General features: G+C 59.8%; 1 protein-coding gene across 1 annotated transcript; it reads left to right on the top strand.

Annotated features, from left to right (window-relative positions):
• Window positions 1-9,205: 9,205 nt before the first annotated feature.
• Window positions 9,206-35,075, top strand: TNFSF8 (TNF superfamily member 8). The gene is made up of 4 exons (XM_048513160.1): window positions 9,206-9,664; window positions 20,726-20,771; window positions 27,851-27,910; window positions 34,378-35,075. The coding sequence occupies exons 1-4, from the start codon at window positions 9,467-9,469 to the stop codon at window positions 34,815-34,817; spliced, it is 744 nt and encodes a 247-aa protein (XP_048369117.1). The 5' UTR covers window positions 9,206-9,466; the 3' UTR covers window positions 34,818-35,075.
• Window positions 35,076-69,594: the final 34,519 nt, after the last annotated feature.

Here is a 69,594-nt window from a genome sequence, read left to right as displayed (position 1 = left end):
GAACTGTCTATGAAATAGATTCCTAAAGGGGTATTGCATTCCAGTATCAGCAGGCCAGCTGTTGGTTTTAATGGGCCTTTAGGCATAGGCTAGCAATAACCCTCTCCACTGTAGCTCCATTCTCCCCTCCCCAAAAAATTGTCATGGCCCACCTCCCTCCCCAATTACTTGCAAGCCCAAACATACTGACCACCTCATACCATGTGCCCTTTCCCACTGAATTTGGGGAGGGTGACGGATGGGGCAGGGGGTGCAGAGTCATCAAGGCACAGCTGCTCTGCCAGTTGAGTTCTTCCAGAGGAGCAGATGCAAGAGAAGTCAGCTTCAAATGGGGATTCTTGAACTGAACTTGCAGAAATGAGAAATGCAAAATCATCCCGACTACTCAAACTTACCCGAATTAATTACAGAGTCTGCATGATTTTATGACCAAAACATATAGCCAATCGACCATCCATCTCTCTTTCCGACTGTGCTCCTGGCAAAAGATGCAGTGTGGAATTCACCCTGAAGGCCCTTTCATTACACATCACTCCAGGGGTCTTGTCAAACTCCCAGTTCAGACAGTAACTTCACTTGATAGGTTCAAGGATTTTTATCGCATACATTAAAGAGACGGCAAAAGAGAGTTCTGGCGAAAAGGTGCCAAAGCGGTTGATAATATGTTTCAGCAAGTTCCCACCCCCATATGTGAATCAAAAGAGTTAGAGAATGTCCAGCCTGGGAACTTCTGAGCTCCAAGGCCAGAGACACAGATAAACAGCCCCTGCAAAGCAAAAGCTCACCCCAGCAATTCCCCTCTCCCTGCAATGACATCCTCTATGGCTCTACAGCCAAAGATGTCTCAATGCAGAACCAAATATGGCTCTTTAAAGGGGGGGGGGCGCTTTAGTTATTGGCAGGGTAGGTGGGATATTAGAATAACTAGAAAATGAAAAAAATGGGAGGAAAAGGTTTTTTTTAAAAAAAAATGGGAACAGAGGGTTTTTTGGAGATGCATTACAGAAAGGGAAATGGCATAGGGGAACAGCTATCCAGGTGTGAACCATCCCCAGATTGATTCAAGTGTACTGAAGCAATTGTGCAGACATACACCTGGGCATACACATTACTTATTGTGAAACCTTTTGCAACAGAAAGTTACGGATTATTAATCAACATATTGTTGGAATTTCCAGCCTTGTTTGCATGCAGCAGAGCACAAGCAGCATGGAATTCTGGGAAGCTGCACGAACATTCTAAAGGTGACAGTTAAAATCGGTAGTGTTCTGTTGTTCCCTGACTGACTGAGGAGAGGTTGCTCTCTGTACTGCTTAACCAAATGCTATGTAAAAATGCTCTGACTATATAAAAAAAGACAGTGTAAAAGCTTACTAGCACAACCAAAACTGTAACAAAGTATGAGCCGTGCCTGGAACCATATACATGTGATACTTTGTTGATGTGTATATACTGTACATGTTTTCTCTCTCAGTTAAGTAAAGTTCTCCTTATGTTTTATGAACTTTTGAGGTTAAAAAAAACGGCTGGTCTTTTGAGAGATAACTATACTAATTTAACGTGCCGCACAATCCACATTTCTGCTCGTTACTCTGTTTGACAGGATAATATTCTAAATATACCTGTTGCCCTTCACATATCAGTGATAATATTAGGCTATATATGTTCAGATGTGCAAATTGGTTTCCCTGTGGTGGCTCTTGGTTGAGCTCTTGCTCTAAATTAGGATGTCCTTTGGCTCTTGAATTGTAATGGACAAGGCTGAGGGTTGTTGGGCTAAAGGAGATGCTTTCTTCTAATGATACAAGCCTCCTCGAGCTTCTTTCGAGCATCTTGAATAAAGGGAAGGAGGGGGGGATTGCACCCGGATTCAGACATGAGCATGTGACATCGCTTCTGGGTGGTGCTTTAGAAATCAGTGGTCTTTACCATAGAAATTGGGGGGGGGGGATTTCCAGAGCATGATATATCACTTGATTTTAAATGCAACTCACACATTCACCCAGTTTCTCCTGCCAGTTTCTCCTCCCCTCCCAGCAATGGCAGGGAAGTGAGTGAATTTGAAGGATAACACTTGCTCTGGGTGGGCATATACAGCACTAGGGGAAAGCTCTCTCCACTGAAAGATACTGTTTCTGCTAGCTGAATATGCAGGGCCCAACCCCATGGTTGTTTAAGGGTGCTTCCGCATTGTCGTGCTCAACCTGAGATCGACTAGAGTCCGACCCGAGTCCTCCGCACAGACGTAGCATCGGACTCGTGTCTGACTCGACTCACCTCCCTCTCGCCATTGAATTTCTCGACTCTACTGGGGAGTTGAGTCGACTGGCGGACTCGGGTTGCACTCGAGCCGAAGCCGACGGAGTGCGGAATCTCCGTCACTCGACTCTGCCATGTAGCCAATCACAACTAAGTATTTCGCCCATGCGCAGAAGGGGAGACTCGTGGCGGCGCGAAAAGCTTTGGGCATGCGCAGAACGGGGGACACAGCAACCAATCGGAACGCAGCACAGGGAGGTGGTCCCGCCCTCTGAGCTCGGCTCCGGAGACACGAGTCGGCTGCTGTGCGGAGGAACGGGAGGACTCGAGTCAAGGTAAGACTCCGCCGACACGAGTCAAACCTGAGTCGACTCGTGTGTCCGGAAGGGCTCTAAGTAATTCAACAGTACAATTAATATGCAGCAACATCTGCTTTTGACATGATTCTCTGGCGTAAACTATCAGGCATCTGGAATACACAGTCAAACTAGCAGAGGAGGATGGTATTTTTTTTTATTGTTAATAGTGTCATAGCTGTGACAGTCAATGGTTTAACACCTCATAATAGATGCCTTGTGACCCTTTGGGGAATGACTGAGAACATCCTCTATTTGATGGAAATTTAGTGTTTTAAATAGATGGGTGAAATGAAGATCTAGGTTCAAGATATCACTCCTAAAAGGGATAGCAACAACCATAGAGTAACTACAGTAGAAGCAAAGTGTAACCCAGCTACAGTGCAATAAAGGGATCTCTAAATCAAAAAAAAATCCTCCAAAATTTTAGTCCGCTGTATATACAGAGAATCACCTCTACTCTCTGCAGCTCCCACAATGACAGATTATTACCTTAGCCTGTGTAATATAATGTTATGGATCACCTCTGCCAAGAAGCTTAGTGGATAAGTCTTGGGCTGATCTTTTGGCCTGACCTACCTCACGGGGGTTTATGCTGTCTTAGATGAAAGGAGGGTTAAAAATGTGATACCAAGGTTGAAAGGTTCCAGGAGATCTGAGAACATTCTAGAATATTGGAGAAAGTTAGCAAAAAAGTATGGAATACCTGGAACATTTTATTTTGAGGTTCAAACTTTTTTTCTTTCTCTTTTGTTTTTCAGGAAAAAATTTTATCGGAGAAGAAGCAAGACACAAAGATGAACAAATGTAACGGTCTTCACAACCCACAAGAGATGTATGGGATCTAGCAGCAGCAAGGTATGATCTAGCAGGGGTGGCCAACCAGTGGTACTCCAGATGTTCATGGACTACAATTCCTATCAGCCCCTGCCAGCATGGCCAATTGGGAATTGTAATCCATGAACATCTGGAGCACCATAGGTTGGCCCACCTGCTAGGGGCAACAAATTTTAATATTGAGTTGAAGTGGGGAGGGGGGCGCAGCAGAGTCAGGGTATCCCTCTGGTACATTTGCTATTCAACCATACACATGATGACTGAGAACACTGCACCTCTACCTGCCATGCTGTCAACAATCAATTGCATGACCTGCATAGCCTGTTCTGTATTAACAGTATTTTATTTTTCTCTGTTCATGGGAAAATATGCAACTTTCATTCAAGAACGAGTGTATGTGTGAGTGACTGTGATATCTATGGTAGCATCAAATAATCAGACATGTCAAGATTACCAAACTCTGTGTTCATTTTGCTGGGTTTTGTTTTTTAGCAACAAAAGAGGGGGAAAATAATGTTTGAACTTCAAAATCAAATTTTTCATACTTTTCGCTAAACTTCTACCGTGCTAAAAAGAGGAGAAGTCTTGATATGACTATATGCACAACATTGTTAGACTTCTCCTGTGTAACGTTTCACCAGTGTGCAGGAGCGTAAGTATGAAAAAGAGCACGTATAAGGGTTCCTGATGCATACCAATGTTTATCAGCACACATAGACCCTTTGTGCAGTTACAGTTAGCCGCATGGCTGTGTGATTCACAGCGGGATCTCCCTGCATTTCCTCTTTAAACACAAGGAAGTAAAATTGCCAATGAATTGAAGGAAGCAGAATCTCACAAAATGAACACGCTCCAATTCTATTGCACAAATTTAAGATAGTTCCATCCTAAAATCAGAATTAGAGAAGTGTGGACTGAGACACAGAAATAAATTCTGGTACAATATAAGGATGTCACAGAGAAGACCGGCACAGCCCCTACCTGAGTCAAATCTGAAGCTCTGGGAAACTCAATTCTGCATCCATTGCTTTTGGGGAAAATACTGCCTCCTCCCAATTTTGTACAGACTGTCGTATGAACTGTAAAAACAAACTGTAAAAACAAATGCAGACCATTTCAGCCAGAAAAATCAGCAATAGCAGAACACATGATAAACCAACCTGGACACAGAATATTATTTGAAAACACAGAAATTCTGAACCATTCTGACAAGCACTACGTCAGACTACACAGAGAAGCCATTGAAATCCATAAGCACATGGACAGTTTCAACAGGAAGGAAGAAACCATGAAAATGAACAGAATTTGGCTGCCAGTGTTGAAAAACACTAGAATCAAGACAGTGACTAATCAGCTCCACACAAACACAGAATGACTATAGACAGTAATACAATCAAGGGAACAAAGGCCCAGCTACTGCTATTCATATGGCCTCACCTACTGACCTTCCTATCTTCATTGTTACTCACATGATACAGACTTCATTGTCTGTAGCACTGTCTGTATTGCCCAATAGGCCTCACCTATTGGCCTCACAGTATATATACTCCACTTGCTTTCCTTTCCTACTATCAGATCGTCTGAAGATGCCAGCCACAGAAGCAGGCAAAACGTCAGGAGAGAATGCTGCTAGAACACGGCCATACAGCCCGGAAACCACACAGCACCCCAGTGATTCCGGCCGTGAAAGCCTTCGACAATACATTGTAAAAACAAAATCAAATTGTATGAACAAAGACATCCACCTAAATGACAAAGGGACAAGAACAGGCAAGAACGGAGAAGACAGAGAAGAGCATCAATAGACAGGGAGAAGAGGTGGGCGTTATGAAAGAAATAAACCTCAAGAGAACAGAACTTCAGTTTAGGACTTTTGAGAAATCAGCCTTGGCATTTTGGTGGGAATAGATAATGATCTGTCAAATGAAGTTCTGTTCAGTCTTGCCCTTTCGAGACTGCAAGCAGAAGTTTCCTTTATGTCATTTCCACTTGAGTGTTGATGTTTCATTCATAGGTGTTTGTGTGTGAGCATGCACAACTTGGATTAGTGTGACTGTCAGGCATGCATGCCGTTGCAAGAATTCCTAAAGCAGGGGTGTCAAACTCATTTGTTATGAGGGCCGAATATGACATAAATGTAACTTGGCCGGGCCATTGGAGGGGCTGCCTTGGCTGGCCCCACTACAGCACTTGGGGGGGGGGGGACTGGACTGGCGATGCCACAGCAGATGGGGTGGCTGCTTTGAGGGGTCAAAAGAAAGCCAGCTGAAGCGAGGCCAGGCCAGATTGGGAATGAGGGGCAGATTGCCTCAGCTGGCTTGCAGGCCTGATAAACCCCCTTTAAGGGGCCAAATCCAGCCCTGGGCCACACGTTTGACATTCCTGCCCTAAATATCTCAAGGTAGGGCTGCATTTGCCCTTCACTGCTGACCCACCACAGCTAATTCTGTAGAATGAGCCAACTTTCACATTGGAAACAGCTTCTCCTGAGAAGTTATAGGTTTGTTTTTTTAAAAAAAACAACCCCCTTTTTAAACATGTGGATGAACAAGTTTGTGCATACCAGTATTCTTCCCCACGTATAGCCACCAGAAAGATCTAAGATTAGGCTTGAACAATACCAAAAAAATTCAGTAAAATTTGGATTCAACTTTATTTGGCTTTAAAATTATCCTTAAAGCCAAGAAAGCCAAATGTCTGAAGATCAGCTGTTCTGTCTTGTATAATGAGATGATCTGAAAATTTGTCATCTCTCTCTCTCTCTCTCTCTCATTTCCTAAGCTTCAGCAGTTATGTTTTCTCTTAGATGCCATTAGTCAAGGTGGAGTGAGGGGGAACTGCGCCCAGGGCACGCGTGCACCCTCCACCCCTGCCACGCCCCCATTCAGTTGCATCTCACCCCGGAACACCCCCACCACACCCCAGAATGGCCTCAGCACATCCTTGCCATGCCCCCGCAGAGGCATATGCCTGGTTCATCACACTCCCCCATCCCCTTGGCGCTATGAAGCATGAAGCCCCTCTCTCCATCCTCCAGTCTGTACAGCAGACAGGCTGCCTAACACTGGGTGTGCAAAGCTTTCTGCCTAGTATTTGCTGCTCAGCCAACCTGCCAGCAAGCATGAGCAAAGCCTTTCCCTCTAGCCCCTGCAGGGCTGGCCATCCTGTGTGTTTCTGTTTGTATGTGTGTTTCAGTGATGCCACAGCCTCTGTTTCTTTTCCCCATCCCTTTTACTTCCTTCTGCTTAGGAAACTGACACAGCAGGATGAAGAGTGTGGCACACTGGGTAGGCAAAGGAAAGACAACAGCATTTTGCTGAACCAAGTGGGTCATATGAGGGGAACAGAGCAGAATCAGACTTGTTGGGAGTGAAGGAACAGTAGATAGAATAACTGAGCAGCAGTGGCGTAGTGGCTAAGAACAGTGGCTAAGAGCAAGTACACTCTGATCTGGAGGAATTGGGTTTGATTCCCAGCTCTGCCGCTTGAGTTGTGGAGGCTTCTCTGGGGAATTCAGATTAGCCTGTACACTCCCACACACGCCAGCTGGGTGACCTTGGGCTAGTCACAGCTCCTCAGAGCTCTCTCAGCCCCACCTACCTCACAGGGTGTTTGTTGTGAGGGGAGAAGGGCAAGGAGATTGTAAGCCCCTTTGAGTCTCCTTCAGGAGAGAAAGGGGGGATATAAATCCAAACTCTTCTTTTCTTCTTCTTCTTCTTCTTCTGACTGGTGCATTTTGGTTGCTGTTTGTGAACTGTTTCTCAAGCTTCTGAAACATACAGCTTTTAACAGTGAGTGCTCTTGGATGGTCCTTCTTCCGGCTGCTCTTTCCACATGCAAACATTTGATTGACTTCTCTACTGAGTTCGGTCTTTGATGTAAGATGAGATGTTGGCTCAGGCTAATCTTCTTCATGCACTTGGGCAGGGAAGCACAGCAACATTGTGTCCTTGGGTTTGAAAGACCCTACATTTCCCAGGCTGTGAAGTCGTTGTCTGGTAGTTTTTTTGCTTCAAATGTTTCACCTGCCTCTATAACTGGCATCTTCAAAGGCATGGCATGGTAAGATGTATTTCTCTTGGTGGAGCAGTCACATCTTACTGTGACATGCGTCAAGATGCCAGCCAAAGATGCAGAGGAAATGTTAGGAGTAAAAACTACTAGACCATGGTCACACAGCCTGGAAAACCCAGAACAGCCAGTTAATTCCAGTTGTGAAAGCCTTTGACATTTCCCTAAATTTTCTTCAGCCTTTTCCACTGACAGTTCCAAAGTCCATTCAGATTTCCCCCACCCTCCTTTAGGCAAGACTTGGACTAAGACCAACAGAATGGATATGCCAGTCCAGCCAAAAAGACTTGGTATCCAAAGCATGCAGTTTTGCCACCCCTGTAGCTTTGGGACTATCAAGGAAATCCCAGAGAAGGACCAAATCACCTGTTTTGAAATTATTTTTTCCAGGATTTTTTTTTTTTGCTTCATGTGTGAGTTTGGCAGATGGATGAAGTTAGTTGAAGAAAAAATCGGTACCATTGGCCTCTCATGACTAGAGTCACTATATCCTCTTACTCTATCCGAGGTGTATAGCTGCTTGAAAAGTAAGCTTTTAGAACATGAGCATTGTGACATAACTGCCACGAGAAAAGCATGTTCTCCCTTAACCCTGCTCATTCCTCTGGAACAAGGACACATAGCCAACTATCTCTTCTGGCTTGTAAATCCAAAACAAAGAACAGCTATGACACTTGTCCGATTTAACATAATGGCTTCTATGCTTCTCTATGGTAGGTTCCATGGTAGATACCAAACAAAAGAAACAATGTCCATGCAGTTTGGGTCAAATTGAGACACTTGATCACACTCTTTTTCATTGTGCAAGATTTGCTAAAGTTAGAATCAACCAATCCTCCTTGTCTCCAGTCCTATACAATCAATTAACTGGTGCTTTTAAAATTCCTCTAATCTTGGACAACCTTGATCCCATTGTTTGTGAGAATGTAGTGAAATTTCTGTTAAATGTTATAGATACAAGCCTAGATGGATACTAACTTTGAAATGGTTAGCAATATTATATTAATATTGCTAGCCTAGCAATACTATATAATTGTTATTAATATTTTAAGTTTGCCAATTGAGCTTTTTATCTGAAAAAAATGTGTGTCAGTTCATTGTGTATTTTATAAGTATTATTGTGTCATCTTGTATCTGCCAATAAAGGCCTTACTTACTTAGAGTTGGGCAGACAAGATTCGGGGAAGCCATACAATTTTGTCATGGATTTGTGCCTTTTCTCACACAATCAATTAATAGTTCTTAAGCTTAAGCGACAGAGAGAACATGCAGACCCAGAGAAATACATCTGAATGCTTAACTTAATACAAGCAATCTTTTTTTTTCAATTGTCTGAGGGTGTTTGTGACCCAATTACCATTCAAAAAGAGTATTGTTTACCATAACAACAGATTGCCGGGAGGGGATAGGAACCCATTAAAATACAGGGGACAGGGGTTGAAAATCAGCAAGCTCTAGCAGTCCAGAGTTCTAGAAAAGCAAAGGGGAACTCCTTCACTCTAACTGTATCACTGCCAGTGTTCATAAATAAAGGAAATCAGGCTTGACTTTGTGAAACAGGAAATCACCAGCCAGGGGTGGTTTATGTTGTGAGTTTTGTTCTCAGAGACCTGCTGAGCGGAGAGAAAAGAGCTGATTTTTGGTTACCTGTGACCAGACAGCACTGGGCTCCGTCAATGGGCTCCCTCAACATCATTCATGGTGATTTCAACCTCCTGGAGTGTGAAAACATTTTCTGTTCTTTAAGGCTGTAGTTGATCTGCTTTCCTGACGCCTCCAGAACCCCTTCTTCATGTTGTTATTATTCATACAAAAAGCGATGAAGCTATTTTTTCCAAGTCACATGAGCCAGGATGCAGGGGGATCCTATCAGGAACAGAGAAACAAGATCAAAGGGGATCAAATGAAGATATGGGGTGAAACCCTGAGGACTTTATAAAGAGATGAGCTTCAAGGCACAGCAAATGTCTTTTTTGCCAGTGGATGGTCCTCCGGGAGTAGCCAAAGACATGACTGATGAAAACCTCACCAGGAAGATCAGAACTCCTGCTCAAACCTACAGCAATTTTGTCATTGTTTTTCTTGCCGTCTGTCTTCTTGTGGCATTAGGAGCCATTGTGGTCTTAGTATTGCAAAATATGGTAAGTAACTTCCACCTTTTCTCCCTGGGTCTGTAATCACTGATCCTTCCTGCAGAAGGTATTTCCAGATGCTTGGTCTCAAGCTTTGCCTCTTCTGGCTCATGAAAGCCAAGTGGTGTTCCAAGCTGAATTTGTGTTATATTTCACTGGCGCACGTATTTATTCCTATGCATTGGTAAAACAGCACACAAAAGTGCTAGGACGAATCATACTTATGATCTCATCAAGATTACCTTTTTAACAGTGTTTTGGTCAATTCATGCATGCAAATCATTAATGTTGGGAAATGACATGAAGGAACTAAAGGCTTTTGAAAATGGACCTTGCCTAGTGCCAAATACAGTGGGGGGAAATTAAACACTGAGGAGGTCCTAGAGCCACAGTTCCATTTGGGAAACAAAACAGAGTGAGCATATTGGGCATGCTACAGAGCATGACCATAATTAAGAAAATGGTATTATATCAGTAGAAACAATGAAATGACAACAAGCTGGATGCCATTGCAGTACATTGTGAATGGTGTGTTCCATGGATGCTGTGAATGGATGCTGAGATTACTTAGGTCCTTTCCGCGCAGGCCAATAAACACAGGTTAACAATGGGATAAAACCTGGGTTGCGGGGGGGGGGGGGACATTGCACGGATTCTGTTCCTAAAGTGAGTCCACTCCGCGTTTTCCCCCTCAACTTGGGTTTTTCACGAATCGCGTTATGTGCGATTCTTTTGTTTTAACACACCTCATAGCTTTGTGCCTGATAGTCGGTACCTGGAATTGAACCGGGTAGTTGTTGGGCAACCCATGGAATGACAGAAGAATGAGTGGAATGTGCATGTCCCATTCAGCTCTGGATAGTAACTGAGTTGTCTCATTTAACACTAACTGGACTTTCCAGACTGACTTCAAGGGCTGGTCCAAGTCATGGACATTGCAATAGTCTAATTTTGATGCTTTTGTGGCATGTATTCAGATGGCTAGATTGGCTGAGTCAAAATAAAGGGCTATATTCTAGGCTTGACGAAATAGGAAGTATATTAACTTGCTTCTCCAGCAATAATGATCTAGATTCTTAACTGACTAAGCAAAGGTCCCCTGAATTCCATCAAAGCCTTTTGCAACCAGCATTATGTATAGATTACTTTTCTTCCACCATGCATCTCATGGAGGAATACATAGAAAAGATGAGATTCTAGAAAGTTCCTATGAAAAGTTCAGGGTGGTGCACATGCCCAACCATGCCAGGTAGGTCAAGTTAAGGCAGTTTGGCTGGCTTAAGATCATACAGCAAGGATTGGAATCCAGGTTTCCCAGATTCTAGTCAAAAAGTCAGATCCATTAGAAAAGTTCCATGGATAGGCTATTTTTGCCAATTACCACTTCAGTGGCATACCACTAGTTTCCCTCTCATGATGCTCTGAGGGACAATTTATTGTGGGGGGCGGGGTTTCTCCTATCCACTGGCCACAACAGAAAGAGGCAGCAGAGATTTTGGATGGGATCCAATCCTGTGACTCTAATCACTACACCAGCATAGCAGCTCTGCTTTTCACCATAGTGGAGTCAATAAAAAGTTGCACTGTACAGCAACATTAAACCCCAATCACCTGTAAGAAATCAGCAACAAAACTAATGAATGAGAAACACAGAAATTCATCAAAGTAACACAGTCCGCCATAAAATTATTCGAGTTTCCAAGGTCAAACTGATGTCTGGTGTTTAGACACTTAAACAGGCAAATGCTACATTTCCAACTTTTCTAGCTAAAATCTGTGGGTCAAAATGGTTATATTCTCCTAAAGTAAAATACCGCCCACCCCCACTCCGCAAAATACCTTCTGCTCCCTACTGTCAAATTGAAAAGCTTCAAGACAGAAACCCAACTGAGTAAGTATTGAACTGAGCCCATCAATTGAAATTATTTTCCCCCAAATTTGTCATGAAATGTTGTTTTGCATTTTTTAAAAATATTCAGGAGTCTTGTTCTGAAAGAATCGAACATTTCTGAAACAGTACCAAATTCTAACTTTAAATGAAATTTCATCTCAGCAAGTCATCATCCATCCATACAAAAAAGAGGAAGGCAATGAAACCAATTGCTTAAGAATCGCAAATAATGCCATAGCCTGTTTGGGATGGTTTCTTGTTAGTATTCATAGTTTTCATATCCCAGGATTAAGTTGTGGCACATGCAATAACAATATTGATATACTGTTCCACTGAGGAAGACAGTTGTTAAAAATGAGGATAGTGTAAGGATCTGGTACTCCAGGCATCAAACAAGACTCAAGAAGGTTTCAAGAGCTTTATTGAAACCATGGCAGCCCAAGGCTCACATAGCTGAAACTAAAGTTTGGCTCTCTGGCCTCAGTATATACCTGTAAGTTACGGAAAGGTTCAACCCATAATTCCCCCACCCTCGCATTCCCATAATATCAGCATTTGAAAGGATGGTAGGAACAGCAACATTGTTTAGGACAGACAGTTCACTCCTTTGGAGGAAGGGAGATAAGAATGAACATTTAAGCTCTATTGACTAGTTACATGCAAGCAGGGGGTGATGATAATGGCAGAGCCATCTGTGACCTTGGTGTGGATGTGCGAGCTGCCAGGCCGAGTATGGTGCAGGCTTGAAGGATAGTAACCTTAGAAGCCAGTTTTTGACCATTACGGCTTTGAGAATTAGATGTCTTTGCAACTTGTAGTGCTTTGGGACTTTACCAGTTGGACTACAGATTGGCAGCATTTGGTTTATGGATGGTGTTTCATTCACCTACCTTTTGCATGCAATTTTGCACAATTACATATTTGTATGCTTCCCAAACTGTGTTTGTATAGTCACATAGGCGTGATCAGTCAGTATTCGTATGTAGTTTTATTGTACTGCACTTTTATACTATTTGCACTTTAATATATTATTAAACAATCTATACTTAAGTGCGATCTTTCAGCAGCCTGGGGTACGGTGATTTGTTTCTCATTAACCTCATAGATCTTTCAAGACAAGAGACATTTGGAGGTGGCTTGCAATTGCCTGCCTCCATGACACAACCCAGATATTCCTTGGAGGTCTCCCGTTCAACTATCAACCAGTGTCAGACAGGCTCAAAGTCACCCAGCAATCCTCTTATGAGTGTGGATCTGGACCTCAGTTTCCCAGATCCTGGTCTGACAGCTTAATTGCTACATCAATCTGGCTCTCAGAGGTCATATACATTGGCACAAATTATGCTGCCTGTTACACTGATAGGTTACCATTGCTCCACAAATACAATTAGCATTATTGTCTTGTGTCCAAAAAATAGCAAATGCATTCTGGGGAAAAGATTGAAGTTCAGTCCCAAGCACCTCCCGTAAAAGAGTTTCATTGTTGAGAATGGCCCAAAATGGGATCTTCCCAAAATGGATAACTGAAGCCAGGGAGAGAAGACAGTATAGGATTATATCAGGGGTCTGCAACCCGCGGCTCCGGAGCCGCATGCGGCTCTTTCAGCCTTATACTGCGGCTCTGCGTGGCCTGGAGGTTGGAGGGTAACGTGGATGTGTCCCTCCAGCCCTCCAGAGCAAGGCTGGAAGGAAAGGTGAGTGGAGGGGCCGAACCGGAGGTGGCTCCGTGTGGAGCCACCTCTCCGGCTTGATAGATCTTCAGGGCCGTGGAAAACGTGTCCAAATGGCTCTTTGGGTGGTAAAGGTTGCTGACCCCTGGACTAGATGGTCCAATTATCTGATTTCACATAAGGCAACTTCTCCAGTTGAATGAGCAACCCATACACTGGAAAGCCTGAGGGACCAAAATGAGCGACATTCCTAAGATTTATTTGGAAGACTGGGTTTTATTTCTGAACAGAAAGTGTTTTAAACTGAAAGTGTTTTAAGCTTAAAAATCACAGTCTTTGTCCTGGAAGACCTTTTCCTTGATGTTATGGGTGTTGGGTGTAATGAGTCAGTGGTGAGGAAAAGACACCCAGCTTATCTTTTAGTGAATGTTTACTTTCTTGACCTCAGTTCTGGCACTGGAAATGGTTTCCAAGGCCGAACTCTAGCAAAACCTGGTTCAAAATAAACTCCTAGGGGTGTGCACAATTTTCCCCGGTATTTTTCAGGTTCAAGTTTAATAGTGCCCAAAATTTTCGACCCCACCCCCCACCCACAAAGCCGAGTTTCCATACTGGCTTTTTCAAATGGGGGCGGGGGGGTTTCCCATTAAACTCAAACCTGACAAATTCCAACTGCCTGCTAACTCCATGTGGATGTGGAGGTAGCAGATGTTGCAGAGATGAATACTGGGCCTGGTTGAGCCCACGGTTGAGCTCTGGACTGCCTGACGCTTCCAAGTCCACATGGACTCTGGTGGTGCCACAGAGTTGAATGCTGGGCGCAGCCATGCCAAGCGCAGGACTGCCTACCACCTCTAAGACCCAGCCAGCAGGCAAGCAAGGGAGAAAGGGGAAAAGGGGGGAGAGCGGTTTTTTTAATGGGGGTGAAGCTGAAGCAGCCTTCCCCCCCCTCCAAAAAAAATTGACATTATTTTGCATCGCCGTTTGTCTCCCTTAAATTGCTGCCAATTTTCAGGGGGATAAATAGGGAAAAAGAGATGGCCAGGAGCTCCTTTCCCTTCCCCTCCTTCTCCCTGTTTGCCATCAATCCCTCCCATCTTTCTCCAGTCCACCTGTTGCTGGAAGAGCTCCTGAAATTCTCTGCAGGGAGGGTTTTCATGCTGACCTCATGAAAGGAGCTTTGACTGTTGAAACTAGACAGGCTTTCTAGACAGGTTGCATAAAGTCTTCCCTTTCTAATTGCTAGTAAAATTCTCATTTGAAGCCTAGGGTGGGAGGGAGGATATTTTAGCCAGCTAAGTGGTTAGTACCATGAAATTGAAATGCGGGTTGGGGTTTCCTTTTCTTGCCACTTTTGTTTTAAAAAGGTCCTCCCACACTTAAGGAGATATCTGAAAGACTGTAACTTGGGCACATTTGGAGAGATGTTCTTCATCACTGATCTATGTTGCAGCTCTGACGCCCCTTCAGCATATGCAGAATGATGCACTTTCAATCCACTTTCAATGCTCTTTGCGGCTGTGGGAATAGCAAAATCCACTTGCAAACAATTGTGAAAGTGGATTGAAAGTGCATTACTCTGCATATACAGAAGGGGCCTAAGGGTGTATGTTATTATGGAGAGGAATGGTCAACTTTTATCCCTCCTGTTTTCAGGGCAAATGGACTCCTAATTGCTGGTTTGAGGAAAGGTTGGTTCTATCCTTCTGTTACCTATCCTAGTAAAGTTTTCGACTGCTGATTTAGGCCCTTTCGCACAGGCCAATAAACCCAGGATAACAATGGTTAAAAAAACCATTTTGAGGGGGAATTTCGCATGGATCCTGCCCCATGTTATTTCCTCCAAAATGGGTTATGCCAGAATTGCACTATCCACAAGTCTTTTAAAAAATTGCTCAGCCACTTCTGAGCGAACGGCCAGGCAAGAAGGCGCTTTTTTCGTCCGCATGTTCCTAAAAAAAAAAAATCCAGGCGCAAAGGTTCGTAACATGAGACAGCATGGCTGTGGGGATTCACTCATGCATGCCTGCGTAGCTACGCATCTGTGGGAAGTAAATAAAAAAAGATGTGCCTCCATGCAAAGGGATGGCCAGCCATGTGAACGGCCTGGGGCCACGCCAGATACATTTATCCCGGCTGCAACCCGCTTTACATTTACTGTGCGGAAAGGGCCTCAGCTTGCATGCAGAATAGCTCAGGAAAATATGATGCAGTCAGAAAGTCACTCCAAGCTTTTCAAGCCAAAGTAACGATAAGGGGAAATAATTGCGGTGCACAGGAATGCCAAAGGGGATTATTCTATTCAGAGAAACCATGCGCTAAGTGTTTGTTTGGTCAAGAACCATGTCAGGCATGTATCTGAGTCGCTTTCTCTCTTTGCTTCTTCGTTCTTACCTTTTGGAGTCCTGGGAAAAGGTGATGTGAGGAAATAGAAACAAGTGGTCGTATGCAGCTGCAAACATTGCAGTGCAGCTAAAAATCTCATTGGGGTGACGCAATTTGATTCTCCACAATTGGAGGTAATCCAGGTTAGTTATTCTTCTGCAGTCGGCAGCCAGGGCATGTTCATGTCAGGTTGGGATGTGTTGCATTACAAAGGAACATTTGTATTCTGGAAAGGAAAGAATCTGCCAAGTGTTGATTGAGTCCATTCATGTTCAACTGCTTGAACTCTTTGTAAGTGTGACACTCCCTGTTTATAATGAAATATTTTCCATTTCCGTAGCTTGTCGTGCTGTATCACTTCATCTCAGTGGGTTAGTAGAGGACAACCCATCTTATTTCAAATCTCAGCATTAATAGCTTCTTGGCGGAGGTGGCGGGGGCTGACTTTATGGACCAGGAAAATAAGTCTTCTTGAAAATAAATGTTTTTATTGGGTGCCCATTGCAATCATGTTGAAATCAAATGCCCACATTATTTTCTATACCTCTCCATCATGTAGCAACCTGGGAGGAAATGAGATGCATTTAATGCTTGTAATTCCCTTGAAGATCACACTAAGAATTCATTAGCTCCAAGCCCACGCTCCTGCTTTGCTATAAATAAAGTTTGGGGCGGTGATCGTGTCAGTCTAAAGGAATGTCTTGATCAGTTTTTCCACTCCCCAAATTGCTTTTTTTAGGAGCAAGAACAAACAAAACATCTTGCAATTCAATTGCATGGCATGTCAGTGTTTCCCTGATTGTGGGACAAGTTGCACAAAGCAAATCTCTAAATTCAGGACTGAAATATTCTAGGAAAAAGAAATATTTTAGGTCAAACGATAACCTACCTGTTGGTGAGGCCAACAGAATGCAAATTGGTCAACACTGGATGTATGAAGCTGGTTACCTTGCGCTAGACTATTCATCCATATCAGCTTGGAATTTATCTGACATTATTTTTGCCAAACATCTGCTAGCTCCAGTTCTTTAAGCAGATTTAGAATCTTCTACCTGGGTTGGCTCAAGCCAGCTTTTTCACTATGGCCCCTTCCGCACACGCAAAATAATGCGTTTTGAAACCACTTTCACAACTGTTTGCAAGTGGATTTTGCTATTCCGCACAGCTTCAAAGAGCACTGAAAGCAGTTTGAAAGTGCATTATTCTGCATGTGCGGAATGAGGCTCAGTTTCATTAAATTCCTTTCTATGCTAAACAGGGCTACCTTGCCCGTTAGGCACCATGCTTAGGGCCTATGAAAATTTTAGGGCCTATGAAAACAGGATTAATGAAAAAAAATTACAGGAATTCAGAAGAAAAATGAAAATTCAAAATGTAGATATGTTGTATTTTATCTACCCAAAAAAATCGACTTCTGTTTTTTAACAGATATGCACATTTAGGGGGCCATAGGGGTCGACAGGACAATTTTGGAATGATGTATGTGTGTCCCTAGTGGTGCATTGTGGTAAGGCAGGGAGTTGAATACAAGAGTGCCTAGGGCCCATGAAAACCTTAATGTGGTCTTGATATTATAGCCCAAATATAGCCCAATTATATGCAGGTCCCATGATTCTCAGAATAGTTCATTTTGAGAGATCTGAGAGGATACTTTCTTTTTCACCAGCAGAAAAAACTGGTTGAATCCAACTGAGCCTGTGATTTATCGCCAAGCCTCCCTCCCTCCCTAAAAACCATGCCAAACACACAAATCTGTTTGAAACTCTCATACTGCTAGTTCCTGCAGCTTTCTTGTGTGCTGGGCAGAGAAAAATTTTGCTATGAGATTTTTTAAACAGAGATGACAAAAGGTTGACCTAGTGGTGGTGAACCTTTGGCACTCCAGATGTTAGGGACTACAATTCCCATCAGCCCCTGCCAGCATGGCCAATTGGTCATGCTGGCAGGGGCTGATGGGAATTGTAGTTCATAACATCTGGAGTGCCAAAGATTCGCCACCACGGAGTCTGCATGCTGAATTAATACTCTGCTATTGAAGAAGAAGACAATGACTTTGGATTTATATCCCCCCTTTCTCTCCTACAAAGAGATTCAAAGTGGCTTACAAACTCCTTTCCCTTCCTCTTCCCTTGTGAGGCAGCTGGGGCTTAGAGAGTTCTGAGAGAACTGTGACTAGCTCTAGGTCACCCAGCAGAAATGTAGAAGTAGGGAAACAAATCTAGTTCACCGTATAAGATTCCACCGCTGATGGGGAGGAGTGGGGAATCAAACCTCCAGTCATGGTCCTTTCTCTTCACAAGGCATCACTATCCTAAAGCATATAAACCACTTTGCGGTTCAAGGAGGGAATGTAGTGAGGCAAAGAGAAAGGCAAAGATATGAACACTATTCTTATTTTGGTAGAGAATTGGCCACAGTTTGTTTATTGAATTCAGGCAAGGTGTCAGAGGCTCAGCATGAGGATGGACCCTGGCTTTGGGTGACCCCCCTCCCCAATGAACACCATACCCAAGCCCGCCTGTTAGGGGGGAACCTCGGATCCTGGTCAACCAACTTGCCATTCAAATTGAACACCTTCCCCCCTGATTCAAGGCTGAGAAGTGACTCACTAGTGGTGTTTCCTTTCTACCCAGCCTTATGCAACTTCTATGCCTGGAAATTCTGTATTTGTGTGCTCTAATTGTATAACCAATGTACAGAAACCCACAGGGACACTGAATTGCACAGATTTTTTTGCACATCCTGAAAGGTATCAGTGTGAAGGCTAAGAGGGCACACCACACATCTTCTGCAAGGAACGTTCTCAACAGGCCTCTCCTGATCATCAGTGCCCAATGTTATGTCTGAAGATGGTCTCAGTCTACTTTTGGCAGGTGAATTCAGGGATAAGTGGACACGTAATTTGGCCCAATGCATGACATCACTTCTGGTGTGAACCCCCCCCCCCGCCGCCCGTTTGCATTTTAAATACAAAGTTGAATGTGTGAACATTTCTTCTGCTGTCACTGATGAACAACCAGCACAGATGAAGGGTGCCTTGGCTGAAATATGCTGATGTGTTTTCCTCAAACCATAGGAGCATTGTTTCAGCATCGAATCACCTTCAAGAAGCAGGAAGAGATGTTGGAGGGAACACAGAAAAAGGAGGAGTTAAGTTCTTTCCCCTCCCTCCTTCAGGGGGGGTGGGTCATGACCAGATTATCTCTCCCCCTCCCTCCCCTTCCCCCCAAGTGGGTAGGTTACAACCAGATGCCAGCCCCCCTCACCCCTCCCCACCCTTCCCACCAGGGTGAACGGGCCTCAACCAGATGATGGGTTCCTTCTACCTTCCCTGTCTACCCTCCCCCTCCCTCCCCCTTCCCGTAGGGTAGTAGGGCCATGACCAGATGGTGGACCCCCTTCCCGTCCCCCCAGGGCCATGAGCAGTGACAGCTCAGATTTGACTCAGGGAAAAGAGCAGATTGAAGGGTAGCTCTGCCTGGTAGTGTAGTACAGCGGTTTAGCTCTATCTCTGGGAGAGAAGAGAGTCTTCGATGGTTAGGTCTGTCTCTCGCTTTGTACAGTCTAACTCTGGGGGAAGGGCCTCATGGTAGCAAACACAAAGCCTAAAGGGGGGGGGTTGCCACACTATTTCTCTCCAAAATTGAACTCTTGTATTGTTGCATGCTGTAGACAGTGGGAGGATGGCAATTTACTTCTTTAAGAGTAGGTGCCAGATCATTTAAGAATAGGTTGAACAAGACAGGGCCTGTTTCACTCCCTTGGTGATGGCAATTTCTGGAGTGAGCAAACCTGTAGGAGCACATTTAATTTAATGGTATCTTTGTGGAGTAGCTTAAGAAGTATGTTGTCAATTCCCATTTTCGCTAACTTACTCCATAGTAGCTTCCCATTGACAGAGTCAAAAGCCCCTTTCAAATCAAGAAAGCCGATATACAGCTTGACTCGCCTTCTTGTTTTATATTTATGAAGCAACAAATTAAGGAGCATACAGTGGTCTAATGTAGAGTGGCCTTTTTAAAATCCTATTTGTTCAGGGCTAAGAATATTATTCTCTTCAATCCATGCTATAAGCTGGTTTAATAAGTGTTTGGCGTAAAGCTTCCCCGAGATTGATAGAAGGCTAATAGGTCTATAGTGAAGTCCTTAATCAACTAAGAGTTGTAAACTGCTATGAATTATATTTTTCTTTTTGTTTCTTCCTCTTCCTCTTCCTTTTTTTTCTTTTTTCCCTTTTCTTTCCTTTTTCTCCTCTTTTCCTTCCTTTTTAATGAAGTCGTCACTTTCTCAGTTATTTTCCTTGGTGTAAGATATTGATAATTTGTTTATGTTATGATGTTGCTACAATAAAACTAATGAAAAGCATTTAAAAATAGGTCTATAGTTAGTTTGTAGTTTGGCATTATGATGCCATCATAATGCTTGTAGTTTGGCACTATGATGGCATTAGTCCATTCTCTTGGCATGTGACCCGATTTATCTACCAGAGTAAATACAATTGCAAGGAAGGGAGACCACCAATTGGCAAAAACTTTGTAAATTTTCTGGGGAAGTGCATCAGGGCCAGGAGTTTTATGAGGTTTTAGCTGGTTTATTAGTGTCTTGTTTTCGTTTATAGAAACTGGCAACCAGTGAGGGACATTTGCCAGCTTGTCCAAATCACCCACCTACATCAATCTCAAATGCACTATGAAAATGATCAAACCAAATTTGGGGGTCAATGCTGTACACTGGAGGGATGGAAGAATGCATGCCCCCGGCAACGATTGACCAAAATTCCCTTGTATCTTGCTTCCTAACAGCATGTATCAATGCCTCCCGTTTGGAACGAATGATTTTTTGACTGTTATCTCGGATTCATTGCCATAAGCAGCTCTTAAGAGCAAAGTATTGACTGGGGAGATTAGCCCCTCTTTCACTTTCTTTTAGGAGTCTAATCTATTTCACAGGCTAAACGGTGGGATAAAAGGGGAGAAGAGAGACTCATGCAGATCGCCTGCAGAAGGGGAGGATAAAAATCAGTAGCTACTATGCAGTAGTTGTCAGGGAATACAATGAGTAAAAATGTGAAAGGGTATTAGGTTAATAATCTATCTAACATTCTTGTTTTGTGCTTTGTTTAAGGGGTCCTGTCCACAGCATGAAGGACACCGTAACCTACAGAATAATGGTAAGATGATCTGAATCAGGATATCAAACATGGAATAGGGTTTGCATGTGTGAGTCAGGAGAGGACTTTTAGGCTAAAAAATAGCTCAGTTGCCTCTCTTCAGATGTTTGAACAGTGTGCAAGAAGTCGCTTCATCTGCCAAAGCCCCATAAGCTGGGACATAAATGAAATTATTGTTTGCTCGTCTCAAACCATGAGGTTTCCATGATTCATTTTTTGCCTTGGTGCAGAGAAGTCAGAACCAAATATATCTGATTACGTATCACACAAAAGCATATGTCTACTGTAATTCTATTTTATATCTTTTTTCTGTCATCTCTGTGTTGCCTTTGGGGGGAAAAAACAGTCCTTTACTTCTTTGCTGCTTTCTTTTGTGACATAGGGTAATATTTTGGTCCTCTGCAAGAAGGCTCACACGAAGCATCCCCTTTGCGATGCACAATAGTATTGCTGCAAATGCTGTCTGACTAGATCTTTGTTTAAGTTTATGAGCTCAGAAGGGCAAGCAGAAGCTTTCTTAACCCCAATTGTTATTATAATTTTTTAGAGGAAGAAGAGAGTTTGGATTTATATCCCCCCTTTCTCTCCTGCAGGAGACTCAAAGGGGCTTACAATCTCCTTGCCCTTCCCCCCTCACAACAAACACCCTGTGAGGTAGGTGGAGCTGAGAGAACTCCGAGAAGCTGTGACTAGCCCAAGGTCACCCAGCTGGCATGTGTGGGAGTGTACAGGCTAATCTGAATTCCCCAGATAAGTCTCCACAGCTCAGGCGGCAGAGCTGGGAATCAAACCCGGTTCCTCCAGATTAGATACACGAGCTCTTAACCTCCTACGCCACTGCTGCTCCTAGAGTAAGCCTCCCAAATGTTTCTGTTAAGTATCCACACCAGCTTGGAGGAGTTGACTTCCAGCTGAAAAGGAGGAAGAGAAAGTGGTGGTGATAGTGGTGATGGAGGTGGTGGTAGTGTAGTGGAGGTAGAGGTGGTCATGGAAATACATCCACTGGCTCCTAGTGCAGAAGGAAAGAAGCAACCTTTTGCTCCTCTGATTTTCAAACTGGAGATTAAAATTCCAAAGAGAGAGAAACAGAACAGTACAGGATAATGTCAACCCAGGCTGTTTCTGTACAAGTAACCTAAAGTGTTTTTTCAATGTTTTAGGTACCCCCCCCCCCCCCACACACACACACTCATCCCCTTGAAAGGATTCTTGGCTGCAGGGGCGGAGCAAGGGGGAACTGCACCTGGGGTATACACACATGCTGCACCCCTGCCACAGTGCCACCCACCCCTGCCCCACCCCGGAACGCCCCCGGAACGCACCAGAACACCCAGGAATGCTGCCAATCCTGTGTAGACAGGCAATTACTTGCTCAAAGCTGGACAATCAAAAGGAAGCTATCATCTCCACTGAATGCCAAGTAGTGACGTATTCAAGGAGAAGTGTCCATTATATATGCCAGCATCTCTGCAAGCATACCAGCAAACTCATACACACAAAAATAGCCATCCTAGCAGTAGCCATCATGGCTGCTGTATAAACATCCTCCAAATGTATGTATATATTGGTCACTCTGAAACCCCAGGTTATACTGTTTTCTCTGCATTAAATGAGATCTGTTCTAATGTATTGAGGGGAAATAACTGGACCTACGCTCAGTGTGCAGACTCTTGGCTTCACGATTAGGGTCTTTTGCCAGTGAATAGAAGCTGAAATATAAAATTGAAGAGATTATCCCATCTAATTAACAAAGCCTTTCAAGGCAGGCCTGCTTTGCCGAGTGAATACGGTCTATTAAAACCAACCAATAAATCTTTGTCCCATATTTCTCTCAGATTTTATTGAGCACAGGGTACTATTAACTAAACACCAAGTGATACTGGAAGACAATTTCACACATGCACACATATTCATTATTCAGCTATCAATCCTCGAGGGATAAACTGGAAACGATCCACCGGTCTTTAATTGAGATGTATACGTTATGGAATAAATTGAATGTTTATTGAAGAGGTACCTTGAATGTCTGTTGGTGTGGCATAGGCCACAGATAATGCAGTGTGCGAGGAGTACTATTACAGTCCCATCCAAAACTGGAGGTGGCAGGATACTGTGTCAATTCGGCACTGCCCCATCACCTCCAAAAGGGTGTTCTGGAGGGGCAAGGAGCAAAAAAAAAGCTCCAACCCCCCCCCCCCCACACACACACACACACCAGAAAGTCCCATGGGGCTTAACATCAACTCCACCCCCGGGACACCCTCTTCCATGTTGGCATCTGTTTGTGATGCCAGCACAGTCCTGCCGCATCCCAGTCTTCTGGCTTTTGCTGTGGTGGGCTCAGGGGTGGGCAGCTGCTGGTGCATCTGCCTCCTTCACCAGAAGAAGAAGACTTTATTTACTGTCAATGACCAGATATATTACAAATCTCCAAAATATCTACAACAAAACAAGAATGCAGACCTCTCTCCCGTATTCCAGCACTATCCATCTATATATCATTATACTTTGTAAACACACCAAACATCATAAAAATACTAAACAAAACAAAAATATCTAAGGGGGATGCCATATTCAGATCATTTTTTTCTTTTTCATAATGAATAGACAGAATTTTGCTACCCATTTAGTAATATTCTCCTTCTTATCTTGTAATAGTTTTTCACAACAAACTTTATCAGGACAATATGTCATTTTGTGTAGTAGATGTGACAGGCATTTTTTCCTTGCCTCCTCATAAAGGGGACACTTTAATAACATATGCTGTATAGTTTCTACAGAATTCAGAGAGCAAGAACATAACCTTGCAGCATAAGGTATCTGCCTCCTTCACCAGGGCAAGTGCCCCCAAAAGGTCAAATGTGCTGATGTGCAGCTTCCTCAAGCCCTCCCCCCTCTTTGCATGGGGCTCTTAATCAATCATTCAAGAAAGGCCAACATTTTTTGATGTGGGGTTTATCCCATGATTCCCATTTAGTGCTAGATGTTGTTTCAAGGGCTGAAAATTGGACAGAAGTAATGGACAGTTGATACAGGACAACAACCTTGTTGGACTATATAAAGGTTCTGGAGGACTTGGGAGATGAATACCAATTTGAGCAGCAGTGGTGTAGTGGCTAAGAGCAGGTGCACTCTGATCTGGAGGAACCGGGTTTGATTCCCAGCTCTGCTGCCTGAGTTGTGGAAGCTTATCTGGGGAATTCAGATTAGCCTATGCACTCCCACAAATGCCAGCTGGGTGACCTTGGGCTAGTCACAGCTTTCTGGAGCTCTCTCAGCCCCACCTACCTCACAGGGTGTTTGTTGTGAGGGGGGAAGGGCAAGGAGATTGTAAGCCCCTTTGAGTCTCCTGCAAGAGAGAAAGGGGGGATATAAATCCAAACTCTTCTTCTTCTTCTTGATCACCCCACTCTTCTGAAAGGCAACCTATTGATGCCATTTTTTTTTCTAAGTTGGGGGGGAAAACCCAAATATGGATAAAAACTTTTCCAAAACATTTGACATCATCATTTAACACAGCAAAAATATTAAATCTTATGCTATGAAAACTGAAAGTCAACAGAGGTCCATTTTGCACAGCACAAATAAGATATCCTGAGGATGAGAAAAAAAAAGGTGTCTCAGGGAGGAACTCTGCCCAGCTTTCTCCCCAAGACATTTTTAGGATGTTTTATTTCAGCTTGAGCCATCCTGTTTTGAGGATGCAAAACTACCCAACCTTCCCCCCCCCCCCCCCCCAAGTCGTCTGCATGTTGTATCCTCTTACTGTGCGGAGCTCGGGAGATGTCTTATTTTTCCTGCCCAACTGTTTACATTCTCTCATCAGTTTCCTCCACTGTTTGCGCCTGACATTTTATGATGCTGCAGGAATTCCCGTTGCCTGCAGCTATTTGCTAAAGGTAATTTTGGAGGTTTGCTCTGCAGGATCTGCTGCCGGGCTCCTTTTCAGACCGAAAAGTACATGGTTGTACTCAGCTCATCATGCCGATTCCTGCAACCTATAGTTTTTCCTTTTTTAAAAATTTTCAATGAGCTGTCTTCGAAGAAACGCAGAAACAGTTTCAAAATCCATGCCATAGGCACTTCTATTGCAAGACATTGAGCCTGTTGTTGATATTTGTTGACGCCCTCCAGGTCTCGCTAGCATAAATGGCTGTCGGGATCACAATGGAGGTGAATAGGCAGAGCTTGGTCTTTAGGGCAATGGTTGGTGAGCACCAAATCTTGTTCATTCTCTGAAAAATAGCTGCAGCCTTCCCAATGCAGAACCTGAGATGTGACTCTGCATCTCCATTCTGGGAGATTACATTGGCCAAGTAGGTGAGCCTCTCCACTTTCTCTAGCTGCTGTGACCCAATTATGATTCCCTGTGTTCAGGCTGTGGAGCTAACATACATGATCTTTGATTATCAGTGCTTATCCTGAGGCCATTTTTGCCTGATTCTCTGTCCAGACCAGTCGTTGCGTGCTGCAGCTTTTGCTCATCTTCTTCGAGCAGAGCGATGTCATCAGCAAAACCCAAGTCTTGGTCAGGCCAATGTATGCCATTGCCAGCGTGTGTTCTAGTTCTCCGCAAGATGTAGTCAAGGGCAACAAGGGAGAGAAGCGGAGACAGAATGCAGCCCAGTCTGACCCTAGTGGTGATTTCAAGGAAGTCTGTGCAGCCATTATGTGTCTTGATGCAACAGCTGGATCGTAGGTACAAGTCTTTGAAGATGGCTTTGAAGGATGCTGGTACTCCGTACAAACACAAGATCTGCCAGAGGGACTCTTGGTGAATGCTGTCAAAAGCTTTCTTGAAGTCAATGAAACTGATGGCCTGTGGGCTCAAAAATAAAAAAAGAGAAAACTACATATTGCCGGAATTTGCAAAATGAGCTGAGTACAACCATGTATTTTTGGAGCTGAAAAGATGCCCAGCAGTGGAACCTGCAGAGCAAATGTCCAGAGTATTGTTCAGCAAATAGCTGCAGAGGCTGATAATCCCTTCGGCACCATAAATTATGCAGGAATGATTAAACTAGACTTTTTTTCAGTACATTTCCTGCTTCTGTTTGTTTGTTTCCAGCTTGAAGTTTCTGCTCAGGGCCAGTAGAGGGCTCTGATCTCTCAAATTTAAGACCGTAGCATATAGCTCAAATGGTTTTTTAAAATTTTAAAGCAGCCAGCCACACTGGCTGATTTCCACACAACACAAATAAAATATCTTGCAGATATTTTTAAAAAGAACCATTTTGGCTTTTTTTCTCCTGCAAAGCATAGGAAAATAAAGTGTTTCAGCCCAAAATAATTATTTTACCTCCCCCCCCCCACTTTGTTAGGAGCTCATTGTGGTGGCCTCTTCTGTTAGGAGCTCAATACTTTCATTTTTTCCACAGCTTGGGTCTGCTATTGTGGGCTCGTGCAGAGATACTTTGTGCCACCCGCCATTTGCAGAAGGGTTCCATAAAGGTCTCCTCTGGCTGCAGCTCATCCATTCAAGATTTCACTGTAAAAAACACATGAAAAAAGTTAGATTGAACTGGCGATCCTATGCACATGTTGGTTTTCCTTTTTTTCAATGAGACATCTTTGAAGCTACAATGACTTGAAATATGCGCAGATTCTCATATCAAGTTGTAGCTTCAAAGATGTCTCATTGAAAACAAAAAAAGAGGGGGGGAAACCAGAGGTGGGATCCAACCAGTTCTCACCACTTCTCTAGAAGTGGTTACTAATTTTTTCTGAGTGCCGAGAAGGGGTTACTAAAGCAACCTCCCTGCCCAATAGGGACTGGAGGTGCGTGTGTGCGGTGGCGCCACTGTTTGAATCCCACCACCATCGGAACCTGTTATTAAAATTTTTGGATCCCACTACTGGGGGAAACAGTATGTTTGCAGGATCACCAGTCCAAACTAACTTTATTCATGTACTGTATACAGTGAAATCACAGGCAGATGAACTGCAAACAGAAGAAATCTCCATCGGAAACCTTCAGCTAATGGCCAGTGGCATGGAGAAACTCTGCCGCAGCACAAAATGATGGGCACAAGCTGCCGAGAAAATGAAAGTTGAAGCCGGTAAATCAGATGGGGAAAATGAAATGTTTCCCGCTTTCTGCACAGCAAACGGGATGTTTTGAAAAAGTCTCAGGGAAAAATAAACACTATTTAGCATTTTCAAAATAAACCTTTTAAAGGAAAAAATTAAAACACCTTTCAAATGTTTTAAGGAAAAAGCTGTGCAGAATTCCAGCAGGAAACATTTTATTTTGCAACCTGGAAATGTTTTATTTGCATTTTGCGGAATCATGTGGGTGGGTCCTAATGGTGCTATATGGCTTTTGTTTGGGGGTGAAACCAGACCGGCATCCTGTACATTACAATGCCATTGAGGGGGAAAAACTTTCTTTTGCTTCATCTTCCAAAAAGGAAAGATAGTCCCTAATGGAGAGAGGGAGAGAGAGAGATCTGTGTGTGCATCCTCACCTACTATCAGCCTCCATTTCCTGGTCTGATTAATATATCTTTGCAGAAGCAAAGTGCCTGCTTGAAATCTCTTTCACTATTAAATCTGAGTTCTGTGAGAACTTCCGATTCAGGAGGATGGCCTGCACTGAACAAAAAAAGAACATTATGCGCACAGAGTACTCATATTATGAGCTCGTCGTTTGGTAAATGTTGTCAGTATCTATAATAGCAAAATAGATTGTGACAGGATACCGGTCCACCGTGCCAAGTAGTTGCTATTCCAACCAGCAACAGTTCTATTGGGTCTCAGGAAGTGGGGGGGGGGGAGAGGAGGAAGAAATCCTTTCAATCAGAGAAATGGGGGGGGTGTATTAATGCTCAACTAATCTTGGATTGATGATGGTGACTCATTATAAGCCATTAAAATGTGCATTCTCTACATTTAGCAGAATCATGAGGTAATGAATTGGGCAAATGGACAGAATGGTAAACCATATAATGAGCTAGGTTAGAACCTTTTGCTATATGATGGTTGGTGCCTTTACAGAGCGAGAGCACAGAGGTGGCTCTTGCCCCACGGAGCTTCCAATCTAATCTGATTTTTATTTAAATTTCATGGATTTTTCACAGAAGCTGCCACCGGGTCTTCGCAAATTATGCCGCCTCAGAAGGCTGCTGCATATCTTCAAGGTCAGTGAGGCCATTTAAGATATTTTTTTTTAAAAAAAACTAGTGTATTTGCATTGTCTCTTTGGTCAAAGCTTGTTGAACACCTGTTGTTGAATACATGCCATCCTTCTTTTCTATCTGAGTCACCTGGGATGGGAACTCACAGTACCTTGAGCATTCTGTGAGCTCTCCAGGTTGATCAGTTTATGATCCTTTAGGCAGGGCAGGTGCAGGGAAGGAAGGCAGAGAGGATGTGGTGGCAGGTGGTGAGGGAGGCACAATTGCCCAGAAGAAATAGCTTGTTCTGTAGCCCACATGTCCCTCCCCTCAGTTTGATTGTTCTGTACACTCACAGGGGGAGAAGAGTTTTGGGGCCTAATGCCCCCTTCCTTCCTGCCCCCTGGCTTATGTTCTGCTTAGGTTCTGCAAGCCCTAGAGCAGCCTGAAGTTGAATCAGGCAGAAGGGAAGAGGACTGGCTCTTCTCTACTCCACCGCCCTTCCACTGCTTTAAAACTGGGAACTGTGTTATGTTTGGTTTTGCCTGCTCCCTCATCTGATAGACTCAACCTTCCTCAAAGAGCTAGATTTTATACCTTGGGAAAGACGGGGTGGGGAACAAGAATGGAGGTCCTGTTCACATGTCTTATGTGCCATCAAGCTGCTTCTGACTTACATATCAACGACCTTTAAAACATCCTCCTGTTAACAACCTTGCTGTTGCTTCCTTTATGGAGTCAATCCATCTCATGGGCCCTTTCTGCATGGGCCATAAACAGTGCCCTGGGGACAGCAAAAACGCGAACGGCAGCAGCTGGAAGGCGCCATCCCTCCCCCCTTCCCCAATCGACTTACCTCCCCTGCGACCGTCTGGCGCGTTGCCGAGGCCTGGGGACATGCCCCCCCTGCCCTGCGACTCCGGAGCAGTTGCACAGGGCAGGGGAGCGTGTCCCCTGGCCTCGACAACGCACCAGACGGTCACAGGGGAAGTAAGTCGATTGGGTGATGGCGCGGTGCGGCGCCATCACCCCGTTAGTTTCCAGGACTGTTTGTACAAACGGTCCCATCATGTACACTGACCCAACCCCCAGCTTGGCCGTGCGGAAATGGCCCTGGTCAGCCTTCCTCTTTTCCTACTGTCTTCAGTGTTTCCTAGCATTATTATCTTTTCCCGTGACTAAAGTACAGTAGTGTCAGGTTAGTCATTTTAGCTTCTAGCATCATAATTGCCAGATAAAACTTTTCTTGGGCTGTACTTTATCAGGCTGTGAAGCAGCATGAACTATGTTTGGTGTTTCCCATGTCAAAATAATGTGTGCTGTATTTTATTTAAAAATCTCTGGGAAAAAGCTAAGTTGAAAAACAATAATGTAGAAGTGTAATTATTCATTAAAAAGTCACAGAGATCAACATAATTTATTCTGTCATTTAAAACATTTGCTGATTAGATATGTTGATATATATATTATATTGATATATTGATGTTGATATATATTATTATATAATATCTGGGGGGCATCATTTTGTACATTTGCCTCCCTTCAGAAAAATGAAGGCACAGTTAGAATTTATAATTTCAGTGTATATAGCTTGCTTATACCCAGGACTCCTGAGACAAAGGGCATGAGTGGGGGGGTGGGGGCATTTGAAGAGCCCAAGTCAGCTGGAAGGTCATGCTGCATCAAGTCGAATGCCTTTCCAGCTATTTTCCTTTAAAGCCAGTTCTGGCTGTAGCCACTGAGAGTAAAGACATCTAAGCATAGTCAATAACCCTCTGATTATGGCTCGACTTGCCTTTCTGCAAGGCAGAGCAAACTTGCTTAATACATCATGCCAAACCCATCAACCCAGACAGCACTGGAGTAACACAAAGGAGCTCAGCTGATGGCTGCTACAGTAAACCCCAGCATGCAGCCTGCTAACAAGGCTACTGTCTCCAGTAGTCTAATCTTTTCATCATCCCCTTGCACCCTGCTCAGCCATATCTTGCAAAGTGGTAGATAATATTTGTAGCAAGACAAAACAACCTTCGTTTTCCTTAATTCCTCTCAATGTTTTCCACGTTTTTCTTATGCATTGCTCTCTCCTTCTCTCTGCCTCACTTCTTTGTGTCCCTCTACCTCCATTTATTTTTAAGGCTTAGGTCTCAACTCCCTTTCATTCCTGTCCTGTATGGCAACAGAATGTCCCTAATAGGAGTATAGCAGCAAACCTTTGTTGTTATTATGAACCGAAGCAGGATGGGGGTGAATTTCCCCATGATCTATCACAATAATGAAAAGATTCTTCCTCCCTCCCCCTGTTATAGGCATGGTACTGGAACATGAACCTGTTTTAGTGGTTTTACATATGGAACAGAAGTTAGAACTTCCACTTCAGACACTGGGCTATCATTATTATTGTGTTTGTGGAAGATCTCACAGTCCTTTGTAAAGTCTACTTTGCTATATTGCAAATGATGTAATCTTTTTTTTTCATTAAAATTGCACAACAACCCTGTGAGGTAGGTATGGTTGAGATTGTGTCACCCAGCAACTCTTCCATGGTGGATTGCGTGTTAGAGACACATGACAGGTTGCTTTAAAAGCTTTCTTCTTATGTGTTGCCTATCATGATAGTAAGTTGGTTTAGGGTGTTCCAAATCTTTTCGTTTTTGAGACTGCAGCTTACGTAATTGGGGTTGGTGGCCTGTTTAAAACGTAGCATTATTTTCTGATGAGTTGTGCCTGCCACAAAAGAAACCCTTAGCTTCCCTTTCAAATAGGCTGGGGCGTGTCTCAGCCACGCTTTTTCAGTTTTGGCCTGGTAATCTCAAATTCATCCTAGAGCTGGTAGCCAATTTTGAGCCTGTTAGCTTTATTCTCCGCTGAGTTATACATGCCACAAATAGAGAAATAGACCCAGTGGTGGGTTTCAGCAGGTTCGCACCACTTCAGCAGAACTGGTTGTTAAAATGGTGCTTGTAAACAACCAGTTGTTCAATTATTTGAATCCCACCACTGGAAACGGTTGTTCAATTATTTGAATCCCACCACTGAATAGACCAATTCTTTTAATATGAGATTTGTCTTATCGTGATTTGTTTTATTGTGATGTTTAGTTTGGATCAGGGTTGCGTGAGGAGGGGCAGGTGGAATCTTTGTCTGGGTGGGGGGCAAGGTAGCTCTTGGCCGCCCTGCTTGTATGATGTCAGACCATTGATCCACCTTGCTAGCTCATCATCGTTTTCTCTGATTAGCAGCAGGAGCCCAGGTTTTCAGGACAAGGAAGACCTGACGTGATAGCTCAGATTAGTTAACTGTGGATGACTGAAACTGAACTTGACACCTTCTGCTTGCAAAGCAAGAGCTCTGTTTGGGCTAACTGGGTTTTAGCTCAGTGGTAAAGCAGGTAGAGAGTCGCAGATTCAATCCTTGCTCAGTCAAGGGATTTCAGGTTCAAACTACTTCAGTCAGGGTGAGTTTCAGTCATTTGAAAGATGGTGTCACTGTGTGAACTTGCTGAATCAACAAGAAGAATGACAACATAATCCTAAACAGTTATACCCTGTAAAGGCCGTTGATGTCATGGGCTTAAAAAGATATAATTATACTTCGATGCATAGCATCAGTCTATGTATCCTGTTAACACCCCTGCTGACAGCCGTCTGGCAGAATCTCCATGGATAGAACCTGTTCTGGAAATCATAAGGATGATGTGTTATTCTGTAACTTGGCTGTTTGCTGTAAATAATAATAAAACTCTAATTTTTTTAACTACCAGGATTATATTTTTAGCAGAGACTTGTTAGGTCTTTGGGACTTGTTTTTATCCTGTTCTATCAGGGTACAAATGCATAGAAGAAATAGCAATGCAAAGTGCACATGCATAGCACTTTGTATGAAATTTGGAAATAAGGCAGGAGGGTTCTTAAGAACATAAGAACATAAGAACGAGCCTGTTGGATCAAACCAGAGTCCATCTAGCACAACACTAGACATCCCCGTTGTCCTTCTCTGCACTTTTTCTATCTCTTCAATATCCTGTTTGAGATGTGGCGACCAGAACTGAACACAGTACTCCAAGTGTGGTCACACCACTGCTTTATATAAGGGCATGACAATCTTTGCTGTTTTATTATCGATTTCTTTCCTAATCATCCCCAGCATAGAGTTTACCTTTCTCACAGCTGCCATGCATTGAGTTGACATTCCCATGGAACTATCAACTAAGACGCCCAAATCTCTTTCCTGGTCTGTGACTGATAGAACTGACCTCTGTAGCGTGTATGTGAAGTTTGGATTTTTTTTTTGCTCCTATGTGTATCATTTTACATTTTGCTACATTGAACTGCATTTGCCATTTCTTAGCCCACTCACCTAATTTATCAAGGTCCGCTTGGAGCTCTTCGCAATCCTTTGCAGTTCTCACCACCCTACATAATTTGGTATCATCCGCAAACTTGGCCACATGCTACCCACCCCTACTTCCAGGTCATTTATGAATAGGTTAAAGAGTACTGGTTCCAAAACGGATCCTTGGGGGACACCGCTCCCGACATCTCTCCATTGTGAGAACTTCCCATTTACACCTACCCTTTGCTTCCTGTTTCTCAACCAGTTTTTAATCCATAGAAGGATTTCCCCTCTTATTCCTTGATTGCTGAGTTTTCTCAATAGTCTCTGGTGAGAAACTTTGTCAAAAGCCTTTTGGAAATCCAAGTAGACAGTGTCCACTGATTCTCCCTTTTCCACATGCCTGTTTACACCCTCAAAGAACTCTAGCAAGTTCGTAAGGCAGGACTTGCCTCTGCAAAAGCCATGCTGACTCTTCCTCAGCAGGTCTTGCTTTTCTACATGTTTTATAATTTTATCTTTAATGATAGATTCTACTAATTTACCAGGAACAGATGTCAAACTGACTGGCCTGTAAATTCCCAGGTCCCCCCTAGATCCTTCCTTAAAGATTGGTGTGACATTGGCCATCTTCCAGTCTTCAGGGATGGAGCCTGATTTCAGGGATAAGTTGCATATTAAAGTGAAAAGATCAGCAATTTCATGCTTGAGCTCTTTACGAACTTTTGGGTGAATGCAATTTGGGCTAGGGGATTTGGTAGCATTTAGTTTATCAATGGCTACCAGAACTTCTTCCTTGTTTACCACTATTTTTGCTAGTTCCTCAGATTTGCCTCCTAAGAAGCTTGGTTCAGATGCAGGAATTTTCCTCACCTCCTCTTGTTGTGAAGACAGATGCAAAGAATTCATTCAGCTTCTCTGCAATCTCCCTGTCATCCTTTAGCATACCTTTCGTTCCTTCATCATCTAACGGGCCTACTGCTTCCCTAGCTGGCTTCTTAAGCTCCAGTTCCCCTTTATAAGACAAACCAAGTAACCTGGGACTCCAAAATCCAAGGGGAAAATTACATGAGGATCCCTAAGAAAAAGGATCCCTTAGCAACCCTAAGAAAAATGATCCAGAACAATAGACACAGCCAATTTCTTGGAGCAGCAGTGGCGTAGTGGTTAAGAGCAGGTGTACCCTAACCTGGAGGAACTGGGTTTGATTCCCTGCTCTGCCACTTGAGCTGTGGAGGTTTATCTGGGGAATTCAGGTTAGTCTGTGCACTCCAACACACACCAGCTGTGTGACCTTGGGCTACTCACAGTTCTTCTGAGCTCTCTCATCCCTACCTACTTCACAGGTGTTTCTTGTGAGGGGGGACAGAAAAGGATATTGTAAGCCCCTTTGAGTCTCCTACAGGAGAGAAAGTGGGGATATAAATCCAACTCTTCTCCTTCTCCTTCTCCTGCTCCTTCTCCTTCTCCTTCTTCAGCTGCTATGTGGATGGGTTCTGTGGAGTTACTTGTGTGTGCACATAAATAATTACTGCGTATTAAAGATTCAATGTGTGCATCATAAACACCATGTAATTAATGCCAATGAATGTCAGGAAGATACAGTTCACCAGTTGTTTATGTTTCCTGGTACAATTCCAATTTTCTGCCCCTTTTAAAGCCTGTCCTCTATAAATTGCGTAGATGGGTGATGCCTATAGTCTTAGAAGAGATAAGCAACAGGATCAGAGTTGGTTTCCTAAATACATTATCAGTACTTCCAGTTATAATTGTAGGTTTTTAAATGTACATTCAACAATGCAAACACTCTGAATTACACCTGTAAGATGTGCAAATAGTGTTATGAAAGTTAATGAGTTGAAGAGTCTGTTTTCATAATATATCTCTTACCAATAATTTATGGTTTGCCAGGGTTTTTTTTTAAAGCTGCAAAAATTAAATTATGCCACAATAATCCATATTGTCTGGCTCATGGGAATCATCTAAGAAACATCTAGGCTTTTCCCCATTTTCCATCCTAAGAATTGTTGCTCACCAAAGTTTACACTGAAATAAATGTTTTAGTCTTTGGACTCCTGTTTTGCTTTGGTCTGGAGGGGTGTGGTAAGCTTGTTAATCATGACAGCGGTTTTCTCTCTCTTCCCCACCTATCCCAGTATTAAAACCAATCAACCAGTCACAACTGAGATGGATCGAAAATGGCGTTCTCTACAACATGAAGTATGACAATGGGAACCTTGTGATCCAGCAGCCTGGATTGTATTTCATCTATTGCCATTTACACTTTTTCATCACCAGCTGCCCAAACAAGACATCGGACCTAAAGCTAGACATTTATGTGAATGGGAAAACTATGAAACAAACTCTGTTCACACTATGCGGCTGTGAGAAGACATCTGAGAGGACATACCATGACCTCTTCCAGGTACTGCTGATAGAGCTGGAGAAGGGACATCAGATAGCAGTGTATGTCCAAGGGTTTGAATATGTGGAGACAGATGGTTCTCCCTCAAGCAATGTTTTAGGAGCCTTCAAGTACAGTGGTGAAGATTGGGGATATTCTTTGTTCAGGACAGTGGGTCAAAACGGTCTTTAGCTAAACAATGACAGCATACAACGGTGAAGACTGGAGATATCCCTTGTTCAGGACAGTATTTCAAAATGGTCTTCAGCTAAACAGTAACCAACAACTTGTCTTTTAGGTGTACCACATCCAGCCCCGCTTGAAAGGGATCACAGAATACTCAGTTCTCATTTATGCTGAAGTTGTTTCAGTTGCCATTATTTTTACAGAGTAAAGCATCTCAGATCAAAGGTACTGTTCTAGATTGAGGGCGGGGGGGGGGGGAGATTCAGCAAAAAACTGGACTGGCAATACAGACAGAGTGGGGAAGGGAGGGAGACCAGAATTGGTTCCCAATACTTTGAGAGTACCCCGTTTCCTCCTGTTCCTTTTGTTGGGCCATTGACTTCAGTGGAAGGGACCTACTTATGTTGCCCTGCTTGACCTGCAGATATAACCAACAGATTGCCCATTTCTTCCACCTCTTCTCAGTGTCTGCAGGCAAACAAACACCGTGGCTGGCAGACTAGACCATACTGCCATGATTCCAGCTCTGAACAGCAAGAAACACCACCTCAAGGTCCTGATAGGCAATGCTGCCATTTTTGTTTTGTTTTCCAAATCCTAATAACTTAAGATTCACACGCCACTAAAATGAGAAACCATCCCCTGCATTTTGCAAATCAACCCAATATTATTTTTTATATTTTGGTTATGATTTTTATAAACTAATATTTTTCATCATTTAATTTCTGAAATATAAAATTTTAATATTCAGCTGTATTAAATTCTGATGTTATATAAATATGGTTTCTTTTTTAACTGACAAAATGTGACGTTCACACGGTCATCCCAATCCCATGCTGCGCCTGTCAGGGTCACATGCTAGGGGTTTTTCACGTGCTGTATCTGGGGTCTCTGACCTGGCTTTCAGTTAATCAGTCATGCATTCTAATGCGCAGGGATGCTATTTGGATTAGGGCTTGAAATGCAGGAAAACAGCCATGGGCCTCCAGCTAAACACGGGAATAAATTCAAGTATTTCATGCTGGCTGTTTCAACTTGAAAACCCACACTTTAATGCCACTTCTTCCTTTAGTGAGCCAATACTACAACTTTTTTATTTGTTTGTTTCCTTTTTTTTTGCATTAAACTATTCTCCATAAAATGTACTCCCTTAGGGCATCCATATATTCATGCACATATATACCATACAAATTTTGCAATAATGTGTATAGCTTATACACATCATGAGCAAATCAGCAAAACAGCAACAATTAGACTATGCAGACTATATATATTGCATATTTTTTTAGTGCAATACAATACAGCAACCTTTATTAGGCATATTAAAATAGGCTAGTACTTTTTAGTACTTACGACTTTATTCTGTTTCCCTCATATTTATTTATTTAGATTTAGTGTGCTGCCCCTCCCTTGGTGGACTTACAGCATATATATTCGGGAAAGAGAAAAAGGCCTTTAAATATATATAAGAATATCCCCTTATCTTTTGGGTTCCCAACTTCTTTTTACCAGTAGGTTCTGTTTTTATTTCTTTTTAAGAGTTTGTTTTAATGTGCTTTATCCTTTAATTTGTTTCATCCTTTATCTTATTCGCCTTATGCTGGTCTGTGACCACAATAAAGACTGACAAACAGAAATGGAGCAGCAGCAGGAAACATTCATTTACTCCTCATGCGAATCCCGGAATTCATAAAAGGAAAACTGATGAATATGTTGATTGCTTTTTTTTTTTTGTTTGAGCGATGTGCACGTCTATGTGACCAAAAGCAAATTTTAAAAGATGCAAATTATCTAAAGGAAAATACATTTCTATCAAACTATACACATGCAATACACGTTGTAGAAGAAGAATCACATTTTTAAAAAAAACGTTCGAGGATTCATCAGTGCCATTTTAGGAGCAAGGCTTAAGTAATTCTGAACTGTAAAACTCAGGGACTGAGTCAGATGAACAGGATTTCAGAAGCTTCCCAGACAACTATTGCTTTCAAGAACTGAATGTAGCAGAAGTGGATATTTGATAGGCGAAGAATGTCCTGTGAAGAGGGATTTGACAGGAATGTCCCATTTTTATCCTCTCTGTTCAGAGACGAAAGAGGTAAAAGTAACATTTTGGGATAACAAAGGCTATATCCAAATAGGTATTACCAGTAGGCAGGAAAAGAAAAACATTCACACCCACCTCTTGAGCCTCTCAATGCTTCCACTGCACCCTCTTTTTTCTCCATTTCATGCAAGAGCAATAATGTCACACACACTCCAATCAGGAAACGCCCCATTTTCCCTGCCCCAGCCAAACTGTACAGTAATGCTGCTGCACAGATCAGCAGGGAAAGAGAAAAGGGCCTTTAAAGGGTCTTTAAAAAAGGAGTAGCAGTGGCATAGGAGGCTAAGAGCATGTGTATCTAATCTGGAGGAACCGGGCTTGATTCCCAGCTCTGCCTCCTGAGCTGTGGAGGAGAGAGCAAGCTAACCATAATTGGAACCAAGGATGTAGGTAAGGGGGGGGGGGTTCTCGGGTTCAACCCCCCATTACATGTCTGAAGCTCCACCCCCCGTTTGTGGGTTTTTTGATATTTAAGTGTTTTTAATTCTTGGCCTGCAGGGGGCACAATTTTAGGATAGCAGCACCAAAATGTCAGAGATTTTTGGGAGACTCTACTGATGATGTTACCCAGGTTTGGTGAGGTTTGATTCAGAGGGTCCATAGTTATGGACTCCCTAAGGGGGTTCCCCCATCCCCCATTGTTTCCAATGGAAGCTAATAGAAGATGGGGGCTACACCTTTGAGGGTCCATAACTTTGGACCCCCGGAACCAAACTTCACCAAACCTAGGAGGTACCATCAGGAGAGTCTCTTACTGATACCACCCAGGTTTTGTGATTTTTTCCAAGGGGTTCAAAGCTATGGACTCCCAAGGGGGGCCCATCCCCCATTGTTTCCAAAGGGAGATATAGAAGTTGGGGGCTACACATTTGAGGGGCCATAACTTTGGACCCCCTGAACTAAACTTCACCAAACCTGGGTGGTATCATTAGGATAGTCTCTTAAAGATACCTTGAAATTTTGGTTCTGCTAGCTTAACAATTGCACCCCTGACAGCAGGCACCCCCCAAATTTCCCCAGATTCTCCTTTTAAATCCACACGCTTCAGCATGGATTTAAAGGGAGAATCTGAGGTCCTCAATGTAGAAGAAGAAGAGTTTGGATTTATATCCCCCCTTTCTCTCCTGGAAGGAAACTCAAGATGGCTTAAGTTGGAGAGAAATTGTGTTGGTTGGAGGAAAGCTTGAAACTTTGCTCAGTGAAGTGGGAACATAGGGCTAAGTTCCACCCCAAGGACATGAGGCCTCGATCATACCGGTCCTGTATCAACTACACTGGCTGCTGATAGAGTACCGGGTCATGTTTAAAGTTTTGGTTTTGACCTTTAAAGCCATCTGTGGCCTTGAACCAGCATATCTACAGGACCGTCTCTCCCTATATCGCCCTGTTAGGCCCCTCTGCTCCTCGTAGGCAGACCTCCTGGTGATCCCTGGCCCCAAAGTGATCCGGCTGACTTCTACAAGGGCCAGGGCTTTTACAGCCCTGGCCCCTACCTGGTGGAACAGGCTTCCAGGTTAGATCAGGGTCCTGCAGGACATACAGAGTTTCCGCAGGGCCTATAAAATGGACCTGTTCCGCCAAGCATTTGGCCAGCCGGGATAACATTGAAAATCTGCTATAATAAACATCTGGCCTCCCGTGGGCGCAAGGGAGGGGATGAGGAGTACTTTTAATGCCGTCTGAAAGTATGGAAGTTATATATTTATGGTTCCTTTTATGGTTCCTTCCAAGGCCGCGAATGGCTTTAAAGGTCAAAACCAAAACTTTAAACATGACCCGGTACTCGATCGACAGCCAGTGTAGTTGATACAGGACCGGTGTGATTGAGGCCTCATGTCCTTGGGGTGGAACTTAGCCCTATTTTAGGATTGAGTGTTTTAATTTAAATGTTGTATATGATTTTTTAACTGGTTGTATATGATTGTTGGACACCGCCCTGAGCCCTCCAGGGGAGGGCAGTATACAAATCCAATTAATTAAATAATTAAATAAATATGTAAGTAAATAAATAAATAAACCAATTTCTCAGATTCTCATTATTCTGATGGTAATGAGCATGCATGGTCGACATAAGGTACTTGAGGGAGGAGAGGAATAGGAGGGGATCTTGTTTAAATGTAAAGTTCTTCTGCTTATCTACAGACACCTTCAGATAGATGGACAACTGCTCCCCACTGCAAGAAGGACACTTTCACAGCTTTTCTGATTGCAAAGTTTGCTAATAGAGGGGGAGAGAGAAAACCCTTCTATCAGCCCTTAAAGAATCCTGAGATGGGTGGGATTATTTGAGAATTCCCACTCCACCACTGGCATAATGCCCATTGGGCAAGGTGGGCAGCTGCCCAGGGCATCACATTGTGGGGGGCATCAAAATGCTGGGTTCGTTTTGGGGTATTTTAGTAGTTTTCCATTTTTGGCCTGCAGGGGGCGCAGTTTTTAGGCTAGCGGCACCGGAATTTCAGCATATCATCAGGAGACTGTCCTTATGCTACCCCCCAAGTTTGGTGAGGTTTGGTTCAGGGAGTACAAAGTTATGGACTCCCAAAGGGGGTGCCCCCATCCTCCATTGTTTCCAATGGAGCTAATAGGAGATGGGGGCTACAGTTTTGAAGGTCCATAACTTGGCCCCCCTGAACCAAACTGCACCAAACTTGGGGGGTATCACTAGGGCAGTCTCCTGATGAGACCCTGAAAGTTTTGAGACTGTGCCTTCAGAAATGTGCCCCCCCCACAGCCTGCAACCCCCATTGACAGCAATGCAGAAAACTCAATGCAGAACAAAGGCCGTTTCCGCACGAAGGCGGAAACGGCCGGGTCGGCATTTATGACGCCGACCAGACGACGCTGGGAACAGCCGGGCAGCCGGCGCCACGGAGCTCTGGCGCCCGGCCGACCCGGCATGTCTCCGGGCCTCCGGCGTGTCGCCCAGGCCTGGGGACACGCCCCCCTGGCCTTGCGCGCCTGCTCCAGCCGGAGGCCCGGGGACAAGGTGAGTGCCGGGTGGGGGAGGCGGCGTGAAGCCGCTGCCGTTCGCTCGGCAGCAGCTTCACAGCAGCGTTTCCCCAAAAAGAGCACTGGGAAGCGCTCTGGGGAAACGCCGGCTTCAGGCCGGGTGGGCGGCGCGAGGGCGGCGCGGCTGCGTTGCAGCTGCACCCCCCGTGCGAATGGCGGCCTGGAGACGGCATTTTTACCGTCTCCAGGTCGCCATTCATTGCCCGTGCGGAAACGGCCAAAGATTCTTGGGCAAATTTCTAGGATGTTCCTGCAGCGGGTGCATTTTTGGATGGGGGCATCCAACTCAGGTTTTTTCCCAGGGCTACAGTTTACCCAGGGCTGCCTCGTTACGCCCCTGCACTCCACACACCCGAATTTCCCCATGGGACTCTTTAAGGTCTTTGGGATTTCATTATAACAATTTGCTTATCTTCCTCTGGCTTTTTTAAACATTCCATGACTCATGAACTGCGCTCGCTGGAAAATCAGGCGAGGGAACCTTTCTCCTTTTCTTTTATTAGTTCACAAGTTGTATTTTTTGTTTTTGTTTTTTTGCATACCAGGAAAGTCCCTTGAATATATAAAATTCCCTCCCTTGTCAGTTACTATGCCCCACTGACAGGTAGGTCATCATTAATAGAAGGAACACGGGTAAGCTATTCGAGGATGCTCCCTCCATTTACTCTTCCAGGATTTTGTAAGTTATTACAGTACACGCTTCCTCTTTTCTCCCCCCTTTTAAAGGACTCTCAGCTCCTTGCAATGCTCCTTGCCTCCTGGAACGTCCCTAGATCTCATTGGGTGGCTTAAATGTGTGTAGGACTGTACCCTTGAAACTCCACAAGAGTGTTAATATTCCACAACACCCAAAGGTTAGGAATTACAAGTCAGCAAGTGTCATTCATGCCAACTCCATATACTTAAACTGTCCATGCTAAATTCACACAACCCCTTTTTCTCAGTCTCTGTCCCTGGAAAAATCACTGCCCCTATTTTTACAACTGGTGGTTCTGCATGGGTCAAGCAAGATGGGCTGCAGCCCTTTTTAAAAGTCTTTGCGGGGGAATTCCCACAGAACTTGCCCCCAAAATGCTAATTTAGCAACCTTTTTTTTTCATTAACCCGAGTAGCAAATACTTTCTGCTTGCCTGTGCGAACTACACAAGCAGGAAGCATTCCATCCCCACCACCTTCCCTCTGCCATTATGGTGGATTCCCCAGGCAGCCGCCATTAGATAGGATACTCATTTCATTTTTCATAATCCTTATCGGCATAAGAAGCACCAGAATAATAATACTGGTTGGAAGGAATGGTTAAGAGCGTACTGAAATAATAATACACAGAAATTTTGCTGCGGCTTCCAACGTCGCATTGTTCTCATTATTAAGGAGAAATACAGTTTTTTGTGCGTCGCTTGCCTCAACTTGGTCTAACAACATGGGGGCGAGGAGCTTGACTCTGATAGGCGCATACAAGGGACACTGTAATAAGACATGCCAAATAGTCTCTTCACAGGCGAGATCACAACTATATTTCCTCTTGTGGTGCGGGAGCCCCAATCTTCTTCCTTGTCGAAGAGCAGAAAGTAGAACATTGCAATGAGCTAATGATATCGCCCGTTGCCATTTAGGCTCTATTAACAGTTGCAGATATCCTGCCATAGTTGAATTATTCAACAGAATACCCAAAAGGGAGGGAGAACAAAATGTATTGGCCTTGTTTATCAGTTCCCTATAATCCAAATCAAGGAGCTTTTTTTTGATGGTGGCAAATGCCTCCCTTTCAGGAAGCATAGCTATATCATCAGTTGTTATCGCCAGGTCACTCAACTTGTTTTCAATCCTATACCACCATTAGGTGGGGCAGGTTACTCTAATACACATGTGTCAAACTCGCAGCCCTCCAGATGTTCATGAACTACAATTCCCATCAGCCCTTGCCAGTATAGCCAATGCTCATGTTGGGAGGGACTGATGGGAATTGTAGTTCATGAACATCTGGTAGCTGCCATGCTGTGCAGGGAGGTGGGGGTGTTCTCGAATGGGGGGATTCTCAGGTGGGGGGATTCTCAGGTGAGGGGATTCTCAGCTGCACTGTTTGTATGGAAACACAGTGTTTCCATTCAAACGGTGCTGCCTTCTGCCACCGGAATCCCAGCAATCCCAACTGGCCCCTGCAGCCACTGTGCAAATGGCAGCAGAGGCAGCAGAAGTGGATTCCATGAACCTGTTGCTGCATGTGCAGAATCAGCCTACAGGGAATAGAAGAGTTTGGAAGAAGAGTTTGGATTTATATCCCCCCTTTCTCTCCTGTAGGAGATTCAAAGGGGCTTACAATCTCCTTGCCCTTGCTCCCTCACAACAAACACCCTGTGAGGTGGGTGCGGCTGAGAGAGCTCTGGAAAGCTGTGACTATCCCAAGGTCACCCAGCTGGCCTGTGTGGGAGTCCACAGGCTAATCTGAATTCCCCAGATGAGCCTCCTTATAGCTTGTTGTTGGGTCAATTTGCAGCTATATTATTCAAATTGTTGAGGCCATGTAGCACAATTGTGAGGGGATGTATAAGCATACTCTTTTTTGTTTTATCTGTTTTGCATTAGGGATGCCACTTACCTGCTTACATTAGCAAGAAAGGAAGATACACTTTTCCCTCAGAGCCACCCCCACACATTGACTGATCTGTTATTCTGCTGTATGCAACTAAACCATCCTGTTCTTTGAATCCACGTACGAATTCTCAGGTGAGGAGCTGTGGTGGAAGCAAAAATAGAAAAGGCAAGAAGGCAGCACAACACGTTACCTCAAAACACTACAGAGAGGTGCCTTTACGGAGGTTGCACACAAACAAGTCACATTCAGAAAGAGAGAAACATTATATGCATGCCTCCCTTATTTGCTTTTGGGAAATGGTGGCAGCTGGGCCCTATCGAAATCAGTACGGGTCAGAATGGCAAATAACCACTTGCCGGAGCAGCTACGGAGGAATCAAAATTGTCCCAGAGCAAACAAAGTTGTTTCAGAATATCCCCATGGCAACTTAACTTTCGTGAGAATTGACCTTTTTTTACAGCAGCCCATCGGATATGCCCATTTCAGGATAGAGTGAACTTTTAGTAGCGATTTAACTTACTGGGAATTTCACTTCCACATCTGCTTTGGTTTGTAATCAGGACATGCCTTGAGGCTCCAACATGTAGAATGCTTGGTTTACATACAACATATTTGTCTGAGGAGGAATCAGTAAAAATAATGCTGGGGGGGGGGGAGGGTTGGCTCAGATCTATTCCCAGTGTGGAAGTATCGGTCTTAAGTATTTCATGTTTACTTCTTGTCTGGCATGTTTACTTGGAAGCAAATCTTGCCAAGTTTAATGTGATTGAATTCTAGTCAACTGCATGCAGGACTGCTGCGTAAGACCGATAGTTGCAAATGTGTGTTTACTTAGAAATAAGACTTTTCAAAGTGGCTTATAAATCCAAATAAACATGTGAACTATTATAGCCTTATCAGAAGTATATCATACTGTTTTGGGTGGCAAATATGTTTTTTTCCAGGCAAACAACTACAAGATTGCAATACAACTGTTACTATAGGCTCAGCAGACACTATAGAAAACACTGAACAACATCATCTGGGTTAAATTAGATTTTAATGAATGAACAAGGTACATAAACCACAAAGCACTCTCCTTTTAGTGTGGTATTATTATTGACAGGCAGCTTGGCTCTAGATTCATTCACCATTACTGCCAGCTGTGTTTTTCCTGAGAACTAGGTCAAGAAATGTCAGTCCAGCCCCCCCTTGCCTTCACTTGCAGTAAAAGTAAACAAGGACTCAGTTCAGACAGCATTATAGAGTTCCTTCGCCATCACACTCCTGACCAAGGGTTGGCTGGCTTGAGGGGACTCTTTTATTCATAGATGTAGCCAGGCTCTTGACAGTTACTAAATTTAGGAAGTTGATAAGTTGCAAATGCTTTTCACAGAGGAAGTTTGGAAGAGGACTGAAAAACTGTTTTGGAATGTGTGGAATGCATTTCAAGACAAGGTTTCATTCTCAAAAAAGAACATTTTTATACATTTTTTAGATAATAATTCCTAGGCACACTATAGACATATACAACATATCTTCGAGAATGTCTTGTTAAAATGTCAAGAATTTGGCAACAATTAATTTGTCGTAATGTTAAAAAATATGGTATTAAAGAGTTCAGTCTTTTCCGTGGTGGTGGTGGTGGTGGTGGTAGTAGTAGTAGTAGTAGTAGTAGTAGTAGTAGTAGTAGTAGTAGTAGTAGTAGAAGAAGAAAAAGAAGAAGAAGAAGAAGAAGAAGAGTTAGATTTATATTCCCCCCTTTCTCTCCTGTAAGAGACTGACAATCTCCTTTCCCTCTCTCACCCCCCACCTCCCACACACACAACAAACATCCTGTGAAGTGGGTGGGACTGAGAGAGCTCAGAAGAACTGTGACTAGCCCAAGGGCACCCAGCTGGTGTGTATTGGAGTGCATTCTGAATTGTTCTGGAGTGTAATCTGAATCCCCCAGATAAGCCTCCACAGCTCAAGTGGCAGAGTGGGGAATCAAATCTGGTTCCTCCAGATTAGAGTACACCTGCTCTTAACCACTACGCCACTGCTGCTCCTGAATAAAGTTTAACTTGATATCCAGTGTGCCTGGAATTCCATTGTGATGGTATAAGATTGTTTCCGCCCAAATAATATACCTTCTTTCCTTTATACCCAATGTATTTTCTAATTTCAACTTTTTTTTGCATATCTCTTTGCTAATGAAAATTAGCAGTTTGAAGCGGTCTTTCAAGTACTGTGTATATTTACAACTTTGTTTGTAGGAAACTAAAACATTTGTACTTTTAAATTCTACAAATGTGCCAAATAGTATATTCTTACATGAGGTGCTAATTAGCTTTCCTTCTTGAGCAGGAAGGTTTTGATGATGAACCCTACCCCTCACTCTTACTTCCTGCCCTTTGTGACTCCAAGGATACTCAGTCCAATGCTGCTGGTAAGAAAGGAATTCACTTGGCCATCAAGCACAACAAACTTTGGTTTAATGGCTTAAAGTGCTATGCCCAGGCTCAAGATTTCACCGTTGTTTCTCCTCACGGCTGTAGTTTCATTGACTATCTCCTCACTTCCCCCAAGTTGATATCATCTGTTCTATCCTTCCAGATTGGAGATCCTCTGCTGGGTGACCATCTTCCCCTTAGACTTGTTTTATCACAACAAGAGGGCAGAAATCCAGCTTCCTCACCACCTAGTAAACCGCCCCCCAGACTAGTTTGGACACCCAAGCTGTCCTCAGCCACTCAAAACTTACTCAGTACCCCTAGCTTAGTCAGCCTTAAATCCTCTGTCCTCACTGCAGATTTCCCCCAGGAGACAATTACTGGGTTTTAAGACCTTCTTAAACAAATTGTGGATGGTCTTTTGATGTCCACTGTGGAGAAACCCGGCAAAACCAGAAAAAGAACATCTTGGTTTGAAAGAGAGTGTCTGGAGCACAATAGTATGTACACTTTGAAAGCCAATGGGGAAACTCTGTTACAATATGTTTACTATAACCCCTACTGGCCAAATGTATTTATTTACTGGAGAAAAATATCACTGAAGAACTATAACCGAAAGTGCAAACTAAATGCGTGTTGTGGTTTGTGAAGCATACATTCCCGTGGAATTCTTGGCTTACTTCTCTGACTGTCGATGCTAGAAAATTGCCAGAGAGGAACATAAAACAGGTGCTGTCGATTGTGGAGTTTACGTCATAGTCCGGAAGCTTTCCATTAGCCCAGGGGTCTGTAACCTGCGGCTCTCCAGATGTTCATGGACTACAAATCCCATCAGCCCCCACCAGCATGGCATGCTGGCAGGGGCTGATGGGAATTGTAGTCCATGGGAGCTGATGAGAATTGTAGTCCATGAACATCTGGAGAGCCGCAGGTTGCAGACCCCTGCATTAGCCCATGCATGAAAGACTGAGATTTATTACTTACTGGTACATGCAGTTGCCCGGGTGGAAAGCTATAAATACTTTACTGGACAAGTTGAACTGTTTAGTACACCACAATGACTGCCCATTGAACAATGAACTAGAAGTCTGTAAGACTCACCTGCAAAAACAAAAAGACAGAGGATGATGTCAATATCTCTGCAGACTGTGCAATGTTGATCTATATAATACTTTAGATGTTTAGATAAGTTTAGATAAGTTAGAACATAATCATGTTTATAAGTAAAAGAATATGAATAATTGTATATACACCTTGTTAAATGGGTGAACTGTACTGACATATGTTTATGCATGTTTACTTGTGAGTATAGCTAAAAAAATACATATGAAAGATATTCATGCAGCATCATCCAACATCACAATTCAATATTTCATGCATTTTCCCTTATCTTTTTCATTGCACACCGGCACAATATATTCACACTCGTTTCTCCAGAGCCAGGACAGTAGGAATCACTCAAGAAGGGTACACACAGCAACACTCACTTAATTGTAGAGTGCCACAGGGGCCTCTCCTCTCCCCAATGTTGTTTAACATCTATGTGTGACCCCTGTCATGGCTGGTCCAAAACTTTAGGCTGGGTTGTCACCAATATGCAGATGACACCCAGATTGTTCTGTTGATGGAGGACTGACTGGCTACTGCCCCAGGTGCTCTGTTGCAGTGACTGGAGGCCGTAACTGGATGGATGAGGAAGAGTAGGCTGAAGCTAAATCTACCAAAGATGGAAGTCTTGTGGCTGGGGCAGAGGAAGATGTGGAGGACTTTCAACTGCCTGGAGTGGCTTTACAACCTGCATCCTCCGTCAAAAGCCTGGGTGTAATTCTGGAATCTTCCTTATCAATGGAGGCCCAGGTCACACACATACAGCAAGGGTGGTGTCTTTCCATCTTCACCAGACCATGCAGTTGGCCCTCTACCTCTCCCACCCCAACTTAGCCACAGTGATCCATGCGACAGATAGATTACTGTAACTTGGTCTGTGTGGGCCTATCCTTGAGACTGACCCAGAAGTTAAAGCTGGTTCAACATGTGGCAGCTAGGCTCCTTATTAGAGCCACAGTAAGGGAGCATATCACTTCCATTTTACATTGACTGTATTGGTTACCCATCAAATTCTGGGTCATGTTCTAGGCACCACATCTCCCCATATCATCCTCAAAGGATACGTCATTCCTCTAATGGAAATTTGCTGCTGATCTCTGGTCCTAAAGACAATAAATTGGCCTCAACCAGAGCCAGGACTTTTTTGGCGGGGGGGTGGGGGGGGGGGGGGGTGGGGGGGGGGGGGGGTGGGGGGGGGGGGGGGTGGGGGGGGGGGGGGGTGGGGGGGGGGGGGGGTGGGGGGGGGGGGGGGTGGGGGGGGGGGGGGGTGGGGGGGGGGGGGGGTGGGGGGGGGGGGGGGTGGGGGGGGGGGGGGGTGGGGGGGGGGGGGGGTGGGGGGGGGGGGGGGTGGGGGGGGGGGGGGGTGGGGGGGGGGGGGGGTGGGGGGGGGGGGGGGTGGGGGGGGGGGGGGGTGGGGGGGGGGGGGGGTGGGGGGGGGGGGGGGTGGGGGGGGGGGGGGGTGGGGGGGGGGGGGGGTGGGGGGGGGGGGGGGTGGGGGGGGGGGGGGGTGGGGGGGGGGGGGGGTGGGGGGGGGGGGGGGTGGGGGGGGGGGGGGGTGGGGGGGGGGGGGGGTGGGGGGGGGGGGGGGTGGGGGGGGGGGGGGGTGGGGGGGGGGGGGGGTGGGGGGGGGGGGGGGTGGGGGGGGGGGGGGGTGGGGGGGGGGGGGGGTGGGGGGGGGGGGGGGTGGGGGGGGGGGGGGGTGGGGGGGGGGGGGGGTGGGGGGGGGGGGGGGTGGGGGGGGGGGGGGGTGGGGGGGGGGGGGGGTGGGGGGGGGGGGGGGTGGGGGGGGGGGGGGGTGGGGGGGGGGGGGGGTGGGGGGGGGGGGGGGTGGGGGGGGGGGGGGGTGGGGGGGGGGGGGGGTGGGGGGGGGGGGGGGTGGGGGGGGGGGGGGGTGGGGGGGGGGGGGGGTGGGGGGGGGGGGGGGTGGGGGGGGGGGGGGGTGGGGGGGGGGGGGGGTGGGGGGGGGGGGGGGTGGGGGGGGGGGGGGGTGGGGGGGGGGGGGGGTGGGGGGGGGGGGGGGTGGGGGGGGGGGGGGGTGGGGGGGGGGGGGGGTGGGGGGGGGGGGGGGTGGGGGGGGGGGGGGGTGGGGGGGGGGGGGGGTGGGGGGGGGGGGGGGTGGGGGGGGGGGGGGGTGGGGGGGGGGGGGGGTGGGGGGGGGGGGGGGTGGGGGGGGGGGGGGGTGGGGGGGGGGGGGGGTGGGGGGGGGGGGGGGTGGGGGGGGGGGGGGGTGGGGGGGGGGGGGGGTGGGGGGGGGGGGGGGTGGGGGGGGGGGGGGGTGGGGGGGGGGGGGGGTGGGGGGGGGGGGGGGTGGGGGGGGGGGGGGGTGGGGGGGGGGGGGGGTGGGGGGGGGGGGGGGTGGGGGGGGGGGGGGGTGGGGGGGGGGGGGGGTGGGGGGGGGGGGGGGTGGGGGGGGGGGGGGGTGGGGGGGGGGGGGGGTGGGGGGGGGGGGGGGTGGGGGGGGGGGGGGGTGGGGGGGGGGGGGGGTGGGGGGGGGGGGGGGTGGGGGGGGGGGGGGGTGGGGGGGGGGGGGGGTGGGGGGGGGGGGGGGTGGGGGGGGGGGGGGGTGGGGGGGGGGGGGGGTGGGGGGGGGGGGGGGTGGGGGGGGGGGGGGGTGGGGGGGGGGGGGGGTGGGGGGGGGGGGGGGTGGGGGGGGGGGGGGGTGGGGGGGGGGGGGGGTGGGGGGGGGGGGGGGTGGGGGGGGGGGGGGGTGGGGGGGGGGGGGGGTGGGGGGGGGGGGGGGTGGGGGGGGGGGGGGGTGGGGGGGGGGGGGGGTGGGGGGGGGGGGGGGTGGGGGGGGGGGGGGGTGGGGGGGGGGGGGGGTGGGGGGGGGGGGGGGTGGGGGGGGGGGGGGGTGGGGGGGGGGGGGGGTGGGGGGGGGGGGGGGTGGGGGGGGGGGGGGGTGGGGGGGGGGGGGGGTGGGGGGGGGGGGGGGTGGGGGGGGGGGGGGGTGGGGGGGGGGGGGGGTGGGGGGGGGGGGGGGTGGGGGGGGGGGGGGGTGGGGGGGGGGGGGGGTGGGGGGGGGGGGGGGTGGGGGGGGGGGGGGGTGGGGGGGGGGGGGGGTGGGGGGGGGGGGGGGTGGGGGGGGGGGGGGGTGGGGGGGGGGGGGGGTGGGGGGGGGGGGGGGTGGGGGGGGGGGGGGGTGGGGGGGGGGGGGGGTGGGGGGGGGGGGGGGTGGGGGGGGGGGGGGGTGGGGGGGGGGGGGGGTGGGGGGGGGGGGGGGTGGGGGGGGGGGGGGGTGGGGGGGGGGGGGGGTGGGGGGGGGGGGGGGTGGGGGGGGGGGGGGGTGGGGGGGGGGGGGGGTGGGGGGGGGGGGGGGTGGGGGGGGGGGGGGGTGGGGGGGGGGGGGGGTGGGGGGGGGGGGGGGTGGGGGGGGGGGGGGGTGGGGGGGGGGGGGGGTGGGGGGGGGGGGGGGTGGGGGGGGGGGGGGGTGGGGGGGGGGGGGGGTGGGGGGGGGGGGGGGTGGGGGGGGGGGGGGGTGGGGGGGGGGGGGGGTGGGGGGGGGGGGGGGTGGGGGGGGGGGGGGGTGGGGGGGGGGGGGGGTGGGGGGGGGGGGGGGTGGGGGGGGGGGGGGGTGGGGGGGGGGGGGGGTGGGGGGGGGGGGGGGTGGGGGGGGGGGGGGGTGGGGGGGGGGGGGGGTGGGGGGGGGGGGGGGTGGGGGGGGGGGGGGGTGGGGGGGGGGGGGGGTGGGGGGGGGGGGGGGTGGGGGGGGGGGGGGGTGGGGGGGGGGGGGGGTGGGGGGGGGGGGGGGTGGGGGGGGGGGGGGGTGGGGGGGGGGGGGGGTGGGGGGGGGGGGGGGTGGGGGGGGGGGGGGGTGGGGGGGGGGGGGGGTGGGGGGGGGGGGGGGTGGGGGGGGGGGGGGGTGGGGGGGGGGGGGGGTGGGGGGGGGGGGGGGTGGGGGGGGGGGGGGGTGGGGGGGGGGGGGGGTGGGGGGGGGGGGGGGTGGGGGGGGGGGGGGGTGGGGGGGGGGGGGGGTGGGGGGGGGGGGGGGTGGGGGGGGGGGGGGGTGGGGGGGGGGGGGGGTGGGGGGGGGGGGGGGTGGGGGGGGGGGGGGGTGGGGGGGGGGGGGGGTGGGGGGGGGGGGGGGTGGGGGGGGGGGGGGGTGGGGGGGGGGGGGGGTGGGGGGGGGGGGGGGTGGGGGGGGGGGGGGGTGGGGGGGGGGGGGGGTGGGGGGGGGGGGGGGTGGGGGGGGGGGGGGGTGGGGGGGGGGGGGGGTGGGGGGGGGGGGGGGTGGGGGGGGGGGGGGGTGGGGGGGGGGGGGGGTGGGGGGGGGGGGGGGTGGGGGGGGGGGGGGGTGGGGGGGGGGGGGGGTGGGGGGGGGGGGGGGTGGGGGGGGGGGGGGGTGGGGGGGGGGGGGGGTGGGGGGGGGGGGGGGTGGGGGGGGGGGGGGGTGGGGGGGGGGGGGGGTGGGGGGGGGGGGGGGTGGGGGGGGGGGGGGGTGGGGGGGGGGGGGGGTGGGGGGGGGGGGGGGTGGGGGGGGGGGGGGGTGGGGGGGGGGGGGGGTGGGGGGGGGGGGGGGTGGGGGGGGGGGGGGGTGGGGGGGGGGGGGGGTGGGGGGGGGGGGGGGTGGGGGGGGGGGGGGGTGGGGGGGGGGGGGGGTGGGGGGGGGGGGGGGTGGGGGGGGGGGGGGGTGGGGGGGGGGGGGGGTGGGGGGGGGGGGGGGTGGGGGGGGGGGGGGGTGGGGGGGGGGGGGGGTGGGGGGGGGGGGGGGTGGGGGGGGGGGGGGGTGGGGGGGGGGGGGGGTGGGGGGGGGGGGGGGTGGGGGGGGGGGGGGGTGGGGGGGGGGGGGGGTGGGGGGGGGGGGGGGTGGGGGGGGGGGGGGGTGGGGGGGGGGGGGGGTGGGGGGGGGGGGGGGTGGGGGGGGGGGGGGGTGGGGGGGGGGGGGGGTGGGGGGGGGGGGGGGTGGGGGGGGGGGGGGGTGGGGGGGGGGGGGGGTGGGGGGGGGGGGGGGTGGGGGGGGGGGGGGGTGGGGGGGGGGGGGGGTGGGGGGGGGGGGGGGTGGGGGGGGGGGGGGGTGGGGGGGGGGGGGGGTGGGGGGGGGGGGGGGTGGGGGGGGGGGGGGGTGGGGGGGGGGGGGGGTGGGGGGGGGGGGGGGTGGGGGGGGGGGGGGGTGGGGGGGGGGGGGGGTGGGGGGGGGGGGGGGTGGGGGGGGGGGGGGGTGGGGGGGGGGGGGGGTGGGGGGGGGGGGGGGTGGGGGGGGGGGGGGGTGGGGGGGGGGGGGGGTGGGGGGGGGGGGGGGTGGGGGGGGGGGGGGGTGGGGGGGGGGGGGGGTGGGGGGGGGGGGGGGTGGGGGGGGGGGGGGGTGGGGGGGGGGGGGGGTGGGGGGGGGGGGGGGTGGGGGGGGGGGGGGGTGGGGGGGGGGGGGGGTGGGGGGGGGGGGGGGTGGGGGGGGGGGGGGGTGGGGGGGGGGGGGGGTGGGGGGGGGGGGGGGTGGGGGGGGGGGGGGGTGGGGGGGGGGGGGGGTGGGGGGGGGGGGGGGTGGGGGGGGGGGGGGGTGGGGGGGGGGGGGGGTGGGGGGGGGGGGGGGTGGGGGGGGGGGGGGGTGGGGGGGGGGGGGGGTGGGGGGGGGGGGGGGTGGGGGGGGGGGGGGGTGGGGGGGGGGGGGGGTGGGGGGGGGGGGGGGTGGGGGGGGGGGGGGGTGGGGGGGGGGGGGGGTGGGGGGGGGGGGGGGTGGGGGGGGGGGGGGGTGGGGGGGGGGGGGGGTGGGGGGGGGGGGGGGTGGGGGGGGGGGGGGGTGGGGGGGGGGGGGGGTGGGGGGGGGGGGGGGTGGGGGGGGGGGGGGGTGGGGGGGGGGGGGGGTGGGGGGGGGGGGGGGTGGGGGGGGGGGGGGGTGGGGGGGGGGGGGGGTGGGGGGGGGGGGGGGTGGGGGGGGGGGGGGGTGGGGGGGGGGGGGGGTGGGGGGGGGGGGGGGTGGGGGGGGGGGGGGGTGGGGGGGGGGGGGGGTGGGGGGGGGGGGGGGTGGGGGGGGGGGGGGGTGGGGGGGGGGGGGGGTGGGGGGGGGGGGGGGTGGGGGGGGGGGGGGGTGGGGGGGGGGGGGGGTGGGGGGGGGGGGGGGTGGGGGGGGGGGGGGGTGGGGGGGGGGGGGGGTGGGGGGGGGGGGGGGTGGGGGGGGGGGGGGGTGGGGGGGGGGGGGGGTGGGGGGGGGGGGGGGTGGGGGGGGGGGGGGGTGGGGGGGGGGGGGGGTGGGGGGGGGGGGGGGTGGGGGGGGGGGGGGGTGGGGGGGGGGGGGGGTGGGGGGGGGGGGGGGTGGGGGGGGGGGGGGGTGGGGGGGGGGGGGGGTGGGGGGGGGGGGGGGTGGGGGGGGGGGGGGGTGGGGGGGGGGGGGGGTGGGGGGGGGGGGGGGTGGGGGGGGGGGGGGGTGGGGGGGGGGGGGGGTGGGGGGGGGGGGGGGTGGGGGGGGGGGGGGGTGGGGGGGGGGGGGGGTGGGGGGGGGGGGGGGTGGGGGGGGGGGGGGGTGGGGGGGGGGGGGGGTGGGGGGGGGGGGGGGTGGGGGGGGGGGGGGGTGGGGGGGGGGGGGGGTGGGGGGGGGGGGGGGTGGGGGGGGGGGGGGGTGGGGGGGGGGGGGGGTGGGGGGGGGGGGGGGTGGGGGGGGGGGGGGGTGGGGGGGGGGGGGGGTGGGGGGGGGGGGGGGTGGGGGGGGGGGGGGGTGGGGGGGGGGGGGGGTGGGGGGGGGGGGGGGTGGGGGGGGGGGGGGGTGGGGGGGGGGGGGGGTGGGGGGGGGGGGGGGTGGGGGGGGGGGGGGGTGGGGGGGGGGGGGGGTGGGGGGGGGGGGGGGTGGGGGGGGGGGGGGGTGGGGGGGGGGGGGGGTGGGGGGGGGGGGGGGTGGGGGGGGGGGGGGGTGGGGGGGGGGGGGGGTGGGGGGGGGGGGGGGTGGGGGGGGGGGGGGGTGGGGGGGGGGGGGGGTGGGGGGGGGGGGGGGTGGGGGGGGGGGGGGGTGGGGGGGGGGGGGGGTGGGGGGGGGGGGGGGTGGGGGGGGGGGGGGGTGGGGGGGGGGGGGGGTGGGGGGGGGGGGGGGTGGGGGGGGGGGGGGGTGGGGGGGGGGGGGGGTGGGGGGGGGGGGGGGTGGGGGGGGGGGGGGGTGGGGGGGGGGGGGGGTGGGGGGGGGGGGGGGTGGGGGGGGGGGGGGGTGGGGGGGGGGGGGGGTGGGGGGGGGGGGGGGTGGGGGGGGGGGGGGGTGGGGGGGGGGGGGGGTGGGGGGGGGGGGGGGTGGGGGGGGGGGGGGGTGGGGGGGGGGGGGGGTGGGGGGGGGGGGGGGTGGGGGGGGGGGGGGGTGGGGGGGGGGGGGGGTGGGGGGGGGGGGGGGTGGGGGGGGGGGGGGGTGGGGGGGGGGGGGGGTGGGGGGGGGGGGGGGTGGGGGGGGGGGGGGGTGGGGGGGGGGGGGGGTGGGGGGGGGGGGGGGTGGGGGGGGGGGGGGGTGGGGGGGGGGGGGGGTGGGGGGGGGGGGGGGTGGGGGGGGGGGGGGGTGGGGGGGGGGGGGGGTGGGGGGGGGGGGGGGTGGGGGGGGGGGGGGGTGGGGGGGGGGGGGGGTGGGGGGGGGGGGGGGTGGGGGGGGGGGGGGGTGGGGGGGGGGGGGGGTGGGGGGGGGGGGGGGTGGGGGGGGGGGGGGGTGGGGGGGGGGGGGGGTGGGGGGGGGGGGGGGTGGGGGGGGGGGGGGGTGGGGGGGGGGGGGGGTGGGGGGGGGGGGGGGTGGGGGGGGGGGGGGGTGGGGGGGGGGGGGGGTGGGGGGGGGGGGGGGTGGGGGGGGGGGGGGGTGGGGGGGGGGGGGGGTGGGGGGGGGGGGGGGTGGGGGGGGGGGGGGGTGGGGGGGGGGGGGGGTGGGGGGGGGGGGGGGTGGGGGGGGGGGGGGGTGGGGGGGGGGGGGGGTGGGGGGGGGGGGGGGTGGGGGGGGGGGGGGGTGGGGGGGGGGGGGGGTGGGGGGGGGGGGGGGTGGGGGGGGGGGGGGGTGGGGGGGGGGGGGGGTGGGGGGGGGGGGGGGTGGGGGGGGGGGGGGGTGGGGGGGGGGGGGGGTGGGGGGGGGGGGGGGTGGGGGGGGGGGGGGGTGGGGGGGGGGGGGGGTGGGGGGGGGGGGGGGTGGGGGGGGGGGGGGGTGGGGGGGGGGGGGGGTGGGGGGGGGGGGGGGTGGGGGGGGGGGGGGGTGGGGGGGGGGGGGGGTGGGGGGGGGGGGGGGTGGGGGGGGGGGGGGGTGGGGGGGGGGGGGGGTGGGGGGGGGGGGGGGTGGGGGGGGGGGGGGGTGGGGGGGGGGGGGGGTGGGGGGGGGGGGGGGTGGGGGGGGGGGGGGGTGGGGGGGGGGGGGGGTGGGGGGGGGGGGGGGTGGGGGGGGGGGGGGGTGGGGGGGGGGGGGGGTGGGGGGGGGGGGGGGTGGGGGGGGGGGGGGGTGGGGGGGGGGGGGGGTGGGGGGGGGGGGGGGTGGGGGGGGGGGGGGGTGGGGGGGGGGGGGGGTGGGGGGGGGGGGGGGTGGGGGGGGGGGGGGGTGGGGGGGGGGGGGGGTGGGGGGGGGGGGGGGTGGGGGGGGGGGGGGGTGGGGGGGGGGGGGGGTGGGGGGGGGGGGGGGTGGGGGGGGGGGGGGGTGGGGGGGGGGGGGGGTGGGGGGGGGGGGGGGTGGGGGGGGGGGGGGGTGGGGGGGGGGGGGGGTGGGGGGGGGGGGGGGTGGGGGGGGGGGGGGGTGGGGGGGGGGGGGGGTGGGGGGGGGGGGGGGTGGGGGGGGGGGGGGGTGGGGGGGGGGGGGGGTGGGGGGGGGGGGGGGTGGGGGGGGGGGGGGGTGGGGGGGGGGGGGGGTGGGGGGGGGGGGGGGTGGGGGGGGGGGGGGGTGGGGGGGGGGGGGGGTGGGGGGGGGGGGGGGTGGGGGGGGGGGGGGGTGGGGGGGGGGGGGGGTGGGGGGGGGGGGGGGTGGGGGGGGGGGGGGGTGGGGGGGGGGGGGGGTGGGGGGGGGGGGGGGTGGGGGGGGGGGGGGGTGGGGGGGGGGGGGGGTGGGGGGGGGGGGGGGTGGGGGGGGGGGGGGGTGGGGGGGGGGGGGGGTGGGGGGGGGGGGGGGTGGGGGGGGGGGGGGGTGGGGGGGGGGGGGGGTGGGGGGGGGGGGGGGTGGGGGGGGGGGGGGGTGGGGGGGGGGGGGGGTGGGGGGGGGGGGGGGTGGGGGGGGGGGGGGGTGGGGGGGGGGGGGGGTGGGGGGGGGGGGGGGTGGGGGGGGGGGGGGGTGGGGGGGGGGGGGGGTGGGGGGGGGGGGGGGTGGGGGGGGGGGGGGGTGGGGGGGGGGGGGGGTGGGGGGGGGGGGGGGTGGGGGGGGGGGGGGGTGGGGGGGGGGGGGGGTGGGGGGGGGGGGGGGTGGGGGGGGGGGGGGGTGGGGGGGGGGGGGGGTGGGGGGGGGGGGGGGTGGGGGGGGGGGGGGGTGGGGGGGGGGGGGGGTGGGGGGGGGGGGGGGTGGGGGGGGGGGGGGGTGGGGGGGGGGGGGGGTGGGGGGGGGGGGGGGTGGGGGGGGGGGGGGGTGGGGGGGGGGGGGGGTGGGGGGGGGGGGGGGTGGGGGGGGGGGGGGGTGGGGGGGGGGGGGGGTGGGGGGGGGGGGGGGTGGGGGGGGGGGGGGGTGGGGGGGGGGGGGGGTGGGGGGGGGGGGGGGTGGGGGGGGGGGGGGGTGGGGGGGGGGGGGGGTGGGGGGGGGGGGGGGTGGGGGGGGGGGGGGGTGGGGGGGGGGGGGGGTGGGGGGGGGGGGGGGTGGGGGGGGGGGGGGGTGGGGGGGGGGGGGGGTGGGGGGGGGGGGGGGTGGGGGGGGGGGGGGGTGGGGGGGGGGGGGGGTGGGGGGGGGGGGGGGTGGGGGGGGGGGGGGGTGGGGGGGGGGGGGGGTGGGGGGGGGGGGGGGTGGGGGGGGGGGGGGGTGGGGGGGGGGGGGGGTGGGGGGGGGGGGGGGTGGGGGGGGGGGGGGGTGGGGGGGGGGGGGGGTGGGGGGGGGGGGGGGTGGGGGGGGGGGGGGGTGGGGGGGGGGGGGGGTGGGGGGGGGGGGGGGTGGGGGGGGGGGGGGGTGGGGGGGGGGGGGGGTGGGGGGGGGGGGGGGTGGGGGGGGGGGGGGGTGGGGGGGGGGGGGGGTGGGGGGGGGGGGGGGTGGGGGGGGGGGGGGGTGGGGGGGGGGGGGGGTGGGGGGGGGGGGGGGTGGGGGGGGGGGGGGGTGGGGGGGGGGGGGGGTGGGGGGGGGGGGGGGTGGGGGGGGGGGGGGGTGGGGGGGGGGGGGGGTGGGGGGGGGGGGGGGTGGGGGGGGGGGGGGGTGGGGGGGGGGGGGGGTGGGGGGGGGGGGGGGTGGGGGGGGGGGGGGGTGGGGGGGGGGGGGGGTGGGGGGGGGGGGGGGTGGGGGGGGGGGGGGGTGGGGGGGGGGGGGGGTGGGGGGGGGGGGGGGTGGGGGGGGGGGGGGGTGGGGGGGGGGGGGGGTGGGGGGGGGGGGGGGTGGGGGGGGGGGGGGGTGGGGGGGGGGGGGGGTGGGGGGGGGGGGGGGTGGGGGGGGGGGGGGGTGGGGGGGGGGGGGGGTGGGGGGGGGGGGGGGTGGGGGGGGGGGGGGGTGGGGGGGGGGGGGGGTGGGGGGGGGGGGGGGTGGGGGGGGGGGGGGGTGGGGGGGGGGGGGGGTGGGGGGGGGGGGGGGTGGGGGGGGGGGGGGGTGGGGGGGGGGGGGGGTGGGGGGGGGGGGGGGTGGGGGGGGGGGGGGGTGGGGGGGGGGGGGGGTGGGGGGGGGGGGGGGTGGGGGGGGGGGGGGGTGGGGGGGGGGGGGGGTGGGGGGGGGGGGGGGTGGGGGGGGGGGGGGGTGGGGGGGGGGGGGGGTGGGGGGGGGGGGGGGTGGGGGGGGGGGGGGGTGGGGGGGGGGGGGGGTGGGGGGGGGGGGGGGTGGGGGGGGGGGGGGGTGGGGGGGGGGGGGGGTGGGGGGGGGGGGGGGTGGGGGGGGGGGGGGGTGGGGGGGGGGGGGGGTGGGGGGGGGGGGGGGTGGGGGGGGGGGGGGGTGGGGGGGGGGGGGGGTGGGGGGGGGGGGGGGTGGGGGGGGGGGGGGGTGGGGGGGGGGGGGGGTGGGGGGGGGGGGGGGTGGGGGGGGGGGGGGGTGGGGGGGGGGGGGGGTGGGGGGGGGGGGGGGTGGGGGGGGGGGGGGGTGGGGGGGGGGGGGGGTGGGGGGGGGGGGGGGTGGGGGGGGGGGGGGGTGGGGGGGGGGGGGGGTGGGGGGGGGGGGGGGTGGGGGGGGGGGGGGGTGGGGGGGGGGGGGGGTGGGGGGGGGGGGGGGTGGGGGGGGGGGGGGGTGGGGGGGGGGGGGGGTGGGGGGGGGGGGGGGTGGGGGGGGGGGGGGGTGGGGGGGGGGGGGGGTGGGGGGGGGGGGGGGTGGGGGGGGGGGGGGGTGGGGGGGGGGGGGGGTGGGGGGGGGGGGGGGTGGGGGGGGGGGGGGGTGGGGGGGGGGGGGGGTGGGGGGGGGGGGGGGTGGGGGGGGGGGGGGGTGGGGGGGGGGGGGGGTGGGGGGGGGGGGGGGTGGGGGGGGGGGGGGGTGGGGGGGGGGGGGGGTGGGGGGGGGGGGGGGTGGGGGGGGGGGGGGGTGGGGGGGGGGGGGGGTGGGGGGGGGGGGGGGTGGGGGGGGGGGGGGGTGGGGGGGGGGGGGGGTGGGGGGGGGGGGGGGTGGGGGGGGGGGGGGGTGGGGGGGGGGGGGGGTGGGGGGGGGGGGGGGTGGGGGGGGGGGGGGGTGGGGGGGGGGGGGGGTGGGGGGGGGGGGGGGTGGGGGGGGGGGGGGGTGGGGGGGGGGGGGGGTGGGGGGGGGGGGGGGTGGGGGGGGGGGGGGGTGGGGGGGGGGGGGGGTGGGGGGGGGGGGGGGTGGGGGGGGGGGGGGGTGGGGGGGGGGGGGGGTGGGGGGGGGGGGGGGTGGGGGGGGGGGGGGGTGGGGGGGGGGGGGGGTGGGGGGGGGGGGGGGTGGGGGGGGGGGGGGGTGGGGGGGGGGGGGGGTGGGGGGGGGGGGGGGTGGGGGGGGGGGGGGGTGGGGGGGGGGGGGGGTGGGGGGGGGGGGGGGTGGGGGGGGGGGGGGGTGGGGGGGGGGGGGGGTGGGGGGGGGGGGGGGTGGGGGGGGGGGGGGGTGGGGGGGGGGGGGGGTGGGGGGGGGGGGGGGTGGGGGGGGGGGGGGGTGGGGGGGGGGGGGGGTGGGGGGGGGGGGGGGTGGGGGGGGGGGGGGGTGGGGGGGGGGGGGGGTGGGGGGGGGGGGGGGTGGGGGGGGGGGGGGGTGGGGGGGGGGGGGGGTGGGGGGGGGGGGGGGTGGGGGGGGGGGGGGGTGGGGGGGGGGGGGGGTGGGGGGGGGGGGGGGTGGGGGGGGGGGGGGGTGGGGGGGGGGGGGGGTGGGGGGGGGGGGGGGTGGGGGGGGGGGGGGGTGGGGGGGGGGGGGGGTGGGGGGGGGGGGGGGTGGGGGGGGGGGGGGGTGGGGGGGGGGGGGGGTGGGGGGGGGGGGGGGTGGGGGGGGGGGGGGGTGGGGGGGGGGGGGGGTGGGGGGGGGGGGGGGTGGGGGGGGGGGGGGGTGGGGGGGGGGGGGGGTGGGGGGGGGGGGGGGTGGGGGGGGGGGGGGGTGGGGGGGGGGGGGGGTGGGGGGGGGGGGGGGTGGGGGGGGGGGGGGGTGGGGGGGGGGGGGGGTGGGGGGGGGGGGGGGTGGGGGGGGGGGGGGGTGGGGGGGGGGGGGGGTGGGGGGGGGGGGGGGTGGGGGGGGGGGGGGGTGGGGGGGGGGGGGGGTGGGGGGGGGGGGGGGTGGGGGGGGGGGGGGGTGGGGGGGGGGGGGGGTGGGGGGGGGGGGGGGTGGGGGGGGGGGGGGGTGGGGGGGGGGGGGGGTGGGGGGGGGGGGGGGTGGGGGGGGGGGGGGGTGGGGGGGGGGGGGGGTGGGGGGGGGGGGGGGTGGGGGGGGGGGGGGGTGGGGGGGGGGGGGGGTGGGGGGGGGGGGGGGTGGGGGGGGGGGGGGGTGGGGGGGGGGGGGGGTGGGGGGGGGGGGGGGTGGGGGGGGGGGGGGGTGGGGGGGGGGGGGGGTGGGGGGGGGGGGGGGTGGGGGGGGGGGGGGGTGGGGGGGGGGGGGGGTGGGGGGGGGGGGGGGTGGGGGGGGGGGGGGGTGGGGGGGGGGGGGGGTGGGGGGGGGGGGGGGTGGGGGGGGGGGGGGGTGGGGGGGGGGGGGGGTGGGGGGGGGGGGGGGTGGGGGGGGGGGGGGGTGGGGGGGGGGGGGGGTGGGGGGGGGGGGGGGTGGGGGGGGGGGGGGGTGGGGGGGGGGGGGGGTGGGGGGGGGGGGGGGTGGGGGGGGGGGGGGGTGGGGGGGGGGGGGGGTGGGGGGGGGGGGGGGTGGGGGGGGGGGGGGGTGGGGGGGGGGGGGGGTGGGGGGGGGGGGGGGTGGGGGGGGGGGGGGGTGGGGGGGGGGGGGGGTGGGGGGGGGGGGGGGTGGGGGGGGGGGGGGGTGGGGGGGGGGGGGGGTGGGGGGGGGGGGGGGTGGGGGGGGGGGGGGGTGGGGGGGGGGGGGGGTGGGGGGGGGGGGGGGTGGGGGGGGGGGGGGGTGGGGGGGGGGGGGGGTGGGGGGGGGGGGGGGTGGGGGGGGGGGGGGGTGGGGGGGGGGGGGGGTGGGGGGGGGGGGGGGTGGGGGGGGGGGGGGGTGGGGGGGGGGGGGGGTGGGGGGGGGGGGGGGTGGGGGGGGGGGGGGGTGGGGGGGGGGGGGGGTGGGGGGGGGGGGGGGTGGGGGGGGGGGGGGGTGGGGGGGGGGGGGGGTGGGGGGGGGGGGGGGTGGGGGGGGGGGGGGGTGGGGGGGGGGGGGGGTGGGGGGGGGGGGGGGTGGGGGGGGGGGGGGGTGGGGGGGGGGGGGGGTGGGGGGGGGGGGGGGTGGGGGGGGGGGGGGGTGGGGGGGGGGGGGGGTGGGGGGGGGGGGGGGTGGGGGGGGGGGGGGGTGGGGGGGGGGGGGGGTGGGGGGGGGGGGGGGTGGGGGGGGGGGGGGGTGGGGGGGGGGGGGGGTGGGGGGGGGGGGGGGTGGGGGGGGGGGGGGGTGGGGGGGGGGGGGGGTGGGGGGGGGGGGGGGTGGGGGGGGGGGGGGGTGGGGGGGGGGGGGGGTGGGGGGGGGGGGGGGTGGGGGGGGGGGGGGGTGGGGGGGGGGGGGGGTGGGGGGGGGGGGGGGTGGGGGGGGGGGGGGGTGGGGGGGGGGGGGGGTGGGGGGGGGGGGGGGTGGGGGGGGGGGGGGGTGGGGGGGGGGGGGGGTGGGGGGGGGGGGGGGTGGGGGGGGGGGGGGGTGGGGGGGGGGGGGGGTGGGGGGGGGGGGGGGTGGGGGGGGGGGGGGGTGGGGGGGGGGGGGGGTGGGGGGGGGGGGGGGTGGGGGGGGGGGGGGGTGGGGGGGGGGGGGGGTGGGGGGGGGGGGGGGTGGGGGGGGGGGGGGGTGGGGGGGGGGGGGGGTGGGGGGGGGGGGGGGTGGGGGGGGGGGGGGGTGGGGGGGGGGGGGGGTGGGGGGGGGGGGGGGTGGGGGGGGGGGGGGGTGGGGGGGGGGGGGGGTGGGGGGGGGGGGGGGTGGGGGGGGGGGGGGGTGGGGGGGGGGGGGGGTGGGGGGGGGGGGGGGTGGGGGGGGGGGGGGGTGGGGGGGGGGGGGGGTGGGGGGGGGGGGGGGTGGGGGGGGGGGGGGGTGGGGGGGGGGGGGGGTGGGGGGGGGGGGGGGTGGGGGGGGGGGGGGGTGGGGGGGGGGGGGGGTGGGGGGGGGGGGGGGTGGGGGGGGGGGGGGGTGGGGGGGGGGGGGGGTGGGGGGGGGGGGGGGTGGGGGGGGGGGGGGGTGGGGGGGGGGGGGGGTGGGGGGGGGGGGGGGTGGGGGGGGGGGGGGGTGGGGGGGGGGGGGGGTGGGGGGGGGGGGGGGTGGGGGGGGGGGGGGGTGGGGGGGGGGGGGGGTGGGGGGGGGGGGGGGTGGGGGGGGGGGGGGGTGGGGGGGGGGGGGGGTGGGGGGGGGGGGGGGTGGGGGGGGGGGGGGGTGGGGGGGGGGGGGGGTGGGGGGGGGGGGGGGTGGGGGGGGGGGGGGGTGGGGGGGGGGGGGGGTGGGGGGGGGGGGGGGTGGGGGGGGGGGGGGGTGGGGGGGGGGGGGGGTGGGGGGGGGGGGGGGTGGGGGGGGGGGGGGGTGGGGGGGGGGGGGGGTGGGGGGGGGGGGGGGTGGGGGGGGGGGGGGGTGGGGGGGGGGGGGGGTGGGGGGGGGGGGGGGTGGGGGGGGGGGGGGGTGGGGGGGGGGGGGGGTGGGGGGGGGGGGGGGTGGGGGGGGGGGGGGGTGGGGGGGGGGGGGGGTGGGGGGGGGGGGGGGTGGGGGGGGGGGGGGGTGGGGGGGGGGGGGGGTGGGGGGGGGGGGGGGTGGGGGGGGGGGGGGGTGGGGGGGGGGGGGGGTGGGGGGGGGGGGGGGTGGGGGGGGGGGGGGGTGGGGGGGGGGGGGGGTGGGGGGGGGGGGGGGTGGGGGGGGGGGGGGGTGGGGGGGGGGGGGGGTGGGGGGGGGGGGGGGTGGGGGGGGGGGGGGGTGGGGGGGGGGGGGGGTGGGGGGGGGGGGGGGTGGGGGGGGGGGGGGGTGGGGGGGGGGGGGGGTGGGGGGGGGGGGGGGTGGGGGGGGGGGGGGGTGGGGGGGGGGGGGGGTGGGGGGGGGGGGGGGTGGGGGGGGGGGGGGGTGGGGGGGGGGGGGGGTGGGGGGGGGGGGGGGTGGGGGGGGGGGGGGGTGGGGGGGGGGGGGGGTGGGGGGGGGGGGGGGTGGGGGGGGGGGGGGGTGGGGGGGGGGGGGGGTGGGGGGGGGGGGGGGTGGGGGGGGGGGGGGGTGGGGGGGGGGGGGGGTGGGGGGGGGGGGGGGTGGGGGGGGGGGGGGGTGGGGGGGGGGGGGGGTGGGGGGGGGGGGGGGTGGGGGGGGGGGGGGGTGGGGGGGGGGGGGGGTGGGGGGGGGGGGGGGTGGGGGGGGGGGGGGGTGGGGGGGGGGGGGGGTGGGGGGGGGGGGGGGTGGGGGGGGGGGGGGGTGGGGGGGGGGGGGGGTGGGGGGGGGGGGGGGTGGGGGGGGGGGGGGGTGGGGGGGGGGGGGGGTGGGGGGGGGGGGGGGTGGGGGGGGGGGGGGGTGGGGGGGGGGGGGGGTGGGGGGGGGGGGGGGTGGGGGGGGGGGGGGGTGGGGGGGGGGGGGGGTGGGGGGGGGGGGGGGTGGGGGGGGGGGGGGGTGGGGGGGGGGGGGGGTGGGGGGGGGGGGGGGTGGGGGGGGGGGGGGGTGGGGGGGGGGGGGGGTGGGGGGGGGGGGGGGTGGGGGGGGGGGGGGGTGGGGGGGGGGGGGGGTGGGGGGGGGGGGGGGTGGGGGGGGGGGGGGGTGGGGGGGGGGGGGGGTGGGGGGGGGGGGGGGTGGGGGGGGGGGGGGGTGGGGGGGGGGGGGGGTGGGGGGGGGGGGGGGTGGGGGGGGGGGGGGGTGGGGGGGGGGGGGGGTGGGGGGGGGGGGGGGTGGGGGGGGGGGGGGGTGGGGGGGGGGGGGGGTGGGGGGGGGGGGGGGTGGGGGGGGGGGGGGGTGGGGGGGGGGGGGGGTGGGGGGGGGGGGGGGTGGGGGGGGGGGGGGGTGGGGGGGGGGGGGGGTGGGGGGGGGGGGGGGTGGGGGGGGGGGGGGGTGGGGGGGGGGGGGGGTGGGGGGGGGGGGGGGTGGGGGGGGGGGGGGGTGGGGGGGGGGGGGGGTGGGGGGGGGGGGGGGTGGGGGGGGGGGGGGGTGGGGGGGGGGGGGGGTGGGGGGGGGGGGGGGTGGGGGGGGGGGGGGGTGGGGGGGGGGGGGGGTGGGGGGGGGGGGGGGTGGGGGGGGGGGGGGGTGGGGGGGGGGGGGGGTGGGGGGGGGGGGGGGTGGGGGGGGGGGGGGGTGGGGGGGGGGGGGGGTGGGGGGGGGGGGGGGTGGGGGGGGGGGGGGGTGGGGGGGGGGGGGGGTGGGGGGGGGGGGGGGTGGGGGGGGGGGGGGGTGGGGGGGGGGGGGGGTGGGGGGGGGGGGGGGTGGGGGGGGGGGGGGGTGGGGGGGGGGGGGGGTGGGGGGGGGGGGGGGTGGGGGGGGGGGGGGGTGGGGGGGGGGGGGGGTGGGGGGGGGGGGGGGTGGGGGGGGGGGGGGGTGGGGGGGGGGGGGGGTGGGGGGGGGGGGGGGTGGGGGGGGGGGGGGGTGGGGGGGGGGGGGGGTGGGGGGGGGGGGGGGTGGGGGGGGGGGGGGGTGGGGGGGGGGGGGGGTGGGGGGGGGGGGGGGTGGGGGGGGGGGGGGGTGGGGGGGGGGGGGGGTGGGGGGGGGGGGGGGTGGGGGGGGGGGGGGGTGGGGGGGGGGGGGGGTGGGGGGGGGGGGGGGTGGGGGGGGGGGGGGGTGGGGGGGGGGGGGGGTGGGGGGGGGGGGGGGTGGGGGGGGGGGGGGGTGGGGGGGGGGGGGGGTGGGGGGGGGGGGGGGTGGGGGGGGGGGGGGGTGGGGGGGGGGGGGGGTGGGGGGGGGGGGGGGTGGGGGGGGGGGGGGGTGGGGGGGGGGGGGGGTGGGGGGGGGGGGGGGTGGGGGGGGGGGGGGGTGGGGGGGGGGGGGGGTGGGGGGGGGGGGGGGTGGGGGGGGGGGGGGGTGGGGGGGGGGGGGGGTGGGGGGGGGGGGGGGTGGGGGGGGGGGGGGGTGGGGGGGGGGGGGGGTGGGGGGGGGGGGGGGTGGGGGGGGGGGGGGGTGGGGGGGGGGGGGGGTGGGGGGGGGGGGGGGTGGGGGGGGGGGGGGGTGGGGGGGGGGGGGGGTGGGGGGGGGGGGGGGTGGGGGGGGGGGGGGGTGGGGGGGGGGGGGGGTGGGGGGGGGGGGGGGTGGGGGGGGGGGGGGGTGGGGGGGGGGGGGGGTGGGGGGGGGGGGGGGTGGGGGGGGGGGGGGGTGGGGGGGGGGGGGGGTGGGGGGGGGGGGGGGTGGGGGGGGGGGGGGGTGGGGGGGGGGGGGGGTGGGGGGGGGGGGGGGTGGGGGGGGGGGGGGGTGGGGGGGGGGGGGGGTGGGGGGGGGGGGGGGTGGGGGGGGGGGGGGGTGGGGGGGGGGGGGGGTGGGGGGGGGGGGGGGTGGGGGGGGGGGGGGGTGGGGGGGGGGGGGGGTGGGGGGGGGGGGGGGTGGGGGGGGGGGGGGGTGGGGGGGGGGGGGGGTGGGGGGGGGGGGGGGTGGGGGGGGGGGGGGGTGGGGGGGGGGGGGGGTGGGGGGGGGGGGGGGTGGGGGGGGGGGGGGGTGGGGGGGGGGGGGGGTGGGGGGGGGGGGGGGTGGGGGGGGGGGGGGGTGGGGGGGGGGGGGGGTGGGGGGGGGGGGGGGTGGGGGGGGGGGGGGGTGGGGGGGGGGGGGGGTGGGGGGGGGGGGGGGTGGGGGGGGGGGGGGGTGGGGGGGGGGGGGGGTGGGGGGGGGGGGGGGTGGGGGGGGGGGGGGGTGGGGGGGGGGGGGGGTGGGGGGGGGGGGGGGTGGGGGGGGGGGGGGGTGGGGGGGGGGGGGGGTGGGGGGGGGGGGGGGTGGGGGGGGGGGGGGGTGGGGGGGGGGGGGGGTGGGGGGGGGGGGGGGTGGGGGGGGGGGGGGGTGGGGGGGGGGGGGGGTGGGGGGGGGGGGGGGTGGGGGGGGGGGGGGGTGGGGGGGGGGGGGGGTGGGGGGGGGGGGGGGTGGGGGGGGGGGGGGGTGGGGGGGGGGGGGGGTGGGGGGGGGGGGGGGTGGGGGGGGGGGGGGGTGGGGGGGGGGGGGGGTGGGGGGGGGGGGGGGTGGGGGGGGGGGGGGGTGGGGGGGGGGGGGGGTGGGGGGGGGGGGGGGTGGGGGGGGGGGGGGGTGGGGGGGGGGGGGGGTGGGGGGGGGGGGGGGTGGGGGGGGGGGGGGGTGGGGGGGGGGGGGGGTGGGGGGGGGGGGGGGTGGGGGGGGGGGGGGGTGGGGGGGGGGGGGGGTGGGGGGGGGGGGGGGTGGGGGGGGGGGGGGGTGGGGGGGGGGGGGGGTGGGGGGGGGGGGGGGTGGGGGGGGGGGGGGGTGGGGGGGGGGGGGGGTGGGGGGGGGGGGGGGTGGGGGGGGGGGGGGGTGGGGGGGGGGGGGGGTGGGGGGGGGGGGGGGTGGGGGGGGGGGGGGGTGGGGGGGGGGGGGGGTGGGGGGGGGGGGGGGTGGGGGGGGGGGGGGGTGGGGGGGGGGGGGGGTGGGGGGGGGGGGGGGTGGGGGGGGGGGGGGGTGGGGGGGGGGGGGGGTGGGGGGGGGGGGGGGTGGGGGGGGGGGGGGGTGGGGGGGGGGGGGGGTGGGGGGGGGGGGGGGTGGGGGGGGGGGGGGGTGGGGGGGGGGGGGGGTGGGGGGGGGGGGGGGTGGGGGGGGGGGGGGGTGGGGGGGGGGGGGGGTGGGGGGGGGGGGGGGTGGGGGGGGGGGGGGGTGGGGGGGGGGGGGGGTGGGGGGGGGGGGGGGTGGGGGGGGGGGGGGGTGGGGGGGGGGGGGGGTGGGGGGGGGGGGGGGTGGGGGGGGGGGGGGGTGGGGGGGGGGGGGGGTGGGGGGGGGGGGGGGTGGGGGGGGGGGGGGGTGGGGGGGGGGGGGGGTGGGGGGGGGGGGGGGTGGGGGGGGGGGGGGGTGGGGGGGGGGGGGGGTGGGGGGGGGGGGGGGTGGGGGGGGGGGGGGGTGGGGGGGGGGGGGGGTGGGGGGGGGGGGGGGTGGGGGGGGGGGGGGGTGGGGGGGGGGGGGGGTGGGGGGGGGGGGGGGTGGGGGGGGGGGGGGGTGGGGGGGGGGGGGGGTGGGGGGGGGGGGGGGTGGGGGGGGGGGGGGGTGGGGGGGGGGGGGGGTGGGGGGGGGGGGGGGTGGGGGGGGGGGGGGGTGGGGGGGGGGGGGGGTGGGGGGGGGGGGGGGTGGGGGGGGGGGGGGGTGGGGGGGGGGGGGGGTGGGGGGGGGGGGGGGTGGGGGGGGGGGGGGGTGGGGGGGGGGGGGGGTGGGGGGGGGGGGGGGTGGGGGGGGGGGGGGGTGGGGGGGGGGGGGGGTGGGGGGGGGGGGGGGTGGGGGGGGGGGGGGGTGGGGGGGGGGGGGGGTGGGGGGGGGGGGGGGTGGGGGGGGGGGGGGGTGGGGGGGGGGGGGGGTGGGGGGGGGGGGGGGTGGGGGGGGGGGGGGGTGGGGGGGGGGGGGGGTGGGGGGGGGGGGGGGTGGGGGGGGGGGGGGGTGGGGGGGGGGGGGGGTGGGGGGGGGGGGGGGTGGGGGGGGGGGGGGGTGGGGGGGGGGGGGGGTGGGGGGGGGGGGGGGTGGGGGGGGGGGGGGGTGGGGGGGGGGGGGGGTGGGGGGGGGGGGGGGTGGGGGGGGGGGGGGGTGGGGGGGGGGGGGGGTGGGGGGGGGGGGGGGTGGGGGGGGGGGGGGGTGGGGGGGGGGGGGGGTGGGGGGGGGGGGGGGTGGGGGGGGGGGGGGGTGGGGGGGGGGGGGGGTGGGGGGGGGGGGGGGTGGGGGGGGGGGGGGGTGGGGGGGGGGGGGGGTGGGGGGGGGGGGGGGTGGGGGGGGGGGGGGGTGGGGGGGGGGGGGGGTGGGGGGGGGGGGGGGTGGGGGGGGGGGGGGGTGGGGGGGGGGGGGGGTGGGGGGGGGGGGGGGTGGGGGGGGGGGGGGGTGGGGGGGGGGGGGGGTGGGGGGGGGGGGGGGTGGGGGGGGGGGGGGGTGGGGGGGGGGGGGGGTGGGGGGGGGGGGGGGTGGGGGGGGGGGGGGGTGGGGGGGGGGGGGGGTGGGGGGGGGGGGGGGTGGGGGGGGGGGGGGGTGGGGGGGGGGGGGGGTGGGGGGGGGGGGGGGTGGGGGGGGGGGGGGGTGGGGGGGGGGGGGGGTGGGGGGGGGGGGGGGTGGGGGGGGGGGGGGGTGGGGGGGGGGGGGGGTGGGGGGGGGGGGGGGTGGGGGGGGGGGGGGGTGGGGGGGGGGGGGGGTGGGGGGGGGGGGGGGTGGGGGGGGGGGGGGGTGGGGGGGGGGGGGGGTGGGGGGGGGGGGGGGTGGGGGGGGGGGGGGGTGGGGGGGGGGGGGGGTGGGGGGGGGGGGGGGTGGGGGGGGGGGGGGGTGGGGGGGGGGGGGGGTGGGGGGGGGGGGGGGTGGGGGGGGGGGGGGGTGGGGGGGGGGGGGGGTGGGGGGGGGGGGGGGTGGGGGGGGGGGGGGGTGGGGGGGGGGGGGGGTGGGGGGGGGGGGGGGTGGGGGGGGGGGGGGGTGGGGGGGGGGGGGGGTGGGGGGGGGGGGGGGTGGGGGGGGGGGGGGGTGGGGGGGGGGGGGGGTGGGGGGGGGGGGGGGTGGGGGGGGGGGGGGGTGGGGGGGGGGGGGGGTGGGGGGGGGGGGGGGTGGGGGGGGGGGGGGGTGGGGGGGGGGGGGGGTGGGGGGGGGGGGGGGTGGGGGGGGGGGGGGGTGGGGGGGGGGGGGGGTGGGGGGGGGGGGGGGTGGGGGGGGGGGGGGGTGGGGGGGGGGGGGGGTGGGGGGGGGGGGGGGTGGGGGGGGGGGGGGGTGGGGGGGGGGGGGGGTGGGGGGGGGGGGGGGTGGGGGGGGGGGGGGGTGGGGGGGGGGGGGGGTGGGGGGGGGGGGGGGTGGGGGGGGGGGGGGGTGGGGGGGGGGGGGGGTGGGGGGGGGGGGGGGTGGGGGGGGGGGGGGGTGGGGGGGGGGGGGGGTGGGGGGGGGGGGGGGTGGGGGGGGGGGGGGGTGGGGGGGGGGGGGGGTGGGGGGGGGGGGGGGTGGGGGGGGGGGGGGGTGGGGGGGGGGGGGGGTGGGGGGGGGGGGGGGTGGGGGGGGGGGGGGGTGGGGGGGGGGGGGGGTGGGGGGGGGGGGGGGTGGGGGGGGGGGGGGGTGGGGGGGGGGGGGGGTGGGGGGGGGGGGGGGTGGGGGGGGGGGGGGGTGGGGGGGGGGGGGGGTGGGGGGGGGGGGGGGTGGGGGGGGGGGGGGGTGGGGGGGGGGGGGGGTGGGGGGGGGGGGGGGTGGGGGGGGGGGGGGGTGGGGGGGGGGGGGGGTGGGGGGGGGGGGGGGTGGGGGGGGGGGGGGGTGGGGGGGGGGGGGGGTGGGGGGGGGGGGGGGTGGGGGGGGGGGGGGGTGGGGGGGGGGGGGGGTGGGGGGGGGGGGGGGTGGGGGGGGGGGGGGGTGGGGGGGGGGGGGGGTGGGGGGGGGGGGGGGTGGGGGGGGGGGGGGGTGGGGGGGGGGGGGGGTGGGGGGGGGGGGGGGTGGGGGGGGGGGGGGGTGGGGGGGGGGGGGGGTGGGGGGGGGGGGGGGTGGGGGGGGGGGGGGGTGGGGGGGGGGGGGGGTGGGGGGGGGGGGGGGTGGGGGGGGGGGGGGGTGGGGGGGGGGGGGGGTGGGGGGGGGGGGGGGTGGGGGGGGGGGGGGGTGGGGGGGGGGGGGGGTGGGGGGGGGGGGGGGTGGGGGGGGGGGGGGGTGGGGGGGGGGGGGGGTGGGGGGGGGGGGGGGTGGGGGGGGGGGGGGGTGGGGGGGGGGGGGGGTGGGGGGGGGGGGGGGTGGGGGGGGGGGGGGGTGGGGGGGGGGGGGGGTGGGGGGGGGGGGGGGTGGGGGGGGGGGGGGGTGGGGGGGGGGGGGGGTGGGGGGGGGGGGGGGTGGGGGGGGGGGGGGGTGGGGGGGGGGGGGGGTGGGGGGGGGGGGGGGTGGGGGGGGGGGGGGGTGGGGGGGGGGGGGGGTGGGGGGGGGGGGGGGTGGGGGGGGGGGGGGGTGGGGGGGGGGGGGGGTGGGGGGGGGGGGGGGTGGGGGGGGGGGGGGGTGGGGGGGGGGGGGGGTGGGGGGGGGGGGGGGTGGGGGGGGGGGGGGGTGGGGGGGGGGGGGGGTGGGGGGGGGGGGGGGTGGGGGGGGGGGGGGGTGGGGGGGGGGGGGGGTGGGGGGGGGGGGGGGTGGGGGGGGGGGGGGGTGGGGGGGGGGGGGGGTGGGGGGGGGGGGGGGTGGGGGGGGGGGGGGGTGGGGGGGGGGGGGGGTGGGGGGGGGGGGGGGTGGGGGGGGGGGGGGGTGGGGGGGGGGGGGGGTGGGGGGGGGGGGGGGTGGGGGGGGGGGGGGGTGGGGGGGGGGGGGGGTGGGGGGGGGGGGGGGTGGGGGGGGGGGGGGGTGGGGGGGGGGGGGGGTGGGGGGGGGGGGGGGTGGGGGGGGGGGGGGGTGGGGGGGGGGGGGGGTGGGGGGGGGGGGGGGTGGGGGGGGGGGGGGGTGGGGGGGGGGGGGGGTGGGGGGGGGGGGGGGTGGGGGGGGGGGGGGGTGGGGGGGGGGGGGGGTGGGGGGGGGGGGGGGTGGGGGGGGGGGGGGGTGGGGGGGGGGGGGGGTGGGGGGGGGGGGGGGTGGGGGGGGGGGGGGGTGGGGGGGGGGGGGGGTGGGGGGGGGGGGGGGTGGGGGGGGGGGGGGGTGGGGGGGGGGGGGGGTGGGGGGGGGGGGGGGTGGGGGGGGGGGGGGGTGGGGGGGGGGGGGGGTGGGGGGGGGGGGGGGTGGGGGGGGGGGGGGGTGGGGGGGGGGGGGGGTGGGGGGGGGGGGGGGTGGGGGGGGGGGGGGGTGGGGGGGGGGGGGGGTGGGGGGGGGGGGGGGTGGGGGGGGGGGGGGGTGGGGGGGGGGGGGGGTGGGGGGGGGGGGGGGTGGGGGGGGGGGGGGGTGGGGGGGGGGGGGGGTGGGGGGGGGGGGGGGTGGGGGGGGGGGGGGGTGGGGGGGGG

This window comes from Sphaerodactylus townsendi, linkage group LG12 (genome assembly GCF_021028975.2).
Source record: "Sphaerodactylus townsendi isolate TG3544 linkage group LG12, MPM_Stown_v2.3, whole genome shotgun sequence".
Classification (NCBI taxonomy): Eukaryota; Metazoa; Chordata; class Lepidosauria; order Squamata; family Sphaerodactylidae; genus Sphaerodactylus; species Sphaerodactylus townsendi.
The sequence above is the reverse complement of the archived record's forward strand: the minus strand, read 5'-3'. Positions and strand labels throughout refer to the sequence as shown.

Coding starts and splice junctions, on each gene's coding strand:
- TNFSF8 (XM_048513160.1), top strand. CDS start 9,467: ATGAGCTTCAAGGCACAGCAAATGTCTTTTTTGCCAGTGGATGGTCCT. Junction 20,772..27,850: donor CCGTAACCTACAGAATAATG/GTAAGATGATCT, acceptor GATTTTTCACAG/AAGCTGCCACCGGGTCTTCG. Junction 27,911..34,377: donor GGCTGCTGCATATCTTCAAG/GTCAGTGAGGCC, acceptor CACCTATCCCAG/TATTAAAACCAATCAACCAG.